The 72,089-nt window shown below is 37.3% G+C and overlaps 3 protein-coding genes across 8 annotated transcripts; all 3 read left to right on the forward strand.

Moving 5' to 3' along the window:
• The first annotated feature begins 34,674 nt into the window (after positions 1-34,674).
• On the forward strand, positions 34,675-44,412 carry LOC147509868 (ubiquitin carboxyl-terminal hydrolase 23-like). 3 transcript variants are annotated; one of them, XR_015218629.1, is made up of 12 exons: positions 34,726-35,133; positions 35,207-35,321; positions 38,483-38,593; positions 38,958-39,130; positions 39,240-39,566; positions 40,454-40,576; positions 40,701-41,246; positions 41,348-41,470; positions 41,566-42,256; positions 42,618-42,711; positions 43,688-43,925; positions 44,115-44,412. XR_015218629.1 is itself a non-coding variant. In XM_086602031.1 (11 exons), the coding sequence occupies exons 1-11, from the start codon at positions 34,852-34,854 to the stop codon at positions 43,848-43,850; spliced, it is 2,748 nt and encodes a 915-aa protein (XP_086458157.1). In that variant the 5' UTR covers positions 34,675-34,851; the 3' UTR covers positions 43,851-44,109. The 3 variants fall into 3 exon arrangements, 2 of the variants coding, with proteins under 2 accessions (XP_086458157.1, XP_086458158.1); XM_086602031.1 differs by lacking the exon at positions 44,115-44,412 and having other exon boundaries at positions 34,675-35,133; positions 43,688-44,109; XM_086602032.1 differs by lacking the exons at positions 34,726-35,133; positions 35,207-35,321; positions 44,115-44,412 and adding an exon at positions 37,866-38,294 and having other exon boundaries at positions 43,688-44,109.
• A 1,137-nt stretch (positions 44,413-45,549) lies between these two features.
• On the forward strand, positions 45,550-52,752 carry LOC147509869 (protein POLAR LOCALIZATION DURING ASYMMETRIC DIVISION AND REDISTRIBUTION-like). The gene is made up of 3 exons (XM_086599260.1): positions 45,550-46,137; positions 46,401-46,864; positions 52,294-52,752. The coding sequence occupies exons 1-3, from the start codon at positions 45,774-45,776 to the stop codon at positions 52,588-52,590; spliced, it is 1,125 nt and encodes a 374-aa protein (XP_086455386.1). The 5' UTR covers positions 45,550-45,773; the 3' UTR covers positions 52,591-52,752.
• Positions 52,753-65,799: 13,047 nt separating this feature from the next.
• LOC147509870 (sodium/proton antiporter 1-like) lies at positions 65,800-69,296 on the forward strand. Of its 4 annotated transcripts, none has more exons than XM_086599263.1 (8): positions 65,800-65,911; positions 66,224-66,277; positions 66,382-66,485; positions 66,805-66,925; positions 67,656-67,717; positions 67,808-68,110; positions 68,780-68,975; positions 69,212-69,296. In XM_086599263.1, exons 3-8 carry the CDS (start codon positions 66,409-66,411, stop codon positions 69,230-69,232), a joined length of 780 nt encoding a protein of 259 aa, XP_086455389.1. In that variant the 5' UTR covers positions 65,800-65,911; positions 66,224-66,277; positions 66,382-66,408; the 3' UTR covers positions 69,233-69,296. The 4 variants fall into 4 exon arrangements, with proteins under 4 accessions (XP_086455389.1, XP_086455388.1, XP_086455387.1 ...); XM_086599262.1 differs by having other exon boundaries at positions 69,082-69,284; XM_086599261.1 differs by having other exon boundaries at positions 68,780-69,287.
• Positions 69,297-72,089: the final 2,793 nt, after the last annotated feature.

Here is a 72,089-nt window from a genome sequence, read left to right on the forward strand (position 1 = left end):
GTATCCACGCGAGTTCCGATGAAATGGACGATCTGTATTGACTACAGACGTTTAAATGCCATGACACGAAAGGATCACTTTCCTTTACCTTTTATAGATCAAATGCTCGAACGTCTAGCTGGTCATGCTTACTATTATTTTCTCGATGGCTACTCTGGCTATTTTCTAATCATTATCGATCCTGATAACCAAGACAAGACTACCTTCACATGTCCTTTTGGAACATATGCCTATAAACGAATGCCTTTCGGCCTTTATAATGCTCTTGGTACCTTCCAGTGATGTATGCTTCATATCTTTAGTGACATGGCGAAGTGCTTTATGGAAGTTTTCATGGATGATTTTTCTATCTATGGAGACTCTTTCAGTGACTGCCTATCTAACCACTCTAAGGTGTTGACACGGTGTGAGGAGAAAAATCTGGTTTTAAATTGAGAGATGTGTCATTTTATGGTAAAGAAATGAATAGTGCTAGGTCATATTGTATCTAGTAACGGCATAGAAGTAGATAAGGCTAAATTGGATAAGATAGTGTCTTTACCTATACCATGGAATGTCTGTGACAATAGAGCCTTTTTAGGCCATGCAAGTTTCTATAGGCATTTTATCAAGAATTTTTCAAAAATAGTTAGGCCTTTAACTAATCTGCTTTTAAAAGATGATATCTTTGATTTTAATTTTAACTGCAAGAAGGCTTTTGAAAGTTTAAAAGCCACTTTAACATCTGCACCGATTATACAATGTCCCGATTGGTCTAAGCCTTCCGAACATATGTGTGACGCTAGCGACTATGTTGTTGGTGTTGTGTTAGGCCAGAAACTAGATGATAAGTCCACTATTATTTATTATGCTAGTAAGACTTTAAATGATGCTCAACGAAATTACACTACTACCGAAAAGGAATTTTTAGCTGTGGTTTATGCTTTAGAAAAGTTTTGCCTTTATTTGGTTGGTTCAAAGACCTTAGTCTACACTGACCATGCAGCTCTTAGGTACCTTCTCGCCAAGAAGGATGCTAAACAGAGATTGATCCGATGGATTCTTCTCCTACAAGAGTTTATCCTAGAAATTAAGGATATATTAGGGGTCAAAAATGTAGTTGTCGATCACTTATCTAGACTTACCAATGACAGTAATAGTGATTCTGAGTCCATACTTGATTTTTTTTCATGATAAGCATCTTTATTCTATTTTTTCTGCACCTTAGTATGCCGACATTGTGAATTATTTAGCTTCTAATATTATTCCTGATGTTTGGTCAAAAAATGAACGTAAGACGTTTTTGGCCAGAGTTAAGCTATACCACTGGGATGAGCCCTACCTTTTTAAGTATTGTACAGATCAGATTATTTGTCGTTGTATTCCTCAGTGGGAATATAATAAAGTTTTATCCTTCCGCATGACAAAGAGTGTGGTGGCCATTTTAGTGGTATGAAAATGGCAGCTAAAGTTCTGCAATGTTGTTTTTATTGGCCTACCATTTTTAAAGATGCACAAGTTCACTGCAAGATGTGTGTCTGCTGCCAACAACTTGGGTGTATCACTAAACGCAATATGTTGCCCTTAAATCCCATTATGGTGGAAGAAATTTTTGATGTCTGGGGCATTGATTTCATGGGTCCTTTTCCTGTTTCCCACGGTTTTATTTATATTCTTGTTGTCGTGGACTACGTTTCCAAATTGATAGAGGTCATGGCTTGCCGTAGCAATGACCATAATACAGTTGTGTTTTTTGTTAAGGAATACATTTTCTGTCGTTTTGACATCCCTAAAGCCATCATCAGTGATGGTGGATCGTATTTTTACAATCGAGTTGTAGCTTCATTAGTGAAGAAGTACAGAGTTACCCATAAGGTGGCTACTCCTTATCATCCACAGACTAGTGGCCAACACTACACAAATTTGCTCAAAAGAGGACACCTGCCATCGGGTGTAAACGACGGTTAATAGCTGTTGTTGTTAAGCGAATGGGTTTAGCCCCATGGTATATCAACTAAAGGGCCGTTGTTCTTGTACTTGCTCGGTCCCGCCCCATTTTTAGTGAAACTTAAAACATGCCGCCTCAGTTTTTGGAGAGAAAAAAAAGGAAAGTTTAGGGGACTGAACAAAGAAAAAACTTTATGTTCTAGGGTTACATTTGTTGTACAGTAACAATCGATTAATGTTCTCACTTTCGCTTCGATATCTACCAGGTTTGGCTCCAGTTTTTAGATTCTTTATACTTCACTTCAAATCATTCGTTTTGAGCTGGAGACTTCTTCTCAATTTTTGCAAATATCATTCAAGTTTCTCTCGCTCAATACTCCAATTAACAGGTGCACATTAAAATTAAATATGTTATTATGTATGGATATATTGCAAAATTTGCATCTTTTCTGGGAAATTGGGTTTGCTGCGATTATTTGTGATAAATCCCAGGGTTTTCTCTGCAAAAACTGATATTGTGAAGATTAGTGAGATCTATTTCTTCTTGTTTAAATTCCCTGAAGAAGGAAAGAAAGAAGTTTGGTCGCATGTGAAGTTTAACTTTGGTGAGCCCTAAACAATTAGACTATGTACGATTAAGTTGCTTATCCCACAACCCATCTTTCTCACTTGTTGCTTAGGACATCCATGATATATCAGTAGCAAGAACTACTTGTGCAGTCAACAACAAATAAAAAATATTTCTTATCTTTGTCCTATTCTATTATACTTTCACCCTTTCAGTCTTTTTAATTGGGTATTTTTTTGATGACCTATACTTTGGAATCATTTTTGGGAAACTAATTGATTGTGTAGTCTGCCTATTGATTGGGAGCATCATTTCTAGCTTTACTCTCTTGGATTTTGCTATTCATCTGATTTTACAATTAGTCCTTAGTCTGAGTTGGTACCTTGATTTGAAGCAAGTAGTTTACACTTCTATCATTTCATCATCCTTTAAATTTTGTATTCCTTTTTTTTGGATTTTGGACACATCTCTTTCAAGTAAGTGGTTGATTATTTTTTATTATTTTTTCCTTTAGTTTTGGTGGTGCTGAATTTGGGTGGGATTATTACTTGTTGTTGAAATTTGAAGTTTGCAAATGTATAGGCGGTATAGCTAATAATGTGTTGTAATTCAAACAAGCGTGATTTCGATGGCTATATGACGTTAGCATGGTATTTTAAGTTTATAGTATTTCTTTTATGCAAATGCTTGTTTTTTTTTATGGTCTAAGTAAGACCATGGTAGCCAATTTGGTTTAAGAAATTGGATTTGTCTTTGTTATGTCTCTAAGGACTGTACTCATATTCTCTGTTAATCTATGGAATGTGTATGATAATCATAGTTAGTATAGTGCGATTCATTTTCATATAAGGTTTTCGTACTCCGATATTGTGTCTAATTGTCTATTGTACCATGAGCTAATTGTTGAATAATTGACGTTTAGGAGGGACTCATGTCACCGAGTCACCCTGTACATTCCACAAGCAATGTGCTCCAAAGTGGGATGTCACAGGTACACAACATTGCTCTATCTAGTGTTGGGTGTGGAAATTGATAATGGCATTTGTTAGTGCTCTTAAGGTATAGTTTTATAATAAACATTGTTAATGGATACCCAACCACTTATATGCATGTGGGTTGCTAGTTCATTATTTATGTTTGCACTTAAATTTGTACGAATGTTAGCTAACCTAGAATATTGATATGAATTTGTGCTCTTTTAATCCCCCATACCAAATAGATAAAGATGTGGCAACTCATAATAGGAAGAATGGAGCGTACTCTTTATATGTTTATTCGAAGTTCGCTAAAAATGTTCACAAGGAAAAAATGAATTTGTAGGTCATTTGAGTTTATGGAAGGGGTCGGGCTTAAGGCTTGCATATTGGTGTCTTCTGCTTGTAACAAGACTTGGTTAAATGTTCAGGGCAGGTAAGTACTTACTCTAATTTATTCATGGAATAGTTTGCTTGCCTGTTTACTAAGCTAGCTAACTTAAATAGTTTGATTGCATGGTGTTGTAGTCTGCCCAGTTCAGTAGCACTAGACTGATTTCCAACAGCCTTTTGACATAGTTCGAATCAAATTTAGTTTTCAATGACTTACATAAAAAGATAGTACTTTATGTCTTGTTTTCTAGTGAATCCTCTTTGTTGCATTTGGTTACTGTAGTCAAAAGTTACACTTGGTCAAATATGGCATGGTCAACACTGAAATTTTGTTCTTATGCATATAGGTTTTATTTAGTTAGTCTCTGTTAAGTATTTGTATTGATACGACCAGACCTCATCGCCTTTAGCATAGAAGCATCTTATTATAAAAACTTAAGGACAGGTGCGTGTTGGTCTTACTCTTATACAACCATTGTTATACAACTGCTTATGTACTAGATTGTTGATATGAAACCAAGGTAACACTATTAATATGAAACTTGAATGTCCATTGATCTTCAGTGCTTAAATCTTTATTGTCTTTTTAAAAGTCTATAGTGTTAGTTATTCGATTACTCCATAACAAGAAACTTAGTTAAATCATGCTTACTGACTGTTACATGTTTGAATGGCGACATTCATTGTTGATCCAAGTGGTGGTATGCTCATATATGATCCAAAGAAACCAGCAGGGTGGGTGGGTTGCTAGCTTATGCTGCCACAGTTAGGTTACTGCTTAGAAAGGGCAAGAGTGAACATGCTCAACTCTCCAAATTTTCCCAAGTCCAAAGCTATATCCTCAGACTTGCATTATTCATCCTAAAATTCACATGCTCACCATCATGACCAAACCAATAGGAAGACCAGGTGAAACTATTGATTGGAGTTAGATAGTTTGTTATATATTGTAAGGGAGTTCTCTTATTGGGTTCCCTTAAGTCCATCTCTATATCATGTGATTCACAAAGTGTTGGTTGTAAAGATTGACTTTGGTTGAAGTTTAAGTATTAAATGAAAATATTTGGCCTTTGTTCAGTACTTGTGTTCTATTTAATTTTATACAGTTCATATTAGTGTTAGTAAAAATGACTATCAGGTAAGTACAAGGTACTAAAATGAGCAACCAAGACCAATCTTATGGTTGTAGCTCCTTATAAGAGGAAAACTGAAGAAGTGGAGAGGTCAAACTTGGAACTACAAAGCCAAATGGATGATTTGAAACATGGGTGACTGAAGGGAAGAGGTTACAAATGGAGATAGTCACAAGTGAATGCATTGCTCACTATGCGAATTAATCAAAGAGCACAAATGCAAATCTCTAGAAACTCTACATCTGATTAGGTATTTGGTTAAACTTAAGATGGTTTAATTAGTAATACACACAATAGGTGCCTTTTTATTATTTTTTGTCAAAGCTGGTCATCACAAGTGTTTGTGTGTAATGTTTGACAATCTTGCTATGTGGCTTCACATAGCAAAAAAGCACTCGAGAAACTTCTTATGAGATTAGTGGTCTATGGTTGGGACTACTTCCCATGGACTGACTTAAATGCCACATTGCCGCCTTTAATTTTCTTCTAAACTCCTTGTTTAGATTTTGCAATTTCTTTTGTTGTGACTGGATGAATCTATGGTTCTTTCGAATAAGGTTTTACACGAGTTATTGTGTATACATGTTGTGGTGAATCAGTGCCTAGTATTTATAAACCCATAAGATTAGGCTTGACATAATCTCATTTGCTAGCTTGGTCTATAAACATATTTAAAGAAAGGTAGTTGTTTATTTTCATTGGTTTGTTATACTAACATGTTACCCAGCCAAAAGTTGTGTGATGTGAGAGATTGAAAAAGTGGTTAGTTTTAGGTTATACTTATTTTACTGGATGTTGTATGTGTAGATTTACAAGGATGAACTGAAAGATCATAGGTTACCTATGCCTTTTTTATTAACTTGAAACCAAGTTGTGGTTGTTTTACCTAAGACTTCTACAAGCTTTACGTAAGACATCTACAAGGGTTTCAATTTAACCCTTCACTCCCTAAGGCTGAACTCAAACTCATGGGCCAGCAACTTACACATTTTTTAAGGTATCCTTTTATATATATACACCCACACGTAAGATGATACTAGACTAGTTTTAGGGAGTTGGAAGTATAGCCAGTAGTTAACTTGAAAATGGGATTTTTTGGTAGCCATACATGCATAGGCCATTAAGTAGTTGTCAACTTGTCATATGGTTTGGTGTAGTTTATGCAAGCTTCATCTTTAAAGTACTAGTGTTTACATACTATTATTGGAAGTCAATATGATAGGTTGCTATCCTTGTCTACCACTTTAATCACTTGGGATTCCAAATTAATACATTTTCTTCATGCATGATAGCAATATCTTTAGTTGTGATATGGTATATATTTTTGCATTGATAGTATTGCTATATATTTGTTATGCAACTCTTGATGATTAATCTGCTAGTTGGTATGTTTGTCGTATGAGATTTTCTTATTACTTTGTCTCTTGTTCGTCGCAGACAACAGGTCATTGGATGAATGCTTGGTGATCGAGTACTTGAACATGCTTATCAGATCATAGTGGATGAGATTCTAGAATTTCATGCTGAGTTGTTTGGTGCCAGAGGAAAGACCTTCGATGACATTGACATGGGATAGGAAAGACCTTCGGTGACATTGACATGGGACATTGACATGGGAAATTAAAAAAATATTAGAAACAACTATAAATTCTGATAGGAAAGATTGGTCTAAGCGTCTAACTGATGCCTTATGGGCATATCGGACAGCTTTTAAAACTCCTACAGGAATGTCTCCCTTTAGACTTGTGTTTAGAAAACCTTGTCACTTGCCCGTTGAATTGGAGCACCGTGCTATGTGGGCTATAAAGAGCCTTAACTTCAATATGGATGAGGCAGGTGTCAAACGCAAATTACAATTAAACGAGCTTGAAGAAATTCGTCAGCGATTCTTATGATCTCACGAAGGATTACAAAGCTAACATGAAACGTGTTCATGATAAACAAATTTTGTGTAAAGATTTTGTGGTTGGTCAAAAGGTTTTGCTTTACAACTCCCGTTTGCATATTTTCCCTGGAAAATTAAAAACCCGTTAGTCTGGTCCTTTTCTGGTTACTGAAGTCACCCCTTACGGGGCAATCACCTTGGTAAATCCCAAGGACAACAGTACCTTTCAAGTTAATGGCCAAGGATTAAAACATTTTCATGAGTTAATGTCCTCACATGTGGAGGATGTCCTTTTACAAGACCATGTCTATGAAGACTGACCTTTGATATTTTGTGTACTTCCTCTCAATTTCATATATTGGTAAGTGCACCATTAAGGTAACCGAGCCCTCCCTTTGGAGTGTGTGGCTGTAAGTACATGTTTAACGTTTAACGTAAATCACGTTTTGCACTCTTGCATGTTTTCTCGGTTTTTGAGTCATGTTTCTCTATGGAGTGATTTATGTCTTTATTGTTTTATTGTTTTCCTTATATTAAACCTTATTCATAAAAAGTAAAAAAATAAAAAATAAATATTAAAACCATAACAATAAAAATCTAACAAGTCTCGGGAATCTGACTTTAAAAGACCCACGTGTTTAAACAAATTTTCTAAACCCTGCTTTCAAAATTTGTTTGGGGGTGGGGTGTTTGGTCTTTCCATTCTTAATATCTAAACTCCTATTCTTGTTATTTATGTCGTTTAGTCTTATTTTGATTCGGTTTGACACTATCTATGAATTTAGATTTCTTTTGATCACATAACTTATGTCATTCACTTACTCCAAGGCATTTTCCATTTTTTTATATGTCAGCCATAATTAGATTTGAGTTTTTTATAGATCATTGGATTGTACTCTCTTTGCTAATCGTTTTTATAACTCATTCGCAAAAATCGGACCGTTAACGAATTGGGTATTTTAGTTTTAAGTTTACGAGGCATAAGGATATGATGGGTATTATCTGTATTGTTTTGGGCTTGGGCCCAAATGCTTAAACCCTACCCGGTCACGTGACTCGCACTAAATAAGAGAGAAAAACCCTTCGCATTCTTCATCTTCTCCACGCCTCCACACTGCCAAAAAAAAAAAAAAAAAAAAAAAGAAAACACGCACCTCATTCACCCCAAATTCCCTATCCAAACTAAATGGATAAACCCCGAAAGATTCTTCCAGAACAAATTTTTGAGGTTCGACAATTCACACCCTTTTATGATACTGAGATGATTCATAGGAAATGGCACTTTTTATGGTATTCGGCGAATGATTTTTTCCACACCGATTTGGTGTTGAATTTTTATAAGAAGAGGGAGATTGAGGGTCATCGGGTTTTTGTGAAAGCGAATGGTAGGAGGAGGGAATTGAATACAGCTGTGTTGTTTGCGATTTTTAGCATTGAGGAAAGAGACCTCATACTCACAATGCAGGATTCTCAGTAGGGTGGAATCGAGGCTTTGATAAAGGAGACTGTTTTGGAGGGAATTTACAATCCAAAATCGCATTGTGTTCGACAATCGTCTCTGCGAACCAACCAGCTGGCTGTAGCTCAGTGGGTTGGTCGGAATATCATTGGCACCACTAAAGTAAGTGACATCAACTCGACGTGTCTGCACGTTCTCTGGATCCTGCAGGAGAAGAGATATGAGTTTTGCATCCTCGAGTTTTTGATAACTGAGATTAGAGCAGTTGGTATATATATCACACATTTACCTACATTGATTACTAAGATCATGATGCATTGGGGATGTGTTCCGAAAACTAATAAGATTATGTTAAAGTTGCATTAAAATGCATGAATTTATAAGGAATGTATTCAGAGGGAGTGGCGGTTACCTGAGGATAACGGTGTTGAGATGGAATCGGATGAGGAAGACACATCATGTTTTGATGTCGGAGAGTTGGAAAGGGCTACTACGAATGTAGCCCGTGTCTCCTTACTTCATCGTGGCATGCGGACTCTCCATACTCAGTATGAGGAGATTCAGACTAAGCAGGGTACCATTATCAGTAACCAAGCCGAGCTTCAGACCAATTTTCAGTTGCTAGCTGATGGTTATAAGGATATCCACGCTAACATGGAGATTCTCGTCCAGTGTGATAATGAGCTTGGGGAAACCATGAATGCATTTATGGAGCAACAGCGAAGATTTCAAGTAGAAGTTTTATGACGCTTGCCACCTCACGAGGGTTCTTCTTCTGATAAATCTAGGAGGCATGAGTGTCGTTGGCGCAGGACGGATGACTCTGGCCCATCCTCATCTCGTGGCTAGTTTTATTGTAATTGTTTAGTTAAGTAGTTAATATTGAATTATGTATTTGTTATTTTAAATTTGAAGTTGTTTTAAATTCCGGCATATGCTATGTTTTGTATTGTGAATCCCATCCTTCCAACTTGTTTGGGGGTGGACTTATTTATTTAGAAATGCCTCTAATCATATCCACGTTTTTTTTTTTTTTTTGAAATATTATTGCATGCTTGATAATGATCGGTTTATGTGTGTATGTTGCTAAATTGGTGTAGGTAGAATTAGCTAGTATTGTTTGGTGCAACCTCAAGGACTAGTGATTAGATTATTGCTATTTAATTTCAGCCAAAAAGCTATTGGTTTGGTTTTAGAGTATGCATCTAGTCTGTTTCTATTTTGGATTTAGACATTTTCTTTTTCCATCTTGTTGCCTTAACTATTTGGGCAACTTGTGGAGTTTAGATTAAGGACTAGTCCACTATAAATACATGGTTCACTCTCAACTTAACACCACACCTCTCAACTTTGCAACTCTCACTTTTATTTTCACTTTCACTTTAGAGCACTTCTAATACATGGAGCGCGCAACCCCTATTTTGCCTATACTCAGAGAGCGCGCATGCCCCAAGTTACTGGAAATGTTGTCAAGCCAGAGCGCGCCCGCGCCTTCACCTAATCACAACGCAAGTTCTGTTTTTTTTTGGGTTTTCTAAGGTTACTTCCAGGAGTTTCGTGGTGAGTTTGTTTGATATGAAGTCTCCTCAGATCATTACGGAGCAATCCTTAGAAGATTTGTTCGCGATCGACACCTATGAGTCTTGGTTCCGTGATTTGATTATACAGGCAGGATGGCAGCCTCTAATGGTAAGCTCTGATGAACTATACTTTCCTGCACTTACAACTTATTTTTATGATCATTGTAAGTTCTTTGAAAGACCGGATAGAGAACAAGTGTTCTCTGTCACCATTGAGGATGACACAATGGACTTAACCAAGTTCTTATTGGCTTTTCCTCTTGGACTGTCTATGCCTACTAAAATCCAAAACTCATGGGGCTATTGGGTAGATAATATATATGTTTACAACTATGAGTTTTTGCATGAGACCTATGGGGCAGGGATTTTTTGTGTCGAGGACCAAGGGCAATATAATGTAGCCCTTGGTAGCTTGTCTCTTAACTTGGGCACTGTTATGCTCTTTATAATGCTAAATATATTAGGGGAATGATTTTTTTTCTTCTACAAATGACGCCACTTGTAACGTCTTCCTTGCTCTAGCTACGAGACGTATGCTCTATGACCTTCCCCAGACCTTAGTTTCTAGTTTAGCACGAGCCCATAGTATGAGGCATAAGTATCTTCTTATGCCTGTCTTAGTTTGTCAAATAATGCTATGTTTCTTTCCTGAGTTTTGTGCCCATTTCACGGATTGGGATGGGGTTGACATTGTGAGACCCACCAACTGCATTATACGCTCATTCCGTGCAATGACTTGGCGGGGATGGAGGCTACAACCTAATTGGGTTACCCCTTACACCTCATCCGACCAAGTGGCGCTTAACAGGTTAGCAATTGTAGATGATAAATGGCGTGAGGCCTGGCAAATTGTCATAGCATGGCAGGATGCAAAGGAGCCTCACTTTTTTATAGAAGAGGAGGACAATGCTTAAATGCTGGATATGAGGTACGTTTTACTTTTTGTTAGTGTCTGCTTATGTCCCAAGAAATTTCATTTTTGTTATTCCCATAATGGGTGAAACTCATATAGAGCTACGGCTATTTTTATCTTATCTATATTAGTATGTTCTGAATTTGTTTTGCAGGTGTTTTTAAATTTTCACTCGTTTCAATAGTATTTCCTACCCTTTTTATTTTTATACTTTGAGGACAAAGCATGTTCTTGTTTGGGGGTGGCATAGAAACACGTATATATATATATATTAGTATATATATATATATATATTGTTATATATATATACAATATATATATATATATATATATATATAAATATAATATATATATATATATATATATATATATATATATATATATATATATATAAAGTGTTTATGCTATACACTTAGGAATACTATATTGTTTCTTTCTCCATGATGATATTAATCTAGAAGTTTTATGTTAGCTCTTAAATTAGAATAGTTTTTAGAAATTTAGGTTAATATGTAGGTAATAATCATTACATCTTTCCATAAATATATTGCATGAGCATCTATGTTTGTATTGGTAGTAAGTTTCTGAAATCTAGGCTAGAGCATTTATTCTATAAATCCTGTGAAAATATAGCATAAAGTCTTATATGAGTGAAATATTTGAGAAATGACACAAGGGAGAAGTAAATTCTGAATAGAGAAATCACACGTCCACTTGCTTGATCACTATATCATATCCTAAGCGAGAATTTAGGCCCTTTTTGGATCGATATAGCCAGAAATTCAAACCTATATGAAATTATTTTCCGCTAGTCACCCCTCTGAGCCTTTGTTTAGCCTTTCATAAACCGCAAATCCTTTACCCTTTTACAAAACAAAATAAAAATAAAATAAGCCTACCCATTTTTTAATGTGTCTAAGAATAGAGATGAAATGAAGAATAGAAAAGAGAAAGGTATGTGAAACCAAGAATTTGTTAGTTGCTTCAAATAAAGAAAGTTTTCATCCAAAGAAAAATAAATAAATAAATAAAATAAAAAGTTATAACTCCAAAAACATAATCAAATGAGTCAAAAGCCAAAAGAAAAAAAATGGCTAAGGATGGAAACAAAGTGTAGAAGCAAAGTAAGAACAAGGTTTTCTCTAGTTACATAATATGAAGACTCTATTATCTCAGACATGTCCTTTTAAATATCCATTTCCTTCCTTCTTAAATCATCTCCTAATCCCCACAACACCTAATAAAGACCTCTAGCTCAATTAAGAATAAGTTAGTGTGATAGTAAGTGGCAGATATGTTTAATCGACTTCGGCTTCCTTGTGTGTCATTGAGATTGTAAGGTAAAGTGTGCCCACTGCGCAACGGAGTGAGCGAAACTTGGGTGGAAAAATCAGAGTATTTTTGTCTTGACTTATATGTGAGGACCTATTTAAGGACGTTATTCCAAAGTTTCATAAACGGACCTGTTATTGCATTTCATAGCATAGTTCATTATATATATGTTTATCGGTAGATTATTGATTATTTTATATTCATTGCTAGTGAGATGTATAGATATCTGAGAATAAAGTATGAAATAGTAATTTTATTTCTTAGTTGCTGTAATATAGATGAAGTTTGTGAGTACCTTCTCTGGAAAACTCTCACGAGGTTATAACTCGTCCACTAGGGAATTCTTAGTGGTTTAAGGCCTTATTGCATTTGGTCAATGCAATCGCACTCGGCGAAACGAGATTAGTTAGAACTCCATTTTTTGTCACTCATATTAATTTCTCATATTTGCTTGAGGACAAGCAAAATGCTATTTGGGGGTAGTTTGATAAGAGCCCAAAACTGTAGTTTTAACCCCTTAATAATATTACATTTATACCAATTATGTTTATAATAAATAAGAATTAGTATTGTTTACGTGCTTTTGTGTATTTCAGGTATTGGAGTCGAATATGAGAAGAAATATGTCACTTTTGCGAGAACAAGGAGCAAAGGTTGGTTGCTAAGAAGTTCTATGACTAAAGGCCAAGATTCAAGGAGAAAAAACTTTTTTAAATCTCAGTCAAAGCTGAAAAGTCAAAGTCAACGCGAGCATAAATAGAGCAGAAAAGTCAACAGAACTTCCGCAAACCATATCTTTGGACTCAGACCTCAGAATTAGGCCTATTAAATGTTAAAACGACCGGCTCGGAAAGAGATTTCAAATGGTCTAGGACTTGATCCAATCAGAGGAGTAAAAGTGGACGAAAAGGCTATTGAAGTAATTTCCAACAGAGAAACCCTTTTTGGACTTAAGTAATTTGGTTTTGGGCTTGATTTAAGGGCCCAAAACATGGCTCCAAAGCCCATGCATGAAATTGTAAACCTAGCCATCTCTTATATAAAGAGGACTAAGGCATAACTCTTAGGTACCTAGGTTTTAATCCATATAACTTTTTCATTAGTTTTAAGTTAGTTGATTATTCAATATTTAGTCTTTAATATAGTTTCAATTCTTAAACTCTCTTCCATTAGATTAATAAAATCCAAGTTATTGTTCTTCATTATGTCTTCTTCTTATTTCTCTATTAATGATAGTTTGATGAATCTGAGCTAAACCTCTATTAGAGGGTTTGATGAAGACTTAATGTGTTAGTTATAATTATTATATTTAAGAGTTTCACTCTAGTAAGTTAGTTGATTCACCATGAGAATGGGTTGAACTTCCTCACATGCTAATTATTAGTTGGTAAAGATTGTCATGAATAATTAGGGATCAAATACTTAATCTTTATTGGTTAGGAATGCAATAATCTACACTAGCATATTAAGGATTTATTTAAGTGAAATCAAATCCCCCTAATCCCTTCTCCATATTCACATCTTAGTATTTAATTACTATAGTATAAGTTAAAACATCTTAATTAGTTCAATCACCATATTAGTATAATTACAATCCATTACTCTCATTCATTTTGTTAGAATTGATTAAACTAGTGAAACTTACACCTAAAACAACTAGGAGTGGAATGAATTCTCTACTCCACATATTGCACGATAAACGAGAGTAGAACTTTGATCGTCTAGTAGTAAATCCTTTTAGTTTTACTTATTCCTAGCATAATATGTTAAGAGTAGGTAAAACTATTGTTTTTATATTTATCAGCTTCAAGAATTAAGTAACGTTTGATTTATCTACATTGGGGAATGACTTCCCAATGGTTGTTATGTGGCTCAAGTTCAGTCTTATGCGTGAATTGAAATTGCAGTGCGAAAAATTAAAATTCAAACAATCATGTAAGCATGCTTGAACACACAAGGTATCCTCTTAAATGTGCTTCGAGGAGGTTTAGAATTTACCTCTCAAGCCATGCTTACAAACTTCTTGAAGAGAAGGTGACGTTGGTTGGCGCGTGATCTGAGAATCAGGCCCAACCGTTAGAGCGTTCCCTGTTTTAGGTTACAAAAAAGGGTCTACTTAAAAAGCCCACAATCCGGGTTTTTAATAATTAAACAACTTTGCCTTCAAGGGCCCAAAACATAAAAGTTAACTAACACTAATACTAAGACTAATAGATTCACTAGATTACCTAGATTAACTAGAGCTAATCGTAATTAGAGTGTTGATTACGAAGTTGATTCAAAGTGCGCGAGCATATGATTCACGACTCGCCTCGCACGCTTGAACTTCCCAAAGTAATGAAAACTCTAACCCTTGGTAAGTTGCACAACTTCAACCAAGTGCTCAACTCATGCTAATCTATATAACCAACAAAAAATACTCATTTTTTTCTTTTTTTTCGTTTTTTTTTCTTATCTCTATCTACTACAACAAAGTCCACTGATTTATACTACTCTATTACAAAATCTAGATCTTTAGTTACAACCAAAAAAAAATCGATCAAACTGTGAAAAAATGGCAGTGGAGTGTCCTGAGGTGCCTGGGTGGTCGCGCGCCAACGGACGTGCAGTCGCGCGGGCAATCGCCCCACCAGTTCCGGCCAAGTTAGATCGGCTTCCGGCAGCAGCTTCAGCTACTTTCCAGCAGTTGAACCTCGAACATTGATTTTAAATAAAACAGATCAGTATTGAAAAATAACGAAATATATTGATGAAAAATTTTAAAAACAAGAAATGAAAATGATAGAATGGTGTTTCCCTCCTTAGAGCTCAACCAAGAATCCATGTCCTTTCAATCCATGACGATGGCGCTATTTGAAGTAGTTCGGTGGTAAGTAAATCAAAAAGTATTGATGAGGTTCACCATAGATTGTTTGGAAGATGGATTAGTGGGAGTTATAAAGGAGAAAAGGTAGTATTCTTAGCTTTAGGACTTGTTTGTATTGACTCAACTTTTATTGAAAGAAAACTTAAAGGAAACAAATTGATTGATGAAAGAAAACATGAAAGAAAACTTGTTTGATTAAAGATGGAAACATAAACTTGAAAGAAATAACTTTGATTGAATGATTGAAACATGAACTTGAAATAAAAATGATTGGATTGAAGAACAAAAAGTAAAACAAACTTGAATGTAAATTACTTGAAAAATAAATCCTACACTACTCCTACATGACACTAGAATAAGTCTAGGTGCCTTCTCTCCTCCTACTTTTTGGTCCTTATACCCCTACTTTTACAAAAGTCTGATTTGCCCTCTCCCTCTTCGATCAAGACACCTCACCATGGTTGTTTTATGTTTTTCCTTCTTGCTTTTTCATATCTTATTGATCAAGCTAGGTTTTGAGCAAGTCTTCTTTTGTATCAAGGCCATCCATCTCTTGTCTTCTGAGTTAAGGATATGACTTTCAGTTCTTTGGTTTTGAGATTTTGACTTTGACTTTGACTTTTTCAGCACTTTTTCATATGAGCTTTGAGTCTTCATAATAAGCATTAATAAGGCTCCTTTTGGTACTAAGATGCAGCTTTTATGATAAGTGGTCTGAAATGCTCAATAACCTGAAAAAGGCAATAAAAGTTATAAGTTGTCTTTTCACTATACGTAAGAAGGGCTATAATACAGTAATGTAAAGGTAATAAAATGTACATTTAGGAGTTGATCATCGACCGAGTCTCTTTACATGTTCCATCGAGTGGAGCTGCTAATGATGATGAGATCAAGCAATTCGTTGATGGACGTTAGATTTGTCCTCAAGAGGCTGTTTGGAGAATCTTCAAATTCCCGCTAAATAGAATGTACCCGTCAATTTATGCTTTTCAAATTCACCTAAAAAATATGCACCAAGTTACATTTTGGGCAGGCCAAGATGTTAATGAGTTGTTAACTGACAGTATTACATCGCGTTCAATGTTAATTGAGTTCTTCAAACTAAACTGTATCGACGTGCAAGCAAGGTAGTACTTATATAGGGAGATTCCTAAACACTATACATGGATCAAGTCAGGTAAATTTTGGCAAACAAGAAGAGGTCACAATCGAGTTATTGGCATAATCTATACTGTATCTCCTTCTGATAGCGAGAAGTATTATCTCAGGGTATTGTTGAATCATGTCCGGGAGCCAACATCTTATGAGAGCCTTCAGACTGTTGATGGACATATATGCTCCACATTTAAGGAAGCTGCAGAAAAATTAGGCTTACTTGAAGGATGCAATGTCATGCGTGAAACTCTTGAAGAAGTTGTAGCCATACGTATGCCTCATGCATTACGAAAGTTATTTGTCATGATATTGGTACATTGTAATCCACCTCATGTTCGCAATTTATAGGATGAATTCCACACTCATATGATGGAGGATTATACTTTGTCATCATCTACAGAAGAAGCAACCAACCGCTTACTTAAAGACATAAGTTATGCTCTCTCTAAACATAACAAAAAATTATCTGGTTACAATCTACCTTCTATTTATGACCAAGCTAACAGAGTTTCAAATGAAATTGATTTGATCTCAAGAAGAAACAAAGCATGATACTCCGGATACCTCGATGATCGTCTTCTTGGTTGACATTGAATGAAGACCAAAGATATGTATTCAATAAAATAACAAACTTTGCTATGTAAAATGAGAGCAAAGTCTATTTTGTTGATGGTCCTAGAGGTATAGGTAAAATTTATCTTTATCGTGCCATTCTAGCTTATCTTCGAAACCAAGGATATATTGCAATTGCAACAGCTATGCTAGGTATTGATGCAATAATGATGCTAGGTGGACACACGACACATTCAAGGTTCAAGATTCCTATACCAACCTATTCAACATCTACTTGCATAATAAATAAGAATTCTTCGCTGGCTAAATTACTCTGTCGCTTGACTCTAATCATATGGGATGAAGCAACAATGGCCCATCGACATGCATTTGAAGCCGTTGATAGAACTCTAAGAGATATTACTGGGGTTTCCTTACCATTTGGTGGGAAGTTGTTTGTATTAGGTGGAGATTTCCGTCTGACACTACCTATTGTTGCACGTGGAAGTAGAGCTCAGATAATAGATGCATGCTTAACAAGATCCTACATTTGGGAATTTGTAGAAACCATTCATCTCAGAGAAAATATGTGAGCCAAAACTGATCTATCATTTTCTGACCTACTAAGGCGAATTGGTGATGGCTCTGAGCCATATATTGTCAATGATATGATTAGACACCCAGATGACATGGTTATTCCATGGAAAAATGATAGTTCTTTGTTCAATTTGATACATGTAGTATTCCCAAACTTACATTGATAAGCACCCAAAACTATAATATGAAACCCCATTGAGACATATAAATTTGGTTAATTATGTGTTTAATAATCATGAAATGAGTATATTTTCGTACTTTTGCAGGTATTCACAATAAACATGAAAATATTGGTTAAACCTGCGTTAAAGCATAGGGAACGATGTATATATGAATTCTTCCAAATCAGCCATGTGAAGCCCAACAAATTCGCACAGAAGCATCAAACTTCCGAAGCTCCTACCTCTTGAACCAGGACTCTGAATTCGACAAGTGAGCTGCTCAAACAATTAGGGCGATGAACTCTACGCATAGGCGAGAAGTTGTAAAATTGCCAAAAGACCGGACCGCCACTGGACTGCATGTGGACCCACTATATGGGCCCGCAAGATTTGATAAGTCATGATACAAGTCAAGACAAAGGTGCAAATAATTGGTGCAAAAATGACACCTTGCATGTAGTCAATAAAGTTAGATGAGATTAGGTGTTAATAGTGAAAAAAGATAGGTCTCACTTTGTTGTGGATTGTGTGGTTAAGAAGGAATTAAATATGGTTTGGTGTTTCACGTGGGAGGAAAGGAGATTTCTCTAAAATAGAGAAGAAAACAAAACAAGGGGGGGACACTCCATTTACTCCATTGACTTCTTTTCCTTTACCATGCATTATTTTAGTTCCTTAGTCTTAGTTTTTATTTAGTTTTTTTTAGTTTGGAACAAAAAGCTTGTAATAGTTTTAATGGAGGAAATTTTGTGTTCCTCTTGAAAATAAATCTCACTTCTTCATGCAAGTGAGTTCATATATATATAGTTTCTTCTTCTTCTTGTTCTCCCTCTCTCTTTTTACATTTATATTCCACACTTGTCATATTTTTCTCCCAAGGAACATGAGCTAAACCTTCCCTTGTGGGAAGTTAATGATGCTCATGTGAGGGATAACCTTTGTATTTGATTTTAGTAAGTTGTTTAGGAAGAACAACTAGACCTACATCCTATCCCAAAATGGTAGTTGGTGTAGAGTCTAGTTAGGAATCAAAGTGATGAGCTTAGAGATAAGTCATTGCTTTGGTTCTACATGCTATCATGTATGATCTTAGAGATGGGTCATACACGTTAGGGACCAAGTTAATTTTTATTAGGACTTGTCTAGGAGTCCTAGGAAGATTAAGATGCACTTACTAAAAATCAAATAATAGAGGTTATTTTCACATGAGAAAAAGTTAACTCTCCACTTTTGTCTTATTAAATTTTTATTCTTGTTTTAGTTGCATGTTACGTAACTTAAGTTTGTTTTATTTTGTACATTAAAAGAAACCAAGTATGTAGTTAGTATTAATGAAATCTTAACTAAACTTACTCACTAGTTTCCAAAGAGCAAAACCAAGTTGTAAGTGGTCCTAGAATTTAGGTTGGTTCGAATCCCTACTCAAAAACTATACGCACACGAAGATCGTGAGTAAGGAAAATTCTTTGTTTTCGCAATTTGTCCAAGGAAGAGATTCAAATCTCTAACATAGCAAAAGGTGAATATCATACATGATTGTGCACATGACGCTTCGTACATGATGCAGCGAGCATTACTCACACCTACAAATGACCATGTCAACGAGATCAATGAAGAGGTCATTAAATTATTTCCTAGAGATGACTTTACAAGCTACTCCTCTGATTCTGTTAAAAATGATGTTGTAGGAACCGTTATGGTTTCGCCGAATGATTTACTACGAACCGTGAAACACCCACGCGCAGCAGAATAAGGGGTGTCACGGTTTGGTTAGAAATTTACCTTTTAGATCAGCTTCTTGATATCTCTGAGAATCCAAGCTTTATGAAATCAACAACCTCTTGATCTTCTGTTGTATTCCTATGTACAGAGTGGACGTTGTGTGGGCAACGATCTTCCAACCTCTTCTTTCTCTCTTGGCCTCTCTCTCACTCTCATAACCTTAGAGCTGAATTTTGGATCTGTTTTTGCTTGAGTAAAATCTTAAGAGCTAAGTGTAAAACATAGCTAGAGAAAGAGGTTTCTTTTTATAGGCTACAATAGGGACCATGAGGAGAAATTAGGGTTGGGCCTCCTGACTGGCTTGGGCTTCCCATGTTCGCCCATAACACACGGCCCAAGTCCGTCAACAAATGGCTTATTCCACTAAAGGCTATTGTTGCACTACCGCCCTAATCCCAAATTACGTGTCAACGTTTATGGGCTCCATATTATATGCTTGTTGATCTCCCCGTATTTAAGATATCGAATGCCGGTTGATAAACGTAAAATGAATAGTTTTACGTACGCATAAATGATAGAATTCAAACGCAATAAAAACGTAAAATGAACTAAGTCTATTATTTATCAAAGATTTCTACTCTCGAATCTATCGAAATAGAGTTGGAGTAAAAGATTCGTTCCACTTCTAGTTCTTTAGAATTAGCGTTTCCTAAGTTTATCGGTCTATGCAAAGTCAATGAGAGATTTACGAAATTATACTACGATGCAAATTATACTCAAATACTTAACTATGATAATTCAACTACGGCAATACTAAATTGATACTATGATAATGAATTAGGGGGGATTGATTCCACCTTAACTCGACTTAATTTACTAATGAAGAATAGTCGTAATCCAAATTGAACTGCTTTCGCATACAATTGGTTCTTCCTAATCCCTAGTTGTTCATGGTAATCTCTACCAACTAACATCTAGCATGTGAAACAATCAAACCCATTCTCATGGTGAACTAATCATTTCTAGAATGGAATGGAAATTACGACTTCTACGCTAACACAAATCAAGCTTCATCAAGGTTTCTTCAACCCCCTCTAATGGAGGTTTAGCCTAGAATCATTATGCTATCATTTCCCAATGAAATTAAACAAGACATCATATAAAGATTGTAAATTTACTTATTTCAATTCAAATGGAAATCTAATTATGCAAGAATTGATTGAAACTAACAATAATAATAACTAAATCTAGGAATCGAAACTGCAATGATTAATGAAATGAAACTATATTATGAAGAACAAACTACTTTATTAATCTAATAATTAAATAACAATGGATTCAAATACTAAATTAAAACAAGGTATGAAAACTAATTAATGGAAAGAAAACTAGATCTAGAACTATGCTCTAATAGCTACTTTCTACCCTAGCTAATTATTTCTTAAGAGCTAAGTCTTGTGTGTTGAAATGGAGAAGGCCAGATCCACATTTTCGTGTATGGGCTGAGGAGCCATGTTTCGGGCCGGAAAATCGAGCCCAAAACCCAATTTCTTCAGTCCACATAGCCCTTTTCAACTAGATTTGACTTCCATAAACTTTTCATCCACTTTTGCTCCTATGATTGGTTCAAGGCTTTGACCATTAGAAAGCTGATTCGAAGCCGGTCGTTTTGACATAAGGTAGGCCCAATTCCGAGGTTTGAGCCCAAAGATACGTTCTTTGGAAGTTCTACTGACTTTTGTGTGTTGTTTCTGCCCGTGTTGACTTTTGACTTTTCAACCTTGACCGGGCTTTACAAAGGCTTTTTCTCCTTGAATCTTGGACTTTAATCACAGAACTTCTTAGCAACCAACCCTTGCTCCTTTATCTCGCCAAAGTGACACATGTCTGCACATAATTGACTTCATTGCCTGAAATACATAAAAACACGTAATCAGCATTAACTCTTATTTATTACTTGCATAATTGGTCTAAAATTATTATTATTAAGGGGTTAAAACCACAGTTTTGGGCTCTTATCACCCGTTGATTAAGTCAAGTTACTGACAACTACATCAATCAACTTCTTATGTCCTTAAGTAGTACCACTCAACCTCATTGTCATGTCAAAATAAATCCACCTACAGGGTTTACATGACAATCCTTATGAGCTCCTCAAGGGGACATCATCAACCCGACTTCCTACGGATCACGGATTCCTTCAATAATCAACAGCACACCTTACATAAAATGTCATTACCCAATCCATCGAGTTTGTTGATTCACAAATGAATCTCACTCATTGATGATTTAAAGCAATGTACAATGCACGTAAGTGCCCGTTATTATATCCGGATTAAGAGGACAAGCATCCATAATAACAGAGGCGTTTGTTCTCTTATATAGTCAGTATAAAGAGAAACAACCTCATTTGGTCCTGTTCAATACACACAAAGTGTACTAGTGTAATCATATAGTCAAGATAAACTAATACCAGATTATACTACAACCGTACCAATGGTTTGTCCAAATCCATCTAGGTTGTGAACGTTTACTTATATTTTATAAGGTACTGATGATATGATTTTCTGTGTGTCACCACACACCATATTATCTACAATATAAAGTATTAGACACATGCATATAACTAATAACATATATAATATGCATAATATTTGCCTATATGATTCTCATTCAAAATATAAAGAATTAGAGTTATTACAAAAGTAATGCTTTTAGTATATAACCCTATCAGATGTCCACCAGTTATATCCAGTTAAGTTCCTTAATTCCATATCCCCAGCTGGATTACCTCCTCATAAATTGATCTTGAAACTCGGCTCTCCAGTCATGTTACTAAGAAATCTTGAGCCAAAGAATGGATTATGCAATGGAACCCGATTATTATGTCACAGATTTTATCCAACTCTAATCCTCGTAGAAATAGTCACTGGTAGTTTCTGTGGCAAGCTAGCTTTCCTACCTCGAATTCCTCTTAAATCCTCAGAAGAAATTAAAATCCCTTTTGTCATTACAAGAAAACAGGTTCCTATACGTTTAAGTTTTGCTCTCACAATCAACAAGTCCCAAGGGCAGACAATACCACATGTTGGTATATATTTGCCCAATCATGTCTTCAGTCACGGTCAACTATATGTCGTTATGTCTAGAGGAGTATCGAGAAGTACGACAAAGATTATGGTAAAAAAAGGAGTTTTGCCTGGTATCTCTAGAGTTCACACAAGAAATGTTGTCTACACCGAGTTACTTCACTGTTGCAATTAACACTTGGAGCAATCGTCACAATAACATACTCCGTAATAACATGAAGAGGTGTGATGTTAATTTATCAGTTTACTCATTCCTATATATTATTTGTTTTCTTAATTCTGCTATCTTCCATTATTTCCATGTTCTTTTATGTATACTAATGATTGACTCTCTCTTATCTTGATATAGGGGTGAAGCATTGTGCACCACATCTGCCGTGTTAAGTGGCAAGAGTTTGGAAGATAAGTTGCTATTTGGAGACACAACTGGTATTGCAATTTAAAGCTTCATGTGTGATCATTTTTTTGTTCTTTTTTTAGATTCAACTACCTAATGTGTCCTTCATTTTGAGGTTGATAAGCTGGAGGAGATGGTAAGATACCCAAAGGAGGGGAAAGAAGTAAACATAGTTGAGTTGAAGTTGCTTTAGCTACCATAATTAATGTTATAAGTGGACTTTGTTTTACTAAAGATTTTATCCAGTTAGATGATGAAAAGGAAGTTGGAGCTATCAAACAACATATAAGAACGATAATGGAGGTGGGAAGTGCTCCAAACTTTGAAGACTATTTTACTAAATTGAATGGTTTGGATGTTCAAGGTCTACATAAGAAATTCTTTGAGTGTGCTAAGAGTATGTTTGCTTCTTGGGATGTTCTCATCAAGGAAAGAAAAGAAGTTGAAAATTCTCAAAAGTCTACTCCAAGAGATGTATTAGATGTTCAGCTTCCCAATAGATTCAGCAATGATGAAATTAATCACTTCATATTTGTAAGTTACCTGTTACTCTTTGCCTCAATGTTTTAATGATAAAATCTCTTATGTCACCAATTCTAACTGGATACATGTTCGCAGGACCTTTTTGTAGCTGGAAGTGACTCTACTAGCTCAACAGTTGAGTGGCTAATGGCTAAGCTAATGAAAAATCCATAAGTCATGGGCAAAGTTCGCGGAGAACTAGCAAGGAAGATAAACAATGTCTTTGTTAGAGATTTTGATCTGCCTAGACTGTCATACTTGAATGCTTGCATGAAGGAAACATGGTGGAGATTAATGTTGAACCAGGAGAGAACTGGAAACTTACTAAAGGCTTTTCCAGCAAGCTAAGTGCAAGGTAAAAAAAGTGGGCCTGCGCTTCTCTGACCTACTGGATCGACTTTCTTCTGAATATCCAGCGATACGGATTAAATATACATCTCCACACCCAAAAGATTTTCCCACTGATCTACTGTATTTAATGCGAGACAGATACAATATAATATCTGCAAGAGCATTCATTTACCTGCACAAACAAGGAGTTCACATGTACTTGAAAGAATGCGTATGGGGTTTACTCGCAAGCCATACTTAATTTGTAGATTTTTGGTTCTTTGTAGATTTTCTATCTTCACTTGCTTCTAAAGGAACAAGTTTAGTTTGGATGTCAATAAACAAGGAAATCTCTGCCAAATTTTTCAAAAGAATTGGTTGATTGTAGTACTTATTTCTGTATCAGATGGTATTTGATTATTGTGTTATGTATATTATTATTTTATTTTTAGTTTTTATGTAACTCTGACAGCTGCTGGCATAGAAACAGGGACTATAGTATCATCGACTTTGAAATTACTGAATGTTTAAATTTCATCGATCTATGAACTTATATTGTCATTTTTACAAGTCCTTGGATAAACCCCTGTTAAGAAATGAGGCAAATGTTAGAACCGTTTTTTTCTTTCTATTTTCCTTTCTAATATTGTTTTTCTCAAATCATTATTATCCTAAGTCATTTCCTAAACATTCTACCACCTCACCACCTCAGCTTTGTTATACCTGCTCTCTACCACCTGTAATTTCTTCACCAATCAAAAAAAATAAAATAATCATTGCTGCAACTGGGAACATCAAATAACATGTCTCAATGAAATGCATCCAAGTTGTACAGATGAACAACTCATACTTCTTAGGTTGGAACGCCTTAATTTTGTTATACTTGCTCTCTACCACCTGCAACTTTCTTCACCATTCAAAAAAAAAATCTTGGGCTTTGTTATACCTGCTCTCCACCACCTGTAACTTTCTTCACCAATCAAAAAAATAAAACAATCATTGCAACTGGGACCATCATATAACATGTTTCTTAACTTGGATGATCTATCTCTTTCCACCGCCTACACCCAAACATATATATATATATATATATATATATATATATATATATATATATATATATATATATATATATATATATATATATATAACATTCTCCCAATAGTTAAGCACATCATCAGAACAATCCATTACCGAATCAACTACTTCTTAAGGGAAGCTATAGCACCTTTTGCTCTTTTGGAGGATAACATACAACTTATTAAAGTAAACAAGGATACATTTTAGTAAGTAGTCTTGACTTTTGATTGCCTTCCAAACAGCTATACTTTCCAACAAAATGATATTACTACGACATACACGTCTATTTTAAATTTTTAATGCACACTAATTTTTCGTTACCTATAGGAACTACTGCAAATGGCACTTCTTCAACACCACTGCATAGCAGACATTGACTCCACTGATAAAGATTGGAAAATAATTGCTAGGGTTAGTAGAATATGGGAAGCTATTGACTACACCTCAAATGATGTCAAAAGTCTAGACGTGTTGCTCATTGATAGACATGTATGTATATAAATTATCTTTTTTTCCCTTAATCGAACTCAATATATATCACATCATTTGCACTTTTCTCAGGGACATAAAATATATGCCAAAGTTCATAAATCATTGATCAGCAAGTTCAAGCATCGCATAGTTGAAAAGGAAATTTACTCTATGGATTGCTTTTCTCTGTTCAAAAGTGGCAACACATATAATGTCACATCTGCAGAATATATTATTAGTTTCAAATGGTACACCAGCATAAAACCAATGAAAACCAAAATTACAGACTTCCTAGAGCATGCATTTTCATTTGTCGATTTTGATCAGATACCATTGAAAATCGACAACAAACATCTTACTGGTAAGTAAGTATAAAAATATTTTATTAACTACTTTTTCCAAAAGGATTCTAATATTTGACAATTTTTTCTTTCTTTACAAATGTAGTTGGGCGCATACACGCATGGAGCGAACTAAAATACATAACAAAAAAAAATGGACATGAGGTTGTATTGAGACACATAGAGCTCCGAAACGAACAGTGAGTTATCTCATTCCAACCAAATGAACAAATTCCTATATGCTACCTAATTATTACATTTTTATGTAGGGGATATGTGTTGAAAATAACATTGTGGAGCTCCTCAGCAATGCAGCTCAATGATCAAACAATCAACAATAAGTGGAATACAGCAACCCTAATTGTCACTTCTACAAGCGTTAAATATAATGGTATGTTTATTCACACCAAACTTAACATTAGTCATATTGTATTATCATTTAACCTACCCAATGCTTAACATATTATAGATGAATATGTTGAATTCGCTTTGTCATCAATGACTGCAACAAGACTATATCTTAATTTGGAAATTCCACATGTTGCAAATATCATAAACAAGTATTTTCAACTACATAAATGTCCATTTAACACAATGCCCAATTTGCATTTACATGTTATTTTTTTAATCTAAGGAATCATGTAGCCTTAAGCTGGAGCTCTTCAAAAGTCTACTTACTGTTAGTTTTTTCTAAAACACTAAAAAGTTCTTAAATTCCTTACAAAAATATTGTTATATTTCTGCCTATATCATCTCTTTAATAAGAAAGTATGCGCAACAATACTCATTGATTGTTTTTTGTGCTCAATTATTACACCGACTATTTTGTCTCTCTCCAGTCCAGTACATGAGCCTCCTCAAGCACTGCCAAGAATCACTGAACACACATTGTCGTAAAATAGAAAAACATTGTCAAATTTCATTGCTTCAATTAATGATCCTTCATCAAAGGTATATCAATCAAATTATATTAATCTACAACTTTCATCTCTTACCAATTCCATGTCATATATAACAAACCATGTTGCTTGTAGCAAATACATTTTACCTGTGAAGCAACTATTTCCAAAATACTTCATGACTGGGGATGGTTTTACAGTGCATGCCCACAATGCATGCCGAAAAAGAGTTGATAACACCAATAGCATTTACAAATGCACAAACCATGAGGCAGCAGAAAAACAATTTCTTCACTCTTTCAAAAGTGTCTCCTATTACGAGTGAGTAAACAAGTCATCATGCTCCAAGCCTACTAGAGAACTTCAGTGGCTCTAACTTTACCTGCTATGTATATGTATATGATAGTACTCTTTTGTTCTTTTGGATCCCAACAACAATCTACTCTTTTGCTATTTTGTAGGGGCGCGGTATTGGCACCCCCCATAAATGGGACTAGCACCCCTTTGACAAAAAGTAAAACAATAATGGTTATTTCTTATATGTCCTTTTACACCCCACATGCCCATAGTTCTACGGCAGATAGTTGCCACGAGATCTCATATCCCACGGCAGGCAGTTACTGTGAGATCGCACAATCCACGGCATCGGGTTGTTGCGAGATCCCATATCCCACACGACAAGCTGTTGCCGCGGCATATTTTTTTGTGTTTTTTGTTTTTTTTCACTTCAAATTTTGCATATTGAACACACACGACATATGGATACCTCATTTTCTTCTTTAAAGTTTCTTTATACACTCCAAGAACAACACCAAAACCATGACAAAAAAAATGTACAATCGAGCCATAAGTTTGTTATCTCGCGGCAAATATTTTCATATGCTATAAGAAAATTTTGTGATCAAATTAATGAAGAAGAGTTTTGATAATTAACACAAGCAAAGACTCCATTTTAGTAAACAAAATCATCTCGTGGCAACTAACTTTTTTTACGGTGGCTATTAAAAAAAAATTAAATGATTCACGACAACCACCTTCCGTAGGATATGGGATCTCGTGGCAACCCGATGCCGTGAATTGTGCGATCCCGTGGTAGCTGCTTGTCGTTAGTATTTTTTGTGTATTTAATGGAAGAGTGCTATTACCTTTGAATTGGTCAAAGAGGTGCTAGTCCCATTTATGGGGGTGTCAATACCGCGGCCATTTTGTATGTGTGTCTCTATCTGTATATGGTATTTACTCTTTTCTTATGGCTTACTTTATGCCTTCAACCTCTGTACTCTCTCTCTCAATAGGTTTTGTATATAAACTTTTTTTTTGCTTGTACTCTTTACTCTAACATTTCCACGTGCAAATCTTGTGCATATATATATACTAGTAAGAGCATTTGCAATGCAGGTGAAAGTTTTCCCCCCCTTATTCACCGCCACCTCATCACTATTCACCCCCTTTTCACCAAAACAGTGAAAAACAAGGTGAAGCTGTGCAATGCAAAGGCGAATAAAATATCTCGGACGGGATGTTAGATTCCGTCTGGAGGTTTTTTATTGAGACGGAATGTAACATCCCGTCTGGTAATTTATAACGAGACGGGATGTATATATACTGACGCGATGTATAACATCCCGTCTGATGACTCTATATGAACAGACGCGAACAAGCTCCATTTTCACTTCCTTCCCAGCCAAAATTGCAATTTTCTAGCCTCCATTAACAAGCTTTTGACACAAACTTCCATTCCTAATGACTTCTCCACCCCCCAATGCATCCCCACCAACCTCACCACATGAAGAGCATTCCCGATGGTTTGGAAATGTCAAAATTTCCAAAAAAAGGGGCAAAAAGGATTGTCGTCAAGAACACCTAATGTGGGCAAGGAGGACGAAATTGAACTTGGGTTCAATTTTCCACCGCATTGTGAAATCGAGGAACACCCACCATTAGCGTCAACATCGGTCCGACACGTAGCAAATCGAGTGGCGGAGTCTCAAGTAAGTTTTTGATTTTTTTTTTATGTTAATTATTATTATTTATGTTAGTTTATATCAAGTTTGTTGTTGTGTAATTAGTTTGAATTTATCGCATTGTTTTAAAAAAAATTAGTTGTAATTATATCGTATTGCGTGTTGGTTGAATGTAGGAAGTACACCTATGGAAAGTACGTTGTGCACTTTCAAATGTTGTGTCATGGTGGCGTTGTATGAAATCAAAAACGGATCCTAATTTTGTCACGGTTACTGACATTATATCCGCCACACCATTTGGGAACTTGTTGAGTTCTAATTTGGGACAAAATGATCAAGCGTTGTTGTTTGGGATAGTTGAGCGGTGGTGGCAAACTACCCACACATTCCATTTCCCATGGGGTGAGCTTGGGATAACCCCTCTTGATTTCACAATGCTCACGGATATCCCAATTGGTTATGGAGATGTCGTTTTTTTTATGAAACTTTAGAGGTTTTTACTACGGCGATGAGTTTCTTTGAAGGTTTTGATTTGGTTGAAGATGATGAGCAAGACGGGTTTTTGAGATTATCGGCTGGAAGCGTTTTAAGGGATGAGCTATAAATATGAGTTGGTTTACTTCGAGATATTTGAATAGACTCAAGGAGAAGCCGAAAGACTATCATATTGGTGAGGAGTCGATCCACAAGTATGTACGTGCCTTCCTCTTCTACTTTGTTGGTGCGGTATTATTTGGATATGCTAATAGTTATTTACATATCGGGTGGATGGCCGCTGTCTCAGATGTAAAGAGGATGTGGGATTATGACTAGGGTTAATCCATCTTGGCATACCTTTGCTGCTGGCTAGACCTCGCAGTTGAGACGAAAGCCGCTAAAGGCAATTTGTGCGACTTTGTTTGGATTATACCGATAAGTCTTATTTATTAAGTTATTATTTCATTTCATTTATTTATCTAATTATTAATGTTGACATGTTATATATATATATATATATATATATATATATATATATATTTTATCTATTGATGGCAGTATTGGTGGTACGAACATTTTCGTGTGATGCATCCTGTGTTGAAGAGGTTGGAAGAGAATGAGACTCATGACCTGATTCCACGTATTTAAGCATGGGGGCTTCATCATAGGCAGAGGGGGTATGGGGACCTATCGCATAATATTCATAACACTCGTCAGCAGATTGAGCTTTTAGGAGCTACCCGAATTGAGTGGCAACCCTGGGGCGAGTCCTTCATCTTTTAGACCCCTTATGCGGATATTCCAGATGTTCAGAGAACACTGAGTACCATAGACTATCCTATATGTGTCATAGAGCAAGGTTTCTTTCTCAGCGGCAAATGATACTTATAGGGTCAGTCACTGCATGGTACCTTGAGGACAGATATTGGCAGCAAGTATCTGGAGAGATTGTTATACCTTACCCACCACCCATAGATATGACAGCCTCTGATATCCTTCCTGCTGCTCTTTCACACTATAAAGCAAACCCAAATGAATGGCCAGACGCATCAGCTTTCATTTTTACGGGAGACTATGACTTATATTGGAAGAGGGTTGGTCGAGGTCTCTTGCTAGGTGCGTTATACCAGGGCACCAATCTTGAAGGGGTTACTTCTGGAGCATTAACGACATTCATTTCCCAGGAGGAGTGGAGTTGCCACAGTCACAGCCCAGGGTGTTTCATGATATTCAGATGTCGCAAAGAACTCCACAGATATTTGATGATGATGACCTTTGGCACTGGAGCATGATTACTTCTCGGGGGCAAGATATGACAATACCTATTCCACCAGTAGATGCCGCAGTAGTAGCAGATTTGTCAGTACAATTTGAGCAGTTAGGCGAGGTTAGTATGATTTGAATTTATTCATGATTTGTTATTATTAGTATTCACTATAACCCCTAACATGCATTTGTTTTATTAAACAGGATGAAGTAAGGCCAGAGCTCCTTAACTACAGCTCTCTCAGTTATGCCATGCGTGAGTCCTTCATGGAGTCCTCTCGTCGCAGTTTTGAGTACTTACAAGAAGAGCGAAATCGAACTTTGCAGCTTCATAGACGTGTGCAAGAGTTGGAGAATGCTGCAAGTGCCACACCTCAAGCTCAACCTCAACCAGAGAGGCGACAACGACGTAGGGGGAGAGCTCTTCGACTGAGCCTTCTTGTAGGGGGAGGAGGTCGCAGTAGATATTTTTTTGTAGTTTGTAATAACTGTGCGTCATTACTTGTCTTATAGCGTTTGGGATTGTTGTTTGTAATAACTTTTTTATTAGCAGGTTTTTCTTTGATGAGTTTTGGATATGAATATGTCATTAAACAAAGGAGGTTATGTCCAATTTTTTTAAAAAGTTACAAGTTAGTTTTTTTACCGAGTTTTTATGTTAGACTCGGGTGTTGTTCATGATTGCTGTTTGTCTTATTTATTATTTTCAAAGTATATTAGCAGGTTTTGGATATGAATATGTCAATAAAACAAATGAGGTTATGGCAAAAAAAAATTAAAAATTTATAAGTTCGTATGTTTCCAAAAATTTCACATTCGTTTCACTCATTTCCTGTCTTTATTGAAATAGAAAATTTTGATGGAATATCACTCATTTTTGCAAGTGGTTTGGTTCTGACAGGAATAGTGTATGGGGATACCGAGACGGAATGTAACATCCCGTCTGGTTTTTTTAGACCGAGACGGAATGTAACATCTCGTATGGTTTTTAAGTCCTTCTCATTGCATCTTTTACTATTCCAAACATTAGAATTATGGATGGGGATGGTGGCCCATTGGAATTATTGAGGGTACATTTGGATAGACATTTGGATACAATGTGTTGTCACTTGGAGAGTGAACAAAAATCTGATAAAATGTGTTGTCAATTGGTAAGTGGACCAAAATCGAAGTATCACATGTGACCTTATCACATATAACCTTACCTTTCATATTTCGTTTTACTCTTCCTTCTTTTAGATTAAACAAACAAACAACCATCTTCTTCCCCACAACCAAGCTAAAAATAGGGAAAATGTCTAGAGAAGAAAGAATTGCATATAACCAAAGGTTATGGGGAGGATCTAGTAGTAACAATTCGTCTTCAGGTTTTATCGAGTCGTCTTCTAGTACTTCTGCTGAAGATGACTATATGGAAAGAGTAAGAGATGAGCATAATGATATGATGAGGCGAAGGAGGAGGAGGAGGTTGCAGTTATTATCTACTGCTGGGGCATTAATGACTTAAGCAGCCATTGAAATTGAAGATGTGGATCTGAGAAAAGCAGCGGTGGATCTGTGAAGGGCAGAGAGTACACATTTAGAGATGGTGGTGATTTCAGTAAACAAAAGATAATGAGGGATTACTTCACAACACCTTGTAGGTGGCCTCCTCATAAGTTTAGACGAAGGTACAGGATGACAAGAGAGCTTTTTATGTATATGTTGCATACTGTTGCATCATTCGACGATTAATTTAAAGACAAGGTGGATGGATTGGGTCGGCAAGCAATTTCTGGGTTACAGAAGGGACTAGCTGCAGTTACACAATTAGCAACTAGTTATTCTTCTGATTCAACGGATGAGTATTTACAAATTGGAGATTCCACATCAAATGTATCTATGAAGCGTTGGTGCAAGGCAATAATCACGGTGTTTGAGGAAGAGTACTTGAGACGACCAACTGAGGCAGACATTGTTAGGATATTAGCTGAAAATGCGACAAGGGGTTTTCCAGGAATGCTTGGATCAATCGACTGTATGCACTGGGTGTGGAAGAATTGTCCAAGTGGATGGGCTGGAACACATGTAGGGTACAAAAAGGAACCAACTTTGATACTTGAAGTCATTGCAGACAAACATTGTTGGATCTGGCATTGCTTCTTCGGCTTACTAGGTTCGCATAATAACATTAACGTGCTTCATCGTTCTCATGTTTTTGAAACATTAGAGCAAGGTAAGGTTCCTGTTGTTGCATTTAATATGAATGGTAATGACTATGATATGAGATATTATCTTGCTGATGGTATTTACCCAAAATGGGGCACATTTGTTCAAGCCATTCGTTATCCAAGAAATAAGCATGAAAAGATCTTTACTCAATGTCAAGAAGCTACAAGAAAAGATGTTGAAAGGACGTTTGGAGTTTTTCAGGCACGATGGCATATTGTTAAGGCTTCTGCGCGTTATCATAGTGTTGTTGTTCTTGGAGACATAATGAAGGCATGTATTATAATGCATAATATGATTGTTGAGAATGAACGTGAAAGTGGAGTTTGGAATTGGAAAGGTAAGAGGAAAGAAACAATACCTGCGCTCTTTCAAGAAGATGATGGTTTTTATTTTGTCTATCAGATGATTGAAGCAAGAAATAAGATTAGAAATGAAGTTACACATACTAATCTTCGAAAGGACTTAGTTGAACATGTTTTTAATTGGACTCACATTGAAGAAACAGCAGATCCGGTACCAATTTATGATCCAAATTGGTCGGATCCAGATGAGAGAGAAGGAGATGAAAATTAAAATGGAAATAAAAGTGTATTTCCTATGTATTTCCTAACGTGAACTATTAAGTTCCAACGTATTTCCTATGTATTTCCTAATGTATTTCCTATGTAATTCCTATAAGTTCTTATGTATTTAATGAGTTGTGTTTTAATGAACTATATTACAATGTATTTTAATTTTATTGGTAATTGTATTTCTATGGAAATAATTATATTGGACAGAACATATATAGTGCATTAATTTAAAAAAACGGTTAGATAAAAATACATAGTTCATTAATTAAAAATACAATGAAATTAAAATACATAGTGCATTAATTAAAAAGACAGTGAAATTAAAATACATAGTGCATTAATTAAAATATATAGTGCTTTAATTAAAATAAAATACTAGATATTACATAAACTTAGTTAGAGCTAGAACCACCTCTAGCCATTGCCCATTCAGCACGTATTTCAGCTTGTTGTTGCTCGATTATAAAAGCGGTATCGGGATGGAGGACACTTGTATCGGTCGCTAAAATCTTAGCTTCATATTGCATCTTTTGAAGTCAATTTTTTTCCAATTGAACCTGATTTTTTTCTGCTTGAATCCGATTTTTTTCTTCTCTTGCCATCACAGTTTTTTGACCATATGCAAGTTTCCTTTCCCTAAGTTCTAAGCATTTTTGTGTTTCATTTACATCCTGTGAAAATGTATCCTCTAAACGTGTAAAGTAACCCTCCAACATACCAACTGATTTTTCTTTGTTCCTTTTAGACTTGGCTTTCTTCGATCCAAGAGGACGCTCCATTTCTTTTGGACGCTCTATTTCTTGAGAACCCTCCAATTCAACTCCACCAACACTTGGTGAATTAGAAGTTGAATCTTCACCATCATTTTTGCGAACTTTTCCCTTTGTGGGGCGGCTTGACCTTGCCTCAAAAACGTTACTCCATTTTGGATTATCCTTGAGTATAATGTAACAATGATCAAGTGAAAAAACCGATTTTTCTTGTAGTTGGTACGTTATCCTTGCCTCGGACAACTAAAAAATAAAATGGTGGTAATTAGACTAAAATAATCACTAAGACTAAGATAATTAAACTAAAATAATAATTAGACTAAGATAATAATTAGACTAAGACTAAAATAGAAATAATAAATATACTAAGATAATTAGACTAAGACGGAAATAATTAGACTAAGACTAAGATAATCAATAAATTTCAAATTGACAACGTTGTAATTACCCGGCTTTGTATTGTTGTACCACTTGCATGTCGAGCCTCCACCACTAATTGAATCGGAAGACCTATCCGACCCACGTGCTTGATTGAACTCGTTTGTTACACGATTCCAAAATCCTTTTGCATTTTGGAAAGCATCAATAATGGAGTCTTCACTAATTTTTATCCAAACAAGACATAGAGTTTGATCATCGAACATGCTAAAGTGAGTTTTCATTTTTGCTTGAGTGCTACCACTTGCTTGAGATGCTTGAGTTGATGCCATTTGATATTTTGTTTTTTTAAAAAACTGATTTTAAAGAAGAAGAAATATGATATATGATTGTTGGAAGTGTGAGTTGAAATAAAACAAATGTTGTATATATACCAAAATTTTTATTTTGACCATTTTTTACCGTTATGACTTTCTGACCGTTGGTAAACTAGCCGTTAGGATTCCGGACGGGATGTTGGATTCTATCTGGTGAGTTTTGTAATTCAGATGGAATCCAACATCCCGTCCGAAGTTAACAAGTCAGTCACTATCTCGGTGAAAGGTTTCACCTTGTTTTGAACTGGGGAAAATAGTCACCGGATTTTTCACCCGTTTCACAACGTTTTTGGTCCCAACCTGGTGAAAAAAGTGACAAACCCCCTTTTTTTTTCCCCTCGTTGCAAATGCTCTAATAATAACAACTCCACTCCCAAAACCCATTAAAGTGTGGGACCCAATAGTGAGTGCGGGTTTATAAATGCTTCCTCCACTATTCTCCTAACTCTCTTTCCCCAACTCCTTTTCAGTTGCGGCCGCTGGCGGAAAACATGGGGGAAACCTTAATTCAAACAAACACATCCTCGTCAGCATCATTGTTTCAAAGGAGAATTGAATTTCATCCAGCTAGAAAACCTTTTACTGCATTTATCAATAATAATAATGATTTTCATATCGAAACTTTGAATCCAACTACTTCTGACTACGCTCAAAAAAATCTAACTGGTTCGACTTTATTATTGTCCAATGGGAATAACAAGAAGAAATTGGATTTCTTTGAAAATGAGTTGGACCCGGAACTCTTTAGTTTCGGACTTACTGTTAGAAGAATTGTAAGTTTTGGCTTTTTTTAATTGTTCTTGTTTGAATTCGTTTTGTAATTTTTGATTATTTGTTTTTTTATAGGGTGCTGGTTTGCAAAATCTTGGGAATACTTGTTTTCTTAATTCGGTTTTGCAGTGTCTTACTTATACGGAGCCGTTTGCCGCTTATTTGCAGAGTGGGAAGCATAAATCTTCTTGTGAGTTTTTTTAGTATTTCTATAAATAATGTAGTAGCATTTATCTTTGTGAAATATTCAAGTAGTGATGACTTACCTTGATACAAATAATATATAATTATAATGCTTGCAATCCAGTGTAAGATCCCTCCCTCTACTGCTTGTGCTGTTTAAGTTGAAAATGATAAGATTTTTCTTTTTTTTTTTTTGCTAGGTTGTTTGTGTTATTGGGATAGTACAAAAACTAAATAAACGAGCTGTCGGATACTTGGACTATCCAATCTGCAATGACTTAAACACCATTGGGCCTAGTTAGCTACTTAGTATCAGCACAGGATTTTAGAGAAACGAAGTAAACAAATTGATCTAGTTATCTTCAGCAGTGCACTGATTATGTTTGAAGGGGAGGGATAGAGTCACTCCTTAGAACGACTCCCATGTAAATTGGGTTCGTACAAAATGATTGAAGTGCTGATTTTTGGTAGAGATGGCTTCTTTGCCGTGAAGATCAACCTCTCAAAAACCCATTTCATTTGAAAATGTCCAACCATGTCAAGAGTTGGAGAATTTAAGACCGTTGGATGAATTTTCGTGTGGTTAGATACATTCAAACAAGCAGATTTTTTTTTGGGAGGATGATCTCCATGGTTACGACATCAGCTCTACAAAAACAGCACTCAATTCATGTTATAGGGCCCCATTTTGTTGTGGAGTGGCTCGAAGGGAGTGGTTCTAAAGGAGTGGCTCTCTCCCTCCCCATGTTTGAATTAACAAAGTAAAATCTATTTGTTGATTAGTGTTGGGTCATGAGTGGTACGTGAATATAGAAGGGTTATCAGTTCAAGGTATTAATACTAAAAAATTTCACCTGGGGCATGTTCCCCAAGTAAGCTCAATGTGGCTCTGCCACTGCCTAGACGTGCCTTTGAATACTTTAGTGGGCATAGCAACATAACTGCGAGGCTTTAAGCTTCATTTAGATGCCAATTGTTTATCATTTTCTTGGCAGATAAAGCTAGATATCTTCATTAAAAAGTGTAAATGACCAAGTAGGAGCATCAATTCCTATCACATTGGAATCCCAGACACAAATCTGCTGGGACAGTTCAGTAGTGTGACCGTGTGCTATGGCCATGGATTCTTATGTTCGTTATCACATTGGAAACCTAGGCTAAAATCTCGAGGGACAATCGGAAAGTGTAACCATGTGCTAGGGCCAATGGATTATTATTTTATGTTAGCGTAAGCCAAATAATCACCGGAAGCGAACAGAGTAGGGTAATATTGGGTAGGGTAATATTGGTGAAGCTATCTTAGTCATGAAGTGTCCATTAGTTTATAGACTAGCCATCTTTTATTACAGTAAAGACGCTTGCAAAATTATTGGCACACAAACAGATGTGATTTCCTACATCATGCTCCCCCTTGTGCTCTGATAGCATAGAAGCAAAAAGTAAAAATTTGAGAGGAGATAGTGAGAAGTATTCATTCTTTCAAGTTGCTTGTAAGATTATTTTAATCTGTCATCCCTCAATACCTTCATGCAATCATGCGCATAAGAAGTTAGGTTTGCAACTTGACAACTTGAACTTGCTCACAGTTTCTTAGAAGTAAGTACACAAGGTGTCCATGTTCCTTAAGATAGTAGCTTTTTTTTGTTGTCCCATGGTCCTCCAAAGGATGCTAAAGATGACTTAACCATGGGAAAGGATGTGAGAATTCCTGAATGATGTGTCATGCGTAAAAGGGAAGAAGAAGACATCATGCACTTTATCTTTGGAGGCTTTATCTTGATGGAAATGTGGAAAATTGTTTTTTTCCTTTTCTTTGTTTGTTTGTTTCTCCCCACACTTGTGACTTTATGAGGCTTACCTTTCACGAGGTTTGTGAATCTCCTACTTTGAAAGGGAAATGGCTTCTTGAGAATGTGTACTTGGAGATACATTGTGCGGTTTGGAAGGAAAGAAATGAAATAATCTATAATCTTCTTTTTTTTTTTTATGGGGGGAGGAGAGGAGTGGTGGAAACATAATTTTGTTTGTAGTGTGAAGGAGTTTATGTTCATTTGTCAAGGGGTTGTTTGTGTTTGAAGATTTTAGTCTTAGGATGTTGCAGTGTGGGATGCCATGACCTGTTTTATCAAATCGCTAGTTACTCTAAAATCTCGAGTTTGTGCAAATGACAAATTCTATGAATACCTAGAGGCGACTCGAGGAAATCAAAGGTGGGGGACACACCTACAATGGGGTGGAATATTGTCAACACTTTTGTATGACAAGTGAGGGGAGGACATCAAGTTCCTATCCATGAGTTCCCTTACAAAATGATATGTGTGCTTAACGATTGTCATAGCCTCCATTTAGATATATGCTATTGGTTTTATTGATACTTGAAAATATTCACTCTCATTTTACTTTCAGAAGCTGTTTCTCACACTTCTAGGGCTAGTTTGTTATCTTAAATAAAACTGAATGTTTCGTGTTGTCCAGACTCCAAGTTATGGTCCTTGATCAAAGTAATTGGCCATCTGGTTTGCAGTGTGAATGATATAAAATTGAACAGCACTCAGGAATCTGTAGAAAGTGGTAAAGCGAATTGCTTTCAAATGGCAGTGAAGACTATCGTGGTGTGTTTCTTAAACCAAGAAAAGATGAAATACCACTAAGTTGTAATAAACAGTTTCCTAAAGATGCTCTAAAGAAGTTATGATTCTTTAAAAGATTTGATTGGAGCAAGACGTCTTTTGTCAAAGATCCCGAAACAGTAGGACAAGGCACCCACAAGGAAACTGTTTCTTACCTTGGTGTGTTTCTTAAACCAAGAAAAGATGAAATACCACTAAGTTGTAATAAACAGTTTCCTAAAGATGCTCTAAAGAAGTTATGATTCTTTAAAGATTTGATTGGAGCAAGACTTCTTCTGTCAAAGATCCCCAAACAGCAGGACAAGGCACCCACAAGGACAAAATAATAGGGACAACATTTCCCAATGACGGTAACAATACAAAATATGCGTACTAAATATTGTCTCACTGTTCTGGTCTTGTTATCTTTCTTTCCCATTGTACCTTCTGGTTTACATATATACTGTGTGTGTGTGTGTCAATGTTATCTCATCAGTTCATGTTACAAGTTTCTTAAATTGAACTTCATTCTAACAGCATTTTGCATTGTTTCTTGAAGGTCACACTTCTGGATTTTGTGCTATGTGTGCAATTCAGAATCATGTCAAGAGCGCTCTTCAATCAAGTGGGAGAATATTGGCACCAAAAGATCTTGTTATGAACTTGAGATGTATCCTTATATTGTTTATAATGATTCACATTTTGGAATTTCTGCTCAAATTGTCCTAGCCATTTTGCGTAATTACAGAGACTTGTGCAAGAAAATAAATACTTATCGTATTTCTTTTCGACTTTGCTGTTTTGCAATTATCACAAAATCAAGAAAACGCTTCTATTAAAGACCTGGTTTTCTGCGAAATCAATCTTTATAGAATCATGTTTTCTATATAATTTTATGTGAGTACATGTATATTGTATTTCTTGACCTCAATATCAGGTCAAGAAATCAAGCTTTATAGAATCATGTTTTCTATATCTTTATGTGAGATATGTGGGATCTAGTATGTCTATATTGTGTTTCTTGACACGTTCAGGTATATCGCGGAATTTCCGTAATGCTAGACAGGAGGATGCACATGAATACATGGTCAACCTGCTGGAATCAATGCACAAGTGCTGCTTGCCTTCAGGACTGCCTAGTGAATCTCCTAGTGCTTACGAGAAAAGCTTGGTTCACAAGATTTTTGGTGGGCGCCTTAGGAGTCAGGTAAGTTTATCCAGACACGGTCATGAATGGATGGATCAGGATTTGTTGTTCAAATTTTAAACCACCAACTTAATTAGTACTTTATTTTTGTTTATTTTCTTGTTTTCAGGTGAAATGCATGCAGTGTTCCTTCTGCTCCAATACATTTGATCCGTTCTTGGATTTGAGTCTTGAAATAGTGAAGGCAGATTCCTTGCTTAAGGCACTAAGCCATTTTACTGCCATTGAACAATTAGATGGAGGCCAGAGGCAGTACCAGTGTCAACGTTGCAAGCAGAAGGTTAAGGCCCTCAAACAGCTGACAGTTCACAAGGCCCCTTATGTACTCAGTGTCCATCTCAAGCGGTTTGGTTCACACCGCCCTGGGCAAAAGATTGACAAGAAAATTGAGTTCAGCCCCACTTTGGACTTGAAGCCTTTTGTCAGTGGTTCCTATGTAAGTAGTTTTCTGGCCATTTGCACCTTTTTTTATGAAACCTCCACACTAAAATGGCCCCTTAGTTAGGACCTGTGTTGCATGGGTACGCCAATATTTCCTCTGTGTCCCGTGTCGTGTCGACACCGACACCGACACGATACAGATTTGTGATCTGAGTAGAAGGAAAAAAAAAACTTTTTCAGAGAAATAGAGGAGAGGTAGAAATATTGATTGGAGAGTCTCCCTTGCGCAAAGTTATTCTCTTGCTTTGGTCTTCATTCTTCTCTCTCTACCTTGTTTTTTTTCATGGCGGCTAGATCTAGGGTTATGCAAGACAAAAGGAAGAAGATGTAGTTAAGTTGCTGATGTAAGCAACTTCAATTGGGTGGAAATGGGCGGGCCAGTCTTGAAACAAATAATATGGACTAGGCTTTTTTAGAATGGGTGTTCAAACTTCAAACTAGTAATTAATAATTGGTTCAAACTTTCAGTGCCCAATGGGCCTTGTCCTGTGGATACAACCAAATTTTTTACCACAATTTCAAACATTATCATTTATAATTCAAAATCCAAATGCCTTCCCTTTGTTTTTCGAGATTCAATGTTTTAGAATTAAAATAATTTCTTTATTAAACAAAATAAAATAAATAAATTATAATATTAGCCATGTCCCCGTGTCTTGATTTTCAAAACTCGCCGTGTCCGAATCGCCGTACCCGTGTCCAAACTCGACACTCGTACCCGTACCCATGCAACACAGGTTAGGACTCATATCTGGGAGATTCTACTCTATTTGAGCAACAGAGCATCATTTGTACGGCAATTCTGTTGGTAGGCTATATTAAGGTCATTTGATTGTACGATTATATTTATTCACTTTCAAATAATTTTTATGGGCTTTCCAGGAAGATGTAAAGTATACACTCTATGGTGTTTTGGTTCATGATGGTTGGAGTACCCATTCAGGTCATTATTACTGTTTTGTCCGCACATCTAGTGGAGTGTGGCACTCTCTTAATGACAATCGGGTATAGTATAGAACCTCTTTTGGCACTCTTGTTAAATTTGCTTGACAATTTGTGCCCCCTACAATTGAGTTTGAGTTAGAGAACTTTCCTTCACCACAATATCCTCCTTGGTGGACACTTGCAGGTTGTTCAAGTTAGTGAGAAGACTGTTTTGCAACAGAAGGCTTATATGTTATTCTATGTCCGAGACAGAAGTCTTGCTCCAAAGAAGCCAATTGATGGTAAAGGAAACTTTTTACCAAGAGTTGTCGAGAATGGACAACATTCTGCTTCTGTTAAGCTAAAAGAAACGGTTCAAAATGGTCCAATATCAACACAAGCACGCACCGTAGATTGCTCATTTACCTCGGCCAAAATCGATGGATTAAGTAGTGTTTTGTCAAAGAATCCCCATTCGAAGAAAATGTCCATTGCAGACAATAGAATGGGCATGGAAGAAAGCTCTTCCGCATTGAAGGACCCGATGTTGCTGTCAAAGGAGCTTGTGAAGGGCCCTGCTACCAAACAATCCACTAATGGTCCATCTGTGTTAGTAGGGTGTCCGGAATCAACTTCGTCATCAGCTAAGAGAAGTAATATGAATTTGGGAAATCTTGTTTGTGCACCACCTAAGTGTAGTGGATTGCAGTCTTCTGTACCAGAAGATGTCATCGACAAGGCAATTCAGAAGGTAATGAATTATTTTCCGAGAGTAAGTGCAAGTTTCTTCTGATGTGTGAGTGGTCTTTTTGAAATTCCTATTTTTTGACTTGTATGTCTTAATATATCCAGAATGCTGTAGTTGCGGATAGAAGCACACCGAGTGTAGCACCTCACAAGAACAACAACAATCTTATGCATGAGACAAGTATCTCAGTTAGAATTTCTAATAAATCAGGCACTAAAAACAATCAGGTGACATTTTTTTTTTTTGTTCTTTTTCAAAATGTTCGTATACCAAAATGTGTAGTAGACTGGATTAATTGGATCTGGCTTTGGTTCATATTCAGAATGAAGGTGAGAGGGCCCCAAGTGAACACTCAGGTCAGAAGCCAGAAGAGCATGAGATTGCTTTGAAGGATGTTGAATTGGCAGAACCATCTATCCATTCAAGAAAGAGGAATGGATGCTTTCAGAAGGAAGCTATTGGTCATCATGGTAGTCACCAAAAAGTGCTGAATTCAAAGAAGAAGCTTATGAAGCCACAGCTTGCAAGCATGCATCTGGGTAACAAGTTTCTACTGAGGGCATCCTTGAGTTTGCACAAAAAAAAGAAAAAGAAAAGGAACAAACCACGTTGTATGGAAATCAAGAGTCATATCCAAGACAGCTCTGACAAAACTATGGCTTCAGTAAATCTGGAGCCATTGACGTCACAGGAAACCAGGATGACTGGCCTCGTTTCTACTAAATCTAAAAGCCAAAAGGGAAATTCTCATGCAGAGAAAGGAAGTGGTTGGAGGGCTGCAAAGGATTCACAAAATTCCAATGGGGAGTCTGGGAATAATATTACCAGATTAGGGGAGAGAAACTGTCAGATCAATAGCGAGCTTCTAAGCAATGAACCACCACAAAAGTTCTCCACCTCATCTTCTACAGAAAAACAGTGGGACTCTAGAGAGTCTGATTCTGCACAGGTCAAGAGAGGCTTAGAAAGTGGTGTGATGAGTATGCTTACAAGGGGCTTACAGGAGTTCACGGGTGAGTGTCCCTTTCACTACAAAAAATTGCTTGATATGCTTCAATCTTTGGTTTCAAATTTGCATGATATGCCGTGCACATGGTGTTCTGGCTGATCTTTCTGCTAAGTTGTTTAGACAGTCAAACTAGTGTGAAATGGTCCAGAAATTGCAATTGCTTGGTTAAGGCCATGACATATTCAGTTTTTATTTCTAGGAGATTTACATTGTGGGTGCATCATCTTCTGTTCCATATCCCCAGCATTTGCTAATTGCATGTAAGGATAAAGGTGTTCTTTATTCTTTATGTAGTGCATGATTAGCATGATAAATCGACTTATTTATGTTGCATTTATATTCCGTGTTTACTTTTACGTGTGCAGTTGCCCGTTGGGATGAGATAGAATCTAGTCCACCTCGGGAAGTTGGATCAATTAATGGACAGAGTCTTGCCATTGGTTATGTCCCTGATGAATGGTTAGTGCAGATGTAACTAGTTTATTACTTTCTTACCTAACAAAAAAAGTTTATTACTTTCATATTTTCATCTCAAATGGTGATTGTTTTGGCAAATTCTTACAACGTAGTATCTTAATATTTGTTCCGAAATTGGTCCCACAGCAGGAATTATGGAACAAATTATCTGTCCTTGTTTGAACTACTTAGTACGACAAGTGATATAGAATTCGATAAGTGATAAAGAATTGGTGATCTGGGGGGGGAGCCTTGGACTTCCAATTGGTATAGACTTTAGATGCAGTATGCAGTGCATTTCAACCTTTTTTAGTAGGGCACCTGCTCATAATCTGGGTCCTTAAAACAGTTGGCAAACTATATGAGTTTCCCTGTATATATGAGTTTGTTTGGAGCTCATTTTGGAGGAGTTCATATAACCATCCCCCCTATATATACGTATGCATAGTCGGTGCTTGTTTTAGGATTGGCAGAGGATTAGCTGATCATCTAGTATTTTATACCCAGAGGATTATGGATTCTTTGATTTGTCAATCCTAGCGTTGAGGGCTCAAGGCCAAGTATGAAAGCAGATCCTGGGAAGTGACCTTGGGAGTTAAGTCCTACACTTTGGAGGTTCAATGTCTCGTTACTGTTGGTTAACCAGGCTTTTGCGAAGGAAGTGGTCCATTTGTTTTGCTCAGGAGCTAACACACATTTTTTTAATCTTACAATATCAGTTATGGGGTTGTGAGAGAGTTTCTCTCCCTTCACGTGGCTCACGCTAGAAGTATCTCCTTCTCAGCTAATGTCATTGTGCTTGGTGCAAATCAGATCGCAAATAAGTTTTGGCCAGATATGGTGTCTTTGGAATTGGACAATGTTGACATTCTTATATTTATTTATTTTCTTCTCCGCCCTCATATGTGGCGAAAAGTATTGCACTCGTATAGTTACGTGATTGACTCTTCTCAGTCTAATAGCAATCAATTGCTTGCAGGGATGAGGAATATGATCGTGGGAAGAGGAAAAAAGTTAGGATCTCTAAAGATAGCTTTGATGGATCCAATCCTTTCCAAGAAATTGCAACCAAGAAGGGACAACTGAAAGAAGTGAATTCGGACAGAACTAGCTCCGGTAACCAACCTTTGAGGATACGCTGAAGAGTATAGCAAAATCACATGCATCCAATGCTATCTAGCTTCATTTATTTATAGCGATTTTTGTAATCTGAAGAGGTGATCAGAGGCTGATATCAGTATTTTTTTGTTTCTTTATTTATTACCATTACGTGTGGGAGCATTGTAGGTACTATTTCTGTAGCGTCTTTTAACCGGTTATTAATGCCTATGAAAAAGCTGAAACAACTTTTCTTGGCTTGGTGTATTTCTTGAGGTATAAAATGTATTGTTTTCCTTCGAATGCAGTTTTGACTGGGTTGCCTCGGTATTTCTACAGTGCGTCTCAAATTGGCAGTTGCAGCAGCGACCTGTTTAATAGCTAAGGCTTCTAGATTTGCTCTTACACTACTCCACGTATTTAATGATTTAGCTGCTGCTTGTAGTTTTAATAAAATTAAATATGTAACACGAGTGTCTTTATTCTTTGGACTCGCTTCTCGAAGATTATGTTTTCTTATTAATTAACATTGTATTCTCTTCTTTAATTTGAGAATAGGTGATGAAGTCGGTATATAATATAAATCGTGCTTCACATACTAAGAAAGTCGATCCAAATAATTTGAGCAACACATTACACATTGACCAACATTTTTTGAGTGGATTAGATAATACTAAATCAGACGGAAGTCTAATTGAAATGGTCATGGTAGGAAGATGAACTACCATTCCATAACAAGTCCGGTGTTATATGGGTTGTTATGGGTTGTTAAAGGCAAATATAGCACCCTAACTGCCAAAATGTGTTTTCAGGCTGCTAAAAGGCTCCTAAATTTGGAAAGAGTCATAAACCCAGTCAAAGTTAAGACCTTCGCTAGCAGCTACCATAATAAGTTTTGGGAGATGGACAACATGTTGGTAATTTGTGGACAGACGGCAGAATTTTTGCCGTCTGCCTCCCATTTTAATTAAATGGATGGACGGCAGAAACTCTGCCGTCTGTACCTGAAGAGAAGAGAGTGTGTGTTTAGCGTCTGGACTATACGGACGACAGAAGCTCTGCTGTCTGTATCCCGATTTTAACAACTGCTAAAAAGTCTCATTGGACTGGTTTTTGGATTTTCAGGTGCCAAATTTGACTCGGGCTCCATTGGACTTGCTCTCAGGCATTCAGCCAAGTAGTATGAGCATTCCCAATGCAAGTCAATGTTTTTCACTTCCCCGTAGGCTCAATTTCCCCTCTTTACTATCGTTTTGGTGAAAAGCAAGGTGAGGGTGCCCAATGCAGAGGTGATTTTGAATCTCAAACGGGATATTTGATTCCGTCTGAATGTAAAAATCGAAAAAACGCACGGGACGAAATGAAACATCCCGTCTGAAGTTAAAAAAAAATTCGAAGAAACACGCGAGACGGAATGAGCTTTGGACGGAATGTTTTATTCAGTCTAGTGTGTTTTTTTAAATTTTGTCGGTGTTTTTTTTTTCGGATGGAATGTTTAACACCGACAAAATAAAAAAAACACACACGAGACGGAATAAAACATTCCGTCCAAAGCTCACAATTCAATTAAGTTAAAATCTCAATAACTAGTGCTATCCTCGTTGTGACTTAGTTACAAATCACCAACTTTGTAACCCTTGCATGGTATTCAATGGTGAAAACTTTCAATTTCCCCCTCAAAATGCTCTAAAGGATTTAAAATATGGCTTATTGTCTAAGTCCTCCATGCCCAGCTGTACTACGTGGGGGGTACATAACTGATTTAGTTATGAGTTGTGAGTTACGTTCCAACCATACATTTGAACAAAAACCATGGTTTTCTTGATTGTATGATAGAGACTGAAGAAGTATCAAACATTCCAGTCACCAGATTTTCCGCTGGAAATATATATGTGGGAATTCCAATCCTCTTCTTCTATAGAAAACTAGTATAGCCCCACTGCCCCAGCAAGCATCCCTAGAGAAAGATGGCCTTCTCTTCTTCCTTGCCAAGCAAGCCCCAAGTCACCGACAAGTCTCTTCAAGACCATTTCTTGATCAGTACGTTACCCAGAAAAGGAGGATCATCAACTCTTTCGCGTCTTTTCTCTTTCATCAAACGTTCAAAAGAGATTCCTGTTCCTCCTGTTCAGAAGAAGAAGAAGATGAAGAGCTGGAACCTGGTTTCTTCAGAAAGAAGAAGAAACAAGGACAAGGATGCTTCTTCTTCTGCCTTGCCGCTTTTTGGTTGTTGTACTAGCACAAGTCATGATGCTTTCAACCCTGAGTTTAAGTCTGGGCCTCTGCTTCTTCCCGACTCCAACCCATCTCCTGTACTAGTATCATCATCAGGTGAACAATCTCTTCTCTGCCTTATTTAATTACTTAATTTATAGCTGCATGTGCATGTCATAATGTTTATTTTTTATGCTAAAACCATCAATTTCTTTTTCTGTAGTTGAACATTCAAAAAATTGTTTCTTTTGAAATAAATTTCTTGGAAAAACTTTTAGTACCTCCTATCTCACTCTATTTGCTCATAAATAAAGGCCAATCAAAGAACTGCTTTCATTAGTTTATGGTTTGTTACTAATGTTTTTTTAATTTCTATCCAGGAAGATATGCAAATGATGTTCCTTTGAACTTGGGAATTGGTTTTGGTTTAATTTATCTGACTTTGGCATGTAAAAATGAACTCAACAAGATGGTGGAGCAGAAGACACGAATGGAAGCACTTATTAAAGACGCTAAGACGGTAATTACAACTAAAGATGATGGAATATCTAATCTATCTCAATCAAATGATGATCTCAGCTTCTCTGTTTCACGATTGCCTATGGTTGGGAGCACTAGCTACATGTCCAACGCCAACAGTGTTGCTCTGTATAGCTCTCTGGGAGAGACGGACAATGGACAAGAACGAGACGAGTATTTTGAAATTGGTTTCAACCACGAAAGGGAAGAAGGTGCAGCTGGAGTTGATCATCTGGAAGCAGAACTGGAAACTGAATTAGAACGATTACAGCTCAACTTGGATGCTGAGGAGTCATTCAGAGATGAGTTACAACAAAAACAAGAGGTACATAATATTGAATGGCTCATTACCCCTCTATATGTGGTTTTCCTATTATATTATGCAACAAGCAACACTTGCAACCTTTCTAGTTGGTGAAGTGCCTCAATGGATCTACCCCTTGGGAATCCATCCTCTCGTTTCTCCTCACGGTCACACTGTATTAAGAGTTAAAGTATGAATGCCATTCAAGTTTGTTTGGTGCTTATACCATAGCTGTGAGAACCGAGGTTGGTGGCAGGAAAGATACTAGAAGGGGAATGGGTAACTTATGTGAATTAGGGTTTCACATTGATAATTGAGTCCTATATTAGTTTCTATGTCATTAGGGAGTATTAGAATTGGGTCTAATTAGTATTTTGAGGTTATTTAGTATAAGAGTATTTTGGGGTTATTATTAATTCCGAATTTAGGGTGTTTTACTTGTTTTAGAAGTTATTTTCCTATATAAAGAGTTATAGGCGTTTGGCCATAGTTAGTTTTTGGATTGAATTGAATTGATTTTAATTGAGAATTCGTAAAATTCGTTTCTTTGCAATTGCAATTATATCAAATTGGTATCAGAGCTAGATTTCAAAATTTCTATTGCTTTTGAAGGTCTTGGTTAATTGTTCTTTATTATTGAAGAAGATAAAAGAATTAGTGGAGAAAAAAATCGCTTCCGCAACTCTATTAAAGGTATTATCAATTGGTTTATTGTTTCTTCTGCAAAAAAAAAATTTGACTTTTTTTAGTTGAAAAAATAAAATAAAATAAAAAAGGTGGTACTGTTCACCATGTTACTGTTCACATCGTGTTCATCGACACTGTTCACCATGTTACTGTTCACATCACTATTCACTTCAAAAATAAAAATTATTATTCTCATGGCGACGACAATTAGAAAACTTAATGTGAAATTTGAGGTATTAGAGAAGAGTGTGAATAATATAATTGAGAAAACATCTGGTAATGATGAGAAGTTCATTACTTTGGATGAAAAAATTGAGAACTTGAAATAGGATCTGACAACTTCTCTCAATGTATGTTTTGCCGAGTTACGAGATTTGTTGACGAATGGAAATGAACCTCGTAGAGATAATTGCATCCTCCCATTATTGTTAATCGTCTTCCACCAACTAAGCGTGAGTTCAAGCCAAAGGTTGATATTCCAGAGTTTACAGGTATTTTGGAACCCGAGGTTTGTCTTGAGTGGATTGCTACGATAGAGAATGTGTTTGCTTATCAAAATATGTCAGAAGATCGCAAGGTTTCTTGGGTTGCTACTAGGCTTCGAGGTTTTGCTTTGATTTGGTGGATAGAGTTTCTCCAACAACGCCTGTGCCAGAATTTGGGTCAAGTCACTACATGGGAGCGCATGAAAGAAGCTTTGTTTACTAAGTTTGTGCCTATGAATTATGCGCAACAGTTGTATGGGAAGTTGCAAGATTTGGAACAAGAATCTAAGTCTGTGCAGGAGTATACCGAGTCCTTTTATCGTCTGCAATCATGTTGCAACCTGCCAGAGAGTGAGGAAGTCCGCATTCGCCGTTATCTGCATGGTCTTAGGGGAGACATTTGTTATGATTTAGTCCATGTTCGGATTAACACCTTGGAGGAAGCTTACAGTTTTGCTAGTGAGTCTGAGAAGAAAATGAGTTACTTTTCCTCTATGCATCTTATAAAGTTACTCCCATAGGTTCGAAGAGAATTGTTAAGTGTTATAGTTGTCGTCAAGAGGATCATGTTCAAGTAAACTGTCCTAAGAAACCAGTTCTGACTATTGATATGGAGACATCTCAACTTGAGACGAAAGAGGAAGTGCAAGGATACACAACTGAGGGAATTCTTACTTCTGCGGATAAAGGGTTGCCTATGCTTATGCCTCATGTTTCGCCTATTGCAGAGTCTACATGTGGTAATGTATTTCGACAGAGTGCTACTTTATATAATCCACTAGCTTCTAAGACTTGTCCTGCTCATGTTGTTTTGGATAATGGCAGTAATATTTCTTTGATTTCTCGTCGTATGGTTGACACACTTGGTTTGACTACTATGATACATCGTCGACCTAGGAAGGTGCATTCTTTCAGAGTTGGAGATTTTGAGGAACTGGCAGAGACAGTTCGAGTTGGTGTTCGCATGGGAGATTTTCGTGACTATGTTCTTTGTCATGTGAGTAGTCTTGATGCATGTGACTTGGTCTTAGGCACCACTTGGCAGTATAGTGTCCGAGCTGTTTATCGTGCTTGGGAGCAGACTTATCGTATTTCACAGGGTCGACGTGTCTTTACACTGCGTAATCAGCCATTGCATAAGATGCCGTCTCATCAGATCGTGCTTGCTAAAGTTGGGAATGATGCTTATCTGCCACCTCATCGTCGTAGTGGTCGTAGTGATTGGAGATCTAAGAAGATTTTTAACTCGTCGAAGTCGAGTTCTTCAAGTGGGGGAGTATGATGTGAATTAGGGTTTCACATTGATAATTGAGTCCTATATTAGTTTCTATGTCATTAGGGAGTACTAGAATTGGATCTAATTAGTATTTTGAGGTTATTTAGTATAAGGGCATTTTGGGGTTATTATTAATTCCGAATTTAGGGTGTTTTATTTGTTTTAGAAGTTCTTTTCCTATATAAGGAGTTGTAGGCCTTTGGCCATAGTTAGTTTTTGGATTGAATTGAATTGATTTTAATTGAGAATTCGTAAAATTCGTTTCTTTGCAATTGCGATTGCATCAGAAACCCTTGAATTTTCTTGTGTAGAAACTTACGAGAAACACAGTGGGACGTGACAGGAAAACACAATGGAAAATGCATATGTGCGTAGACACACAATCTATACACACGATGTTTAAGTATCTATAGTTAAAGATATGTGATTCATACGTAACTAGTGAATTAATAATTTTGAAGCTTTCAGTTCATTCACAGAAAGCCACCCCAAAACAATTCCACATTTCCCACACGTGAAACACTTTTCACAAGCACGGCGTCTCTCAATATGTTTCCACTGCTTTTCCTTTCGAGATGCTTCTACCATGAATTGCATTTATTTGAGTCTTTTTCCGCCAGGCAACACCCCCAACCTTGTGGGAAATGTGTTCTGGACAATTATGATTTGAATCATATATAGGAAACAAGAGATCAAGATCACTTAAATCAAATTACTCAGAGATTCCATACACTGCCATTTCATGAGATAAACTGCATTATTTGCTCGAGTTCATATATGGTCTTCTGTATCTTGTTTGTGTTGGCTCTTTTGTTGTTTTTTCTTTGTTCGCATTGTAATGTAGGATACCTCATCCAACTACTTTCGACGTACGTATTGTGTAGTCCACAAAATAAGGAGGTTAAGGTGTAGAGAACTAGAGAATAGAGCCATGGTGTAGAGAACTAGATTCATTGATTTATTTATGACAAATGACTCTAATCAAGTTAGGCAGCAGATTAACCAAGAATGGTGTACTTAGTTAATGGAAATGTTGCTACTGTTGAGCAATCAAAGAATCCTGCATCTCCATTAAAGTATAAGGGTGGAAGGTCTCTACGAAACGAAAATTCCACCAGCAGATTAATTCAAAGCTGGAAAAAGTTGGATGGTTTTTTGCGAATCGGGAATTTCTTACTAGTTGTGGACGAATTGCCCTATTAATTTTGAGAAATCGAACTTAGATGATGCCTCAGTTGGTTTAGTCAGCACAATGCACTCGTTGAACCTTCTTCTCCTATGGTGGTGTTGACTCAGATCATAGTGAATCATGTCACTTGTTCACAATTTTAACATTCAATACTGTGACTTCAGTAGTCATTGTCCCAGATTTTTATTGATCCTAAGGTTGGATGTCTGATATCTTTGCTAATGACGACTCGTTATGGGACCTGTTGAATGTTGCAGAGTCAAGAATTTACACCTAGTATATGAGCTTGCTATGGGGCAGGTCTTGTTTTTGTGGGAGTTCTAAGGATATTCAAGGAGTTGATGTCAAGGCTAATATTGTTAAGGCCGGATGTCCAATGTCTTTGCTAATGACGACTCGATAGGGGACCTGTTGAATGTTGCTGTGCTTGTTGCTGGGCCACTGAATGTTGTTCTTGCTCTTTAACATTTTAACCTAAGGAGAATTAACTTGGGAAGACTTCCAAGGTGGAAGGAGAGGATGATGAGTGTGAGTTTGCAAACTCTTGCTTATGCAAAGAGAAAATCTTCCACGGATCTTTTTTTTTTGGAGACGAATTTGCACTGAACTCTCCTCCTATAGAGGAGGTGACTAAGGCCCTTCACGAGCTTGCTACTGCTATAGCAGGAGGTGTGGAGGGTCTGGACGTCGCTGTTGACATACATGCTAATGCTGACGGCAGCGGAATTCGATGAACCCCCACTTGGTTGTTGTTGTTGAGATTGAGCTGGAGTTGCTCCAGTACTCCAGTTAACTTGGACTTGATGCTAAAGGGTGACCGGAGGTCAAAAGGTCAGATAATCAATTCCAATGACTTATTGAACAGGGCATTAGTCATACACTCTTGCACTATGGAGGCCCAACCGATGGAGAGGGGCCCTCAGTTGTGCTTCTGAACACTTTGTTCCAAAGACTTCTTTTGATGGAGCAACAATCGGAGCGTCTGACTACTGGAGAATGCAGATATTGGCTGAGAGGAACACTGCTCTGCTAGAAGCCTCCTGTGAAATTGTTACCAAGAAAGAGGTAACAATAACCATGAATGCCAAAGTGTAACTAGCCATTATGTGCTCAACAAGCCATTGGGCGTGAGGCTATCCATCAATCTGTAGTAGATGCCTACTACCATGGGCGCAAGTTGCCGTCAGGGGTGTAACTAATTACAGTGAATTATCCTGCAAAATTGCTAGTATGAGCAAACTAACAATATATTTGGAACCTTTGGATGCATCTAATCACGACTGGTGTAACCCACTGCATGTGCAGCTAACCATTGGTGTCGGTAATAAATAGGATATAAGTTGTGACCCTAGGCGCAACAGCCATCATGAGGTGCAACCGTACGACTGGTCATTTATGGCATAGAAGATGCATCAAGTGGAGAAGTTGATCATTTCGATTAAACGGTTCATGCATCTTCGGTCGAAGATGTGAGATTAGTGAAATACACCATTTGGGACTTAAGTTTTCAAAAGGGATTCCTTGACGGGCACTGGGTTGCATGTTATTCAGAATGGACATTAATTGATACTGGAGTACTATTGTTGTTTTTCTTTCTTTCTTTGCACTTAAAGATATGTCTTCCTAGTTTTATTCTTTCTGCCAATCTCGATGAAAATGCCCTACTTTAGTGATAAAAATTAATAACAAAAATTCACTGCCTAAAATAACTGAGTGCTATGAAAAAACACGAAACTGAATTTATTCTCTTTTTCAGAGGTCATTTTAAGCAATATATATATATATATATGTAAAATCTATTTGCAAAATGCAGATGGAAGCGAAGCACATTGTTCCTATAAAAAGTGAGACTGATACTTCGACGGAAGAGGAGAATACTCATGAATTCACTTATGTGGAGTATGGTGGAGTTTCTCCCAAGGAGCTTGAGAGAAGGCTGCATGAGCTATTGGAAGAGAGACAGCGCAAAAGAATAAGGGAGTTGGAGTGTGCATTGGAGCACACAAAAAAAAAGCTTCTTGAGAAGGAAATGGAGGTCACTTGGTGGAAGGATACTGCTCGGCTAATTTCTCTGCATGCTTCAGAAGCCAATAGCAGCTTGTCAAGGTGAGAATTGAAACCTGAAAGCTGTTTTACTATAGAGATGCCTTTCAACTATGTACACGTGCAAGTGGGTTTGATCTTGTCTCCTTTTTTATTTTACTTTCTTTCTGTTTTTTAGTTTGTTACAATTTATTTTATCTTTTTTCTGGTGAAAAGCCGTTTCGAGTTATAGTCTGGGCATGCCATTAGTGACAAATGAAAATGAATATATGTGGTTGTCATAGGGGAGAAAACATTGGAGGCTATTTGGTTGGGGAAGTTTTTTCTTTCTTCTTTTCCTTCTATGGCATATATTTAAGTGTATATTTTTTCTAGTGATCAACACAACACATTTAGTAATTTCAGTTTCAGTCTACGCCGTTACCGAGAGAATTAGCCTGTACAGGTTAATGAGACAATCTATTCATTTAGTTGTAGTTTGGAGTTTGGACTCTGGACAATAGAATCAAAACTAAAAGCTTATAGGTTTTCTTCCCTTAATAATAAGCGAGCCATCTGAGCTAAGTAAGCTGGGATAATTATTGCGAAGACAACCATTTTAGCTGAAGAGTCTCCGACTGTTGCTGGTAACGAAGTATTAGAAAAGTGTCTGTTTTTGGGTGTAACGTATTTGCATAAAACTTGATTCAATTGTAGAAGAATTAGGTAAATTTTCAAGTTTCAATCCCTTTGTATAGACAATAATAGCAACACTTTCGAGGATAAATTTGTTAAAGTGGTCAAGATTATATCCCGAAGAGGAGCTGCTGAAAGGCGCAGAAGTTTTTTCTGAGCTAATTAGCGAAGGGGGTGGACTATTTTCTGTTTCTGCCTGAATCCTTATGCAGCATTCTGTGTTTACCCAGGTTGATATACAGTCACATCTTGATGGCATGTCTTCTTCTATGACATTTCTTCATTTAAGGCATGCCTTTCTTCTTCGATGGTTTATGTTGTTTTAATAGTTATTAGAAAAAAAAATTAAGAACATAAATGGGTAACGTACTTTACGTGTGTTTTTGTTTGTTACCGTATGTTTCAAGCTATTATTTCTTGAAAAACGTTAGATTTGAGTATTTGACTAAAACTCAAGAGGGCCTTCTTAGCCCAGCTTTCGTGATTGCAATGGATCAGTGAAACAAATATACTCGTCAAGTGGACCTTGGATTGGGTGGTGTCCGCCAAAGTTTCCAACACTTAAGTGGGTATCAAAAGTATAGAATGTAGAAGAGGGATCTAGCATACCGTATTGTGGAAATTGCTATTCTAGTTTATCTTCAGGAATTGCTCAGAGTAGCCTTTCACTGAGTTCCTACACGAGGAATCACGAGTCCAAGAGAACCTAGATTCCTACGTGGGATCTCTTTCTAGGCTTTCTGTTACTAGTCGAAAGGATCCCTCCAACATTATTTTGTATATGCTGGGTTTTGGGTTTTATCATGTGCTTAGTCACGTGGGACTCGTTTATGCTCTAAAATGCAATTATGTTTTCTTAGAGCATCCGTACTGCGTGATGAATTTGGAGGAGGTAGTAAGAGAATTGACCCTGCTATCTAGAGAGCAAGGGTGGTATCTGAAATTCTTAGTGTGAGTAGGTAGGTAAGCTAGCTTGGAATTTGAGGAATTGGGTAATTGTAACATGGAACATGCTCTGGGGTAAATGCACACTCGGCATTAGATATATCGGATATATCGGATATCTCGGTTTTTACACAAAATTTCATCGGATATCTCCGATATACCGTCCTCGGCGGATATTCGGAAATTTTAATATTAAATTATTGACAATTGGTCAAAAGTCAAGCGATATATACATCATTATCTCGTGATATAAACTTTCAATAAACCTTCGGAAAAAAGGGGTTTAATATTCGGTGGATATATATCGAAATATCGATATCGGTGTACCAATTTACGAGACCTTATTCGGATACCTTTGCATTAGGAAACTCAAATGGATTCCCACACAATCAACAATAAACCTTCCAGCATGTATGTACCACCTTATTAGTACCCTTACTAATAGATTCTATTGGAGACTTAGTCTTGATCATAAGTCTGTGACCAAGCCGCTCATAGACACCTGGAAGACTCACCGGTTCAGTTGGCCACCTGGATGGCTCACGTGTTCAGTTAGCCACTTGGACGGCTCACGTATTTGGTTTGATACCTAGACGGCTCACAAGTTCAATTGGCCACCTGGACGGCTCACAAAACTCTTACTAATTTTCTACATCTATAAATATCACTTCTCTTTTACAAAAAACTAAGAACATGATGATTTGATTCCAGTAAAGGCTTTGGATACGTAGGTAGCTATTGACATGGTTCAGTCTCTTCTCTACCACAAACAACACTCCTTACAGTTTTATTAGTGTTTAGGTGATTTATTGTCCAAACACAGCATACTTGCAACCCCTGTCTCTCTATCTAAAATTCTGGATCCCTTGAAACGGCAAGTTTGACCTATAGTTCTTGATTTGGACGGAATTTTTAGAATTCCGTTCAATATTTTGGTTTTTGAGAAATTCGGAATTCCATATTAAAAGTCCAAAAACGTGAATTATTCTGGGATTCCAAAATCTTGAACTATGGTTTGACCGCTGAGTTATTCTGGGATGCATGTGTTAGCACGCAATTTTAATTGCCAACCAATGGAACACGCCATTTCGATTGGCATGTAGGGTATGTGAGTGTATGTCTCAGTGGCCTTGTCCTGTATAGGTGGTAGATCTATTGGTAGATATCCACCTTAAATGTTTTTGCATCCTATCTCGGCTAGCATTTGGCACATAAATCTGTTGGAGTCCGTATTGGTCTTCTGACACCTTCAGGAACATGCACCCCAAAAACTGATACTGTTTTTTTTCCTTTTCTTCCCCTGTTCTCATATTGGTCCATATTGCTTTGTACCGCGAACACTATAAAAGCTAGACAAAATTGGGTGTAAAACAGCCGGGTTGGGGCGGCCCTCTCAAGTAGCGAAAAGCGGGCCTTTGAAGGCCAATGTTAAAATTGTGAAGTTCTAACCGTCGTCTCAGTCATATCTTTAGAGAATTAAGAGTCAGGCGATAGGGCTGGGTTTGATTACTCTCTTAAAGTCTTTATTTATAGTATAATCTTGTTAAATTGATATGCGATAAATTAATTATCATGTTTAAATAATAGGTTTTCTCAATCTTGACTTTAGTTAATGTACTTAATTAATAATTTGGCTAATAAAATTTAAAAGTTTCGTTATTAAGTTTTATGTGTCGATATATTACATGAATCAATAAGAAATGTATATGAGACCAAAAATATGATGTGGTGTTATGGGTGTAAAATATGCCCTCAAGCTATCGGCCCGGCCCAGCCTAAGGGCCAAAAAAGCCTTCAAATTTAAGTCATCGTACAATTTGAGGGTAGGGGCGGCCCTCAAGTTTTGAGAAGAGGATAAGGGCCTAGATGTGAAAGTATGAGGGCGGCCTGCAGCCCGACCCTCACAAAGCCCGCATTAAGACCCTCACAACTTTTCTATGTAATTTTATTTATATTTTGTTAAAAAATAGGTAATTGTATAAATAGCAGAATGAAAAGTATGCTTTACATAAGTTAGTGTTTTGTGTAGGCTCCGACCTCCAACGTTACATGAAAAATCTAGTTCAAAATAACAAATTGTTCCATAGTCAAGATATGAACCCGAGTCACTTCTTCATGTATAACCAAGAATAAAATATAAATCAGAGTGATGTGGTATGATTCTTGGTATATGGTAATGAAGTTCTTAATCAACTTCAAATAATCAAACACAAGTTATTTTACAACCTACAACACCACATAAGGGTGTAAAACAGGCCGGGCCGGCCTTCAAACCATGAAGCCTGTATGACTTGAGGGCCGACCCGGCCCTCTCATGTAGTGAGGGGCGGGCCTATGAGGGCCAATACTAAAATTGTGAAGCCCTAATCGTCACCTCAGCCATCTCTTTAGAGAATTGAGGGTTGGGCTAAGGGGCCAGTTTTTTTTTTTTGCTAAAGGATAATTGATTAATAAAAGAATTGGAAAAGTTACAAAAGTTTAGTTTCTGTCACAAATTTGAAGTACATGGTGTTTGGATTTTCAATCCTATGCAAGAGATCAGGTTTCTCATTCCACCATGTTTCAGTGTTCTTTGCTTAAGTTGTTCCAAACTTAGATAGGCAATCTACTCCAAAGTTAACCTCACGCCAGGTGGAAGTGATGTTAATCCATACTGCTCGCTTCTTGAGATTGCTCAGCGTACCCTATCAGATTGGAATGCAAGAGCAACTGAAGATGAATCGGTTTCCACCCATATGCTTGTCCAACCTAGTGCAATACCCTTCTTTATCCCTTCAACTACTGCACGACTTTATGCCATAAAGTTTGTGGTTATGCCCATCCCACCAGCTGCAGCACCAATCACCTCCCTGTTAGAGTTCCTGTGAATGTTACCCCAACCAGATCTACCCGAATTGCCAAGAGAGCACCCGTATGTGTTAACCTTCAGTATGCCCATAGGAAGGAGTATCCAGAAGCATTCTATAATTTGTGGGGCATGCCTAAGCTTGTGGGCTAATCTCAGTGAATGAAGAGTGTTGAGATCCTGCAAAGTGTTATTCATGTGACCCTTAGATTTCCCATGAGCTCGAACTGCTGCACTTCTAATTGGTAGCATATGCCTTTAAGATCTAAGCCTTTTTTGTCATATAGAACTCTGTTAGTATCCTCCACTCTCAACCACTCATAGCAGCCCACGTGTCCAGATTCCAATCACAGGTCGGCACCACGACCTACAACCACTACGCCCTAAGGTCAGGTCGTCCAGACGACCTAGGAAATGTAACCGCTGCGCGCGACACACGCTAGTCAACAACAACATTAATGAGAGACTTTACTCTATAATGATCTCCATGCCTTTACTTCGTAACAGACGCATCCAAAAAGGGAAGGGACAGCTCTACGTCTATAAAAGGAACCAGAAACTCATCATCGCCTTTGCTTGTGGCATATTTTTAAAAATGCTGCCAAACACCTTTCCTATGTTTATGAACGTGATAAGGAATTCAAGACAGAATTTCAAAGCTGCATTTATGATACTGAGACTAAAGAAGAATTTCAATCGAAATGGGCAGCTATGCTTGAACGATTTAATTTGACTAAGAATGAATGGTTGGGAACTCTGTATGGGCTGCAACACAAGTGGGCTGCTGCTTATGGTTGAGAACATTTTTGTGCAGGGATGACCACTACGCAACGAAGTGAAAGCGTAAATAGTTTTTTTAAGGGTTTTGTGAAGGGCACAATTTGCATTTCAGAATTTATCATACAATATGATAAAGCAGTGTCAAATAGGCGTGCGGAAGAGGCTGAGGAAGATTTCCAGTGTAAGCAAACCAACCCAGTCTTAACGTCCATGTCATCTTTCAAAAGACAAGCATCAAAAGTATATACAAGACACGTGTTTAATATATCTCAAGATGGATTTAAAAACTTTGCTTGTTATCTTGATCACGTTGAACGCGAAAGTGGAACAACTTATATTCACAGGGTTGAATTGGTGGATAAGATATGGCGTGATAGAGATTGATATGTGACTTTTGATTCTAAGGAAAACACAGTGGAGTGTAGTTGCAAAAGTTTTGAATTTACAGGAATCTTATGTGTGCATGCACTGAAAGTATTACTATCTAGACAAGTTTTTCAAATTCCGTCACAATATATTTTGAGGAGATGGACAAAAGATGCGAAGGTGGGTGTTGTAGTGGGTGAAAATGTCGTGTCTCCAAATTATACAGGTTTGAGGTACAGCAATTTGGCCTACATAGCCCTCACTGCTGCAGTTTAGGGGGCCACAGATGAAGGTTCCGAAGAAATAGTTAAACGCCATTTAGGTGATTGTTTAAAAGAGTTAGATGCATATCAAAAAAAGGCAAGTACGACTACCATTCCTACTGAAGAGCATAGTATATCAAACGGAAGAGACGAAAGTTCTCGTGTTGATGATCATATTACTATAAGAGATCCACCGACAAAAAGAAAAAAAGGTGAACCGAGCAAAAGGATAAAGGATGCACTGGAGAAAAATTCAGTCAACAAAAGAGCAAAAAAACAAGTGAATTCAGGTACCAACGATGCCCTCGCATAGCCAGAAAACATGGATAATACTTAGTGTTTGTCATGTTGTCAGTACCTAGTTACATATATCTTTTGGTCGAAAGCTTTTGGTATGATGTAGTACTTTTCCATTCATCTCTAACTACTAGTTTTTCGTTGTAATTGACTATTTTCTCATCTCAAGTGTCATTTGTTCTTAGCATTTATCATATTATATAGATATATAACCTTGTTCATTTCAGAACATACACAGAACCTTGGTGGATTTGAACCACCACCTCTTGAGATGCTGTAAGCAATCTCAAGTGCTCTTCCTATTTGAGCTAAAGATCCAGATGTAATTTAATAAATAGTTCTGTCAAACACCAAACATTGTTATCCTTATACTAGTAAGTAGTAATGTTATATCTATCTGTCTTTTATTCAAACACTTGGTATGAATATACAACCACAAAAGCTTTTCTAGTTTCTAATAAACAATTGAACTAGTTCGAATTGACATGTTTGGCAATAATTTAATTGTTTTTCCTCTTTAATAATTTGTTAAAATTGCTAATTAGTAAGAATCAATTAGTCGAATAACTTTGAAATGTAAACAAAGAAGACAAATTAAATATGTAATATATAGCATGAAAACGAAAATAGTTACCAATCAGAGCCCCAACTCTTGTCTTCTTGCTTGGTATTTTACTGAAAAGAGCAAGGAAGAAAACGGCTTCGCCAGACAACACCTATGAGAGAAGAAGTCAAGTCACAAAGTCTCACTTTAGGCGGGTACTTGTATTGGTGGTTTATTACAGGTATTTTAATTTTGGTGGGTGTATTTATAATAATTACACGTGAAGTTTTAAATCCCAAAAGACATAAAGGTAACTTGTTCTCACTAATAATTAAGTTGGAAACGTGTTTTGAATAGGAAGGGGTTCTATCAATAGTTGAAGTGGGTAGGCTCCTTCAAAGTAAACCCCGTCCAATTATTACTTGACCAAGTTTCACAGCTTGAGTTTTGGTCGGCCTGACAAATTGGTCATGTTCTATTCGCTATATATTGTTTCGCATATCCAACGCATTCCGCCATCGCTAGCCGAACTACGTATCACAGGCACTAGCATTTTTGAAAGTGTATACACGCTAGTAGCAACCTCAACCAAAGCTAAATCAGGATATCAATAGATATTTTGTTGTTGTCGACATAACTTTGCCGACTACAAATCGTGCTCACTCGAACTCACTAAGTTGTTCATGCTACTAACTATCTCGTTGGTATGGCTAGAGCTGATAAAGCCTTGCAGGTAATGCAATTGAATTGCTACTACCTGGAGCAGTTCATAAGATCCTAAGAAAGCATTTCAGCCATCACTGGACAAAGTTTCACAGGCAACACTATCGACCTCCACAAGTCTTCAACGACCTTTGATTAAATTGGTCGTGTTCCACTTACTTTCTTTCTAGCGTATGGCTTACAATTTGGATCTCGCTTAGAAGAAAGATTGTATAACTAGAAGCAACCAACAAAGGGCTTCAATTCAAATCACTGCCTTTCTAGCAAACAAGTCCACAGTACAGACGACCTCGCTACCTAGGCTCTATGCTCATATAGTGATTGTGCACTGGTCAAACTCGCATTTTTGACAGGTCAATCAAGCTCCAAAACTGGGGATAGCTACAATCACGCCAATTTAAGGCTAACTATCAACCATAGTAACGCCCCCAAAAGGCTTACTATCAGCCAACTCAAATGGCATCTACGACAACAATAGCGCCCCCAAAAGACTAGCTACCAACCAACTTGATGACCTGCTAATGATCAAGTTTGATCTACGACCTACGATGTCAGATCGCAATCAAGGACACTCAAACTGAAATCAACATAGTGACGCCCCTAAAAGGCTAGCTATCAACAAGAACGCTTCCAAAAGGCGTACAAATCGACTTAACACCTATGCAAGGGTAAGTCCGATTCAACTGTAATTACCACTCAAAGGCTAATTATCAATCAAATCCAATCTACGAACTACGATTTGTGCACTACAATCTACGAAGTAGGACCTAGCACATCAACTCGCAACAAACGACATCTAGCCTACAAACACAGAAAATTCAATTCACAACAATCTCCATTTCAAATCAGGTAAGACACGTGGTCTCATTTATTATCTTTCTTTACACCATTGTTCTAAAAACAGCGATTTAAATAAAGAGGGGTTGTGTTAGTATCCTTCACTCTCAACCACTCATGGTAGACCACGTGTCCAGATTCCAATCACAGGTCGGCACCACGACTTACAAGCACTACGCCTTAAGGTCAAGTCGTCCAGACGACCTAGGAAATGTAATCGCTGCGCGCGACACGCTAGTCAACAACAACATTAATAAGAGACTTTACTCTGTAATGATCTCCAGGCCTTTACTTCGTAATAGACACATCCATAAAGGGAAGGGACAGCTCTACGTCTATAAAAGGGAAGCTCCATCTTCTCCACAGGGGGGCTTCATGCTCACATTCTCTCCATTTCCAACACAATCACTCAACATGAACTACATCTGACTTGATTCCAGTTCACCGAAGAACTGGAAACGTAGGCAGTTCGATCATTCGAATTCAGTCACAACATCATCTTCCCCAATCATCTAGATTCGTAAGGTCGTGACCAAAACGCACCTTTACAAACTTTGTTCCTGTTCTTCCATAGACTGACCAAACAAGTAATGTTGGCTGCTTTCCACATGTCAAGTATTAAGGAGCTAAAATGCTTTGAATTTTGAAGTATGTCGTTGATCTCCTGTGGAAAATGTTGCATCTCGAAAAGGTGGGTTGTGAATCGCCAAGCTCTTCTTGCTACAGTGTAGTGAAAGATAATATGAAGATGAGATTCTTCACTGGCTTTGCAAATACAACATCTGGAAGCCATATGATACTTCATCTTGTCTCTCAGCCTATCATCAGTGCTCATAGCCCCATGAAATTTTTTCCAGCCAATGCCTTGTACTCTTGGAGTAGTATGAGAGCTCCAGAAAAACTTGCACCAGTTAAGTTTTGGGTATTTCTTCCTTATATCTTCATGTGCCCCCGCAACTGTGAATTGTCCCTTCTCAGAAGACATCCAAATTCTATGTATGGTCTGCCCTGGTGGAGTTTGGTGGTTTTAAGGAGGTGACATCTATATCTAGACCTCCAAACACTTGTACCAAAGGTGTTGGGAAAGTCTAGTTGTGTTCTTGAATGCAGTTACTCAACTTAGACTTAAGTTTGATGATGACTTCCTAACTTCCATGAAATGGTCACAAATGGGTTTAGTGAGGAGCCAATTCTCTCTCCATATATTTATAGATTCTCCGTTGCCCACCACCCAACCATGGAGGTGTGCCATTTCATTGAGTGCCCACTTGATGCCTGACCATACAGTAGATGTTTTATAGCTTGACCAACCTCCAGTTATGTTGGTGAACTTACCTTTCATAAAAGTCAACCAATCGGACTCTTCCATAATGGGGGACCAAGCAAGCTTCATGATCATGGCCAGATTTATATCTTGCAATTTTCTCAGCCCCAATCCTCCTTATATAGTTGGTTTACATGTTTTTTCCCATGAGACTGTGAAATTCCTTATGATTGTCTCCCCTTCTTTGATTACTGCTTTTGGCCATTTATACACCACCATGTTATGGACTGGTATACTATTCTGTACATGTTTGGCAAGGACCACCCTTCCTTGAAAAGACAACATGTGCTCGACCTATCCAACAACCTTCTTTCTTAACTTGTCGACGAGAGGTGCCATGGCTGCTTTGGTAACCTTCCCTTTAAAGAGTGGCACTCCCTAATATGACTCCTAGAGTATCGATGATTTTCTCCCTCGTTGTTGTCATAGAGCTCAGAAAAATCTTGCACTTTTCCTTGTTTATGACTTGGCCAGAGGACTCTTGATACCTGTCAAGTAGCTTAACAAGATTCTTGATGCCCTTTAGGGTAGCGATACAAAATAAAAAGATGTCATCCACAAACATTAAATGTGATGGACTATGATACTTGGAATTTAAAATCATGTTATGCATTTTATTTTCCTTTACCAAGTGGCAGATACACCAGCTCAGGCAGTCCTTTGCGATTGCAAAGAGAATGGGAGAGAGGGGATCCCCCTGCCGGAGTCCTTTGTGTGCCTTAAAGAACCTAACCGGTCCTCCATTGAACATAATAGATATAGAGTTGCTTGAGACAGCACACTGGATCCATATAATCCATTTCTCAACAAACCCTATCTGCTTCATGACAGCCCAAAGAAACTGCATGCCAGTCTAGAGTGTCAAATGCTTGAGTAATATCCAGCTTGATGCCTATGTTCCCACCATGTCTTTTCACCTTAAGTTCATTAACAAGATCAGAGGCCAGAGCAATAGCTTGTTGTGAGTTTCGGTGAGCAATAAACCCATATTGCTCTTTGGATATAATTTTCTCAGCAATCGGACTAAGTCTTGCTGCCATGACTTTAGTTTCTAACCTTGAATGCGAAGTTGGAGAGATATATATATATATATATATATATATATATATATATATATATATATAGGCCTGTATTTGCTGAGTTGAGTAGCTTGCTTCTCTTTTTGGATTAAAACTAGAAAGTTGGAATTGAACCCTTGTGGTAGTCTTGAGTATTTAAAGAAATACAACACTACTCTTGTGAGATCACGACCAATAATTCCCCAACAATGCTGAAAAAAGAAGTCATTAAACCTGTCTAGTCCGGGAGAGTTGTCCATGTTTAATGCAAATACCACATGCTTGATTTCATCTTTGTCTGAAATTCTGCAAAGCATATTATTGTCTTCAACCGATATAACTTTAGGCAGTTTGCTGATGAGCTCAAAATCAAGAGCATGTTGTGCATATTCAAACTTCTCTTGGTAGTGCTGAACTATGAACTCTCCGATATCTTTCTGGGAAGTGAGCATAGTCCCTTCATTATTTTTCATCTCAGTTATATATCATGGATTTACTCTTTTTAAGATTAACTAGAGCATGAAAATATTTGGTGCTTATGTCTATGTCATTATCCCAGTTTGCTTTGGCCTTTTCTTTCCAAAAGCTTTGCTCTTGCTTCATCCAAGATTCCACAATGGTTTCTTGCTCCACGAGCTCCAGAGCAACGCTTTCACTACTACCATCCTCTTCAAATCTACCTTGAATCTGCTCCAGCTTCTTTGTTTCTTCTTCAATTCAAGCTTGAATTTAATATTACCAAACACTGCTTTATTCCACTATTTGAGCTTGCCTTTGAGAGTCTTTAACTTCTGTCTAAGTACAAAACTAGAGTTACCATCCAGAGGAACATTCCAACATTCTTCCACTAGCTTCATAAAGTCAGGGTGAGAGGCCCACATATTAAAGAACCTGAATGGGGCATTGTTGGGTTTTGGCACTATCTTGACACTACCAAGGAGAGGAGAGTGATCAGAGCACAGTCGCAGACCTGTCTTGTAACACCATTCTGGGTATAAACTAAGCCACTCTGCATTAAAGAGCACTCTGACAATTTTTCCCAGTATTTTCATACGTCCAACCTTTTATTCTACCAAGTGAACTTGGCGCCATCGCTAGGTGCCTCTATAAGAATATTAGAGCTTATTATATCTCTGAAGACATTCATTGCATCATTAGTGGGTAGAAGTCCACCTTGCTTTTCTGTAATACTCAGGTAGGCATTAAAATCTCCAATTACCATCCAAGGCTTACTCAGTGAGTTCAAAATTGCTAACTTGGCCCATAGCACTGTTTTATAGATGTAAAGGGAGTGAGCGTGCACTATATTGATGATAGAGCCCTGAAACTCCACCATGATTTGCTGGTTTAAGTGGTGTAATAAAGAGCTAATGAAAGAGACAGGAACCACGGATTTGGCACCTTGTTATTATTACAATTATGAAAAAACTGAGTACACATACCCAAAGAGCTAATGAAAGAGACAGGAAGGTCAGAAGGACTTATCTTTGGCTCTGCTATACCAATGAATTCAGGATTGCCCTGCTTTACCAACTTTTCTAATCTCTGCTGTGACTTATCATTTGCTATTCCTCTAATGTTCCAGTAAAGGCACCTCATCAGAGTACTTATAAATATTTATTCATGGTGGGAAGGTGAGTGATCACCTGATGTGCCTTACCGTCCCACCCAAGGAATGGGTCCTTGTTGGGGAGGTAGCATGTGGAGTAAACTCTTGCTGCCGCTCAGCCGCTTCTTCTATCATGTCAACCCATCTGATTGGTGGCATAATATCTTTGCTAATTGTTTGCTGTTGTAGTGCTCGAAGAACTGTTGAGGCTTCATCATGTAGCAATTGATTCACTTCAGGTGCTTCAATATATACTCATATTGGTGGAGCTCCCACTTGTAGTGGGTGAGACTGAACCTGATTGTTCATGTCCCGAGAGAATAACTAGTATGAACCAAGGCCCAAAATATCACCGATATATATCGTTTTTTTGGTACACCGACATCGATATATATCCACCGAATATTGAATCCTGTTTTTCCGGATATATATCAGAATTTTCGATATAAAACTTTATATTGCCGATATAACTGATATATGCGATATATATCGTTTGACTTTTTGACCATTTTTTAATATAAATATCCAATATTCCCAATATTTATGATATTTTACGATATTTTTTTACCGATATTTCTAATATTTTAGATAGTTTGAATTGGTCACAAAAAAAAATGGATATATCCGATATATCTGATATATATCGGTTTTTGGGTACACCAAAATATTCACCGAATTCGATATTTTAGGCCTTGGTATGAACACTTCTGTGAATAACCCCTTCGAGTTATCAGTAGAGTCGGCAACTATAGAGCCCAAAATACCATTTGATGCATCACCGTTCAGAGCATTAGAGAAAAGCTCTTCAAGTTCAAAGCCCACATTTTCTACAACTTGGACATCTTTCCCTGCGGGTGTAGTATTAACCAAAGTAGTAGCTTGAATGCCCTCACCCTCCTCATCTAGCTCAGCTAGCACTCTAAACTGGTTTGGATCAGATTAAGGAGGTTGTTGTGCTTGGGTAGCCTGAGTATTCCTAGGTACCCAAGTTTCTTTTACCTTGCTTCACTACCAAAAAAACGAGTTTACCCGACATACACCATAAAGAATATCCAACGGTTTCCATCAGTAGGAAGTACCCGGCAGATTTTGTCAGTCGGGTATAATATTTCCATCTATTGGGTAAGCTCCCTAGGTACTTCATTTGTTTTAGATGTGGCTGACGGTTGTAGGGAGAGTTATTGTCGATTCGGCTATTTCGACGGTTTTAATTGTTGTTGATTTCCAACAGACTACGTAATTTCCGACTGTTGTTTCAATATTTTTCAATGTTTTCAAACCGTCGGATTTGCTCCTACGAGTTTGGGCCATCGGCATATCTCTTCCGAATACCAGACGCCAAATTAATTTCATTTCCCACGCCTAATTTTTAGGAAAATAAATAAATAAATAACAAAAAGATAACCCAAAAACTGTTATCCCTCTCTCACTCAGGGCTTGTTGTAGCCGCTTCACTCCTTCTCTCGTTATGGGTTCGTTGAATTCTAGGTAAACCATAATAAATTGCTTGTCTTTCTGCCCAATTTCTATCTTTGATTTATGTAAGGATTCTTTAACTTAATCTTTTTATGTGTTCATGATCTTCCGCAAAGGCATGCAACTACACGAGGAGTTCATCAATGGGATTACAGATGTTGGTGGTGTATGTGGTAATAGGAGGCAACCTGCACTTCTCAGACTTGCTCTTGATGATGTGGTAATCATCTATCTTTACTGGTTTTACTTTCTTGTCAATAGCATTTCTAAACTTTGAAGTAATTTTTGAAGTAATTTCTAAGCATTGTAAGTGTTATTTGAAGTAATTTTTTCCCATTCTTTCGATTAGTAATCTGGACTTAAAATGAACAGCCCCATAAATGCTTTGTTATTGGCTCATCTGAGTCCACAACTTAAAGACCCATACTGGTGGATCCACTCTTAAAGATAAAGTAGCGGAGACTCCCCTAGAGTTCCACTGATCATTCATCAAGTTAATGTTTTCATACTTGTTTACCCTTTGATTTCTATCTAAATAGGTTCCTTGGAGCTGTTGTTGTGATAGCAGCAAATGCTGGTGGTGCATGGACTCCTATCGGTGATGTTACCACAATAATGCTGTGGATACATGGGCAAATCTCTACCCTGCCAACAATGAAGGTGTTTCTCAATTATTTTTAATAAAGTGTAGGTCTTTTTGGTTTAAAATAGTCATTATCACCCTTTTGTTTCTGGAAAGGCTTTAGGATATTCATATCAACTGGCTCCTTTTCTGTGTGTTGTTCTTCTTTGTTTTGTTTTTAAATATCACAATAGGAAGAAAATAGGACTGTGCCAGGACGACCCAGATGATATTATCTAAATATCACAAACCTGGGGATGCTAATATCTCTGGCTCACTAGCTGGCATGGTTGGATTCGAGCATGCAGGATGTTGACTCTCCTTCATAATTCTCATGTAGGGAATTCCGTACCAGAAACAGGATCCCTTAACAATCATCTTAAAGTTAATGCTAAAGATGAAGTTTCAGTCAGACACATTATACGGCTTATACCCATTATACGGCTTATACCCCTACTCTCCCATCTATAGGTAACTAAAGTTACAAACCCGAACTGTGATATGAACCATCAAGACAAATTGTTCCTGTAACCTTGCAAATTGGCATCCTTAAGTGGTTACTGTCAGTCCGTCATTGGTGCTTACTGTTTAATTGTTTATTATCCAATGGAGAAGTAGATAAAACTGATCCAGCCACAAGGCATTTAGAGAGAAGTTACAGCCCCTAAATCTGTAATTGAAGACCAATATAACTTCATACTTTCAAAATGTGTACTCCAAAATCCAAATTCTCTCTCGTTCGTTCTAAAGTAATTTTTTGGCCTGCAGGATTTATTTATTCCTTCTTTTGTTTCTCTGGCTGTCCCATTGGCTCTTATGTCCTTTACTAGGTATGATTCTCGGATAACCAAACACATCCACATACTTTTTGGGTTTCTTTTTAACAGATTTCTTATTATTCTAGTTATTCTTTTGTTTAGCGAGGTTGATGGGAAGGGTCGGGACTCTACCAGTGTCTTGGCATCTGAACAGATGGCTCCTCGAGGACAACTTGTTTTTGCTGTTGGCATTGGGGCTTTGCTGTTTGTTCCAGTGTTCAAGGCAATCACTGGTCTGCCTCCTTACATGGGTATACTACTTGGCCTTGGAGTTCTTTGGATTTTGACGGATGCTATTCATTATGGGGAATCTGAAAGGCAGAGGTTGAAAGTACCACAAGCTTTATCTCGCATTGATACTCAAGGAGCCCTTTTCTTCCTTGGAATCCTTTTGTCTGTTTGCAGGTATTATTGAACTTTCTTGGAAATTTTGCACTCTGCAATCACTGCACTCAACTGGTTTATGTTGTTGAATTTTTTTGTTTTATGGATACTTGCGATATTGCTATAAGAATGAAGTGTCTGTGCATGCATCTGGTTTGGACTTTGGAGTGCTCCTACTCATTAAGTGTCTAACCTGATTACGGAGGCCGAAAAGGCCAGAAGCACACCTAAATCCCAGGGTGTAGTTAACTTTTGGAATATTTGAAGTAATAATTGCTGAACTATCTTAGACATTTGAAAAGATTATCATTTAAATTAATAGAGTACTGAACAGAAATTCAGCACTATATTTAATTACCGGAAAATGTTTGGAAAGAACCCCTTACCAATGGTAACCTCAAAAACTTGGGTTTGCAAGCACTTCATGAAAAGCAAGAAATTTCCGTGGTTTAAATCTCAATAATCTTAAATTTTCTACCAAATTTTGTTTTAAACTAATATTCATTTATTTCTATATGATATATATCTAGTTCCTGATATTGTATACTATAAGCCTAGGTGCGCCTAGCAGATGCCTCTCTCTCTCTCTCTCCTCCGTTTCTTAAATGAGCTATACAACTGATACATTTTCTGTTTCTTCTACATTTAATTGTTCATTTGCTGACAGTTTTGAATTTGGGGACTTTCTAGCCTAGAGGCTGCAGGACTCCTTCGAGAATTGGCTAATTATCTGGATGCCCACATCCCTAATGTTGAGCTCATTGCAAGTGTAATAGGGGTGGTATCTGCAATTATAGATAATGTTCCATTGGTTGCTGCGACAATGGGAATGTACACCTTATCATCTTTCCCTCAAGATTCTGAGTTTTGGCAGCATAATGTTGAGGTTTGTATTAGTGCATGGAAATTGGTAGTATACTTGTTATTCATTTGTTACTTGGCTTTATTCCTTTAATTGTATGTGCCTTAATTGATTTCTTATATGTTGCAAGTACTCAAGAAAAGGTTATTCCTCGTGTTTACGACATTGTTGCAATTGAATGGAGGGATTAATGTTCTGACCAACTTTGACTTGTCTTATGGGGCTTAAAGTTTGCGTCTCATTGCATTTTATTGTTTTAGAGCACAAATATGAGATTGTGAAACGCTTGCAAGCGAGGAAACATATATGTGAAATGACTGGTGATGGAGTGAATGATGCTCCTGCCCTTAAGAAGGTGACATTGGAATAGCAATCGCTAATTCAAGCGATGCGGCTCGTAGTGCTTGACATTGTCCCCATGAGAACTGGCCTAAGTGTCATCATCGGTGATGTATTGATGAGAGAGCAATCTTCGAGGAGGATGAAAAACTATCACGGTGATTTTTTATTACGTTCATGGTCTAGTATGGATTAGCTATACTTTACATTTATCCTTTTCGCGCAATTTGATTGCCGTTTTTTTTTTTTGGATAGTAAATGAAATGAAAACTAGATCATGTTTTGTGTTTTCTTTTTCTTGATAGCGTTTTTGGTGGTTGCGGGATATATGCGGTTTCCATCACAATTCATATTGTGGTAAGCTTCCTAGTAGTCTTAGGGTTATTCACTTGCATCATTTGAGTAATCGTAATCTGGAAAAATAGTAGGCATACTAGATAGGAGTCTTTTTAGATTTTTATCATCAAGTTGTGCAGTTCTTGCCTTCTCACCATGATTTTCATTTGCCGGTTTGGTTTCATGTTGCTTTCGCTCTTCTATGGAAGTTTGATGATTTTCCACCTTTCATGGTGCTCATCATTGCAATCTGTGTCATGTGTTGAAGATTGAGCATTGCCGGATGGATTGGAGAAATGGCATATTAGGCAAGGCTCAACGGGGAAAGGCGATTTCTAGTCAATTTACTTTCATTCATAAGAAATTATGTTTCCCTCCATGATCGAGAGGTAGATTTCTATTAGAGGCATATCAAATACCTCTCCCGAGGAGGCGTTACTAGTAATCTTGTGATAGTCAAGTGATCTAGTGGCCCATGTCGAGATCCAATTTGGTTAGACATTCAATGGTGGCGTTACTATGTGCTTTAGAGTGACCGGTTCTAATTTTGAATTTCAGCAGGTTGCTAAACAATTGGTGCTTAGTCATTGCTAGGGTACTAGAGATTACTAGGACTGGTTGCTAGGCGAGATGGTGTGGTGCTGATTTTTGGTTTCAAAGAAGTAATATGTATACTTAGTGAGCGACATGTCTTATTCTTGTTTTTTTATGAACACATTGTTTCTTTATGAATACATTAACGTTTGTAGCATTTGAGTAGGAACTTGCAAGAATGTAATTGGTGCGAGGAAAGAATGTAATGTTGGGATACGAAACAATTATTATAAAAATATATTTTTTAAATAAAGAACTAATACCCGGCGGATAAAATGTCTAATAGCAAACTACTGGCTAGTAGGCATATCCGGACGGTGGTGATATTCGGGTCTAACCCATTTATTTCATAACAATGAGAACTATCCGCCGGTTTTAACGAAAATAGGAATATCCGGCCGGTTTTAGCGGCGAGGAATATCCGACGGTCTTTGGCGGACAAGAACTATCCGCCCGGTTTTGGCCGGTCGGCATATCCAACGGTTATTAACGGTAGGAATGTCCGTCGGCAAAGATCTTCAACCCCGACGGCCTGTTTTGACCAATAAAAACCGTCGGAAGCCTATGCCGACCGAGCATTTTCCGACGGCCTTGCGGCAGTTTTGGTCTGTCGGGTAATACCTTTCGCGACAGCCATAGTCAGTCGGGTAAAGTCGTTCTTTTTGTAGTGCTTGATTCTGCATTATTCACCGCTTTCTTCTTTCGCCTGTTATATCCAGCACGCAAGTTATTTGGTGCCTCTTGTGGGTTTGCATCCTTAACCACCTTCTTTCCTTTGCCTTGTTGATTCATGTAGCTCTTTAGCTTCCTACATTCAGTTACCAGATGGGCGACACACTTGCAGTGATTGCACAACTTTGGTAGTTTGCCCACTTTCACAAACTGCCAGAATTCCATTTTCTTCGTTCTAACATAGATCTGGTCAGGTGTAGGCTTTGAAAGATCCACATCCACTGAGACATGTGCAATTCCAAATCAGCTTACGAAAGAGGGCTTCAATATTGCAAATTCTCCTTGATTGGAAGAATAGATTTGATGCAGGTGCCTGTAGACAAAGTCAGACAACATGCCAAGGAGCAAGGAACTCTAGGGGAAATTGGTTTATCACTCCCATCGGCAAAGGTTATCATTTTATCAAATTTGATAATGGTGATGACTTGAATAAGGTATAGGCAAAAGGCTCTTGGAACTTTGGGGGTTACCCTCTCTATCTTATCCCATGGAACCCAAACTTCAATCCTGAATCACAAAGGCAATCCCAAGCTCTCGTATAGGTTAGGTTCCCCAGCTTGAGTCAAGAATACTGGGACCCAGAAGCCTTAATGAGCATCGCTTGAGGAGTTGGCATGCCTATGCAGACTGGCTTTTGGAAAAATTGAGGAGACGCTTGTTTTTGGGCTTTCAGTTTTACGAACAAAGAAAACTTCCCCTTTTAGAGTAGACAATGCTAATCAACGGACTATATCCATAGAATGGATCTATCTAAGTTTGAGACACTACCCGTATCTCGAAAGGATGTTGGAACTCAAGAAAAGAGCAATACCTCATCGGTAGCAGCTCAAAGCAAGACAATCTCGTATGCTGACACGGCAAAGCAAGCAATCACTCCACAATTTGAGTTCTAGAACTTGCCAACACCTGAACAGATGGGAGAATACCCATCCATTACGATTTCCGAAAGGGCCAAACTCTTTATTTACAGAATCTTGCTAAATTGATACGCAATAAATTAATTTAAATAATAGGTTTTCTCAATTTTGCCTTCGGTTAATGTACTTAATTAATAATTTGGCTAAAATTTGTAAGATAATAAAATTCAAAAGTTTCGTTCTTAAGTTTTATGTGTCAATGTATTCCATGAATCAATTA

Source organism: Coptis chinensis, chromosome 3 (assembly GCF_015680905.1).
Source record: "Coptis chinensis isolate HL-2020 chromosome 3, ASM1568090v1, whole genome shotgun sequence".
In the NCBI taxonomy this organism is placed as follows: Eukaryota; Viridiplantae; Streptophyta; class Magnoliopsida; order Ranunculales; family Ranunculaceae; genus Coptis; species Coptis chinensis.

Coding starts and splice junctions, on each gene's coding strand:
- LOC147509870 (XM_086599261.1), top strand. CDS start 66,409: ATGGGATTACAGATGTTGGTGGTGTATGTGGTAATAGGAGGCAACCTG. Junction 66,926..67,655: donor CTACCCTGCCAACAATGAAG/GTGTTTCTCAAT, acceptor TTTGGCCTGCAG/GATTTATTTATTCCTTCTTT. Junction 67,718..67,807: donor GCTCTTATGTCCTTTACTAG/GTATGATTCTCG, acceptor TCTTTTGTTTAG/CGAGGTTGATGGGAAGGGTC.
- LOC147509869 (XM_086599260.1), top strand. CDS start 45,774: ATGGCCTTCTCTTCTTCCTTGCCAAGCAAGCCCCAAGTCACCGACAAG. Junction 46,138..46,400: donor TGTACTAGTATCATCATCAG/GTGAACAATCTC, acceptor ATTTCTATCCAG/GAAGATATGCAAATGATGTT. Junction 46,865..52,293: donor AGTTACAACAAAAACAAGAG/GTACATAATATT, acceptor TGCAAAATGCAG/ATGGAAGCGAAGCACATTGT.
- LOC147509868 (XM_086602031.1), top strand. CDS start 34,852: ATGGGGGAAACCTTAATTCAAACAAACACATCCTCGTCAGCATCATTG. Junction 35,322..38,482: donor TGGGAAGCATAAATCTTCTT/GTGAGTTTTTTT, acceptor TGTTTCTTGAAG/GTCACACTTCTGGATTTTGT. Junction 38,594..38,957: donor TCTTGTTATGAACTTGAGAT/GTATCCTTATAT, acceptor TGACACGTTCAG/GTATATCGCGGAATTTCCGT.